This window comes from Passer domesticus, chromosome 1, assembly GCF_036417665.1.
Source record: "Passer domesticus isolate bPasDom1 chromosome 1, bPasDom1.hap1, whole genome shotgun sequence".
NCBI classification, from domain to species: Eukaryota; Metazoa; Chordata; class Aves; order Passeriformes; family Passeridae; genus Passer; species Passer domesticus.
The window spans coordinates 15381535-15441077 of record NC_087474.1 but is presented as its reverse complement, the minus strand read 5'-3'; the positions used below and the strand labels follow the sequence as shown (position 1 = coordinate 15441077).

Sequence of the window (59543 nt, the reverse complement as noted above, 5' to 3'; positions counted from 1 at the left end):
AGCTGTGGAAGCCTGCCCCAGTGAGCATACAGACAGTCATTCCTTAGGCTTCCAGGAATCTAGCCCTCATTTTGTCTTGTAAATCTTCTTGGCTTTACATCCTGAAAGTGCCATGAGAAACAGTGGTGATGACTGGATTTTTCATGTTTCCTCATCTATTTTTACTGTAATTTCTGAATTAACAGTTCTTCACCTCTCAGCTATTACTTGATACACCCCTTTGTTACAAGGGCAGATGGGCACAAAGCAATGTTACCTCTAACTTCACCTCCTATGGTGGCTGCTGTGGCTAGATGTGGCTATGGTGAAAATATGGAATCCCATTTGTGGCCAGGATGGCACTGAGCAAACTCAGCAGAATGTATCTGCTTCTTTGGAAACTGCTTAAATCCACATGTAATTTACTTGCTGATGCTGTGATATTCTTCCAAATCAAGAACCCACCCTCTAAGCAACACCACAGTTGCTGCAATATTTTTCCAAATCAAGAAAGCACCATCTAAGCAGCACCACAGTTGCTGTGCTAGCATTGATTTCAGGGAAATCTGATTGAGAAAAGAGTTTTCAAGATAGGACTTATGTGTATTTCACTTATGTGAAATATTCTTTTGCTAAAAATTCTTGTTCCAAATAATTTCAATGAATAAGGGCTCGAATTGCCTTAAATGTTATTTGGACAAAAATCTGTTTAAAGTTTGCTGCCTGAAGTTGCATTACAGCAAATATAAGCCCTTTATTAAACTGGTTAGACCTGCTGAAGCAATAAGATTTTTACTTACAGCTAATAGTGTGTATCTAAACTCCCAGGGACAGCTCCTAAGATTTAAAAGCACAAGAGATGGTCTGTGATCAACAAGAAGGCACCTTTTTGCAGCAGCACAATGGTGAATAAAATAGCCCAGGTCTTCAAACACCAGTTTTTGTTTTTCAGAAGGGAATTTCTGAGGTAATGATGAGCTCCTCATAGCTGGTGTTTAGACCAGAAATAAATCCGCAGTGATTCCAAGGGTTCTCTAGTGGGAGGAAGATACTGTAGAAGTCATATATTCTTCTCAGTTAGCAGAAAGACATTTGAAATTTGTGACATGGGGACAGAATATACAAATTTAAGTATTTTGTGGGTGTTAAAGGCAGTAGTTTCAGGGTGAGACAGTGCTGCTTGTTACAACTTGAGACATATCCCCTCAGGTACAGAGAAGGAACTAAAATATGTGGAAACACTAGAGTTATTGAGCACAATATTTAATATGGTAGAAACAGCTTTGATAATTCTTGTTGGCATTTATGAATTAGTATTATGGCTGCATTTCATAGATTATATGCTATTAATACTAGTGTGGTAAGACAGTCCATACTCGGGCTGCAAACCCAGCTCAGTTTCAAGCAAGACTCCATTTAGTCTATTTACCAAGTTGATCACTGATTGTTGAGCAGTCTTCAAATATGCTTACTCTGAAGTCTGACTTGGTTAAAAATCAACTGTGGTAAATTAAATTTTCTTCAAAGGATGTTTACATCACATCAGTGAAGAGATTGTTCAATATCTGCAGTCCTTGAATGCACACACAACAGAGTTAAAAGAAGTGAAACTTCCTGTGTTCAGCATCTTTATGCAAGCAAGAAGAAGCTGGTCTGTTTGGGAAAATATGGGGCTGAGCGGGGAGAGGTTTATGGGAAACATCCTCAAGTGGCTTATGAAAATAAAGACTGCTCTTCCTAGTAGAGGAAGCCTGGAATTATTTCTCTTTTCTCAAAATATAAAACACACCTGACTGACTGAAAGCAATAAATCAATTTCTCTCTCTGGACTTGCCAAGTTACCTGCACATAGAAATGTCAGGTTTGCTGGTGCTTTTCAGAAACATCTGGTTTTAGTGCTGCCATGGTTTAACTCCAACTGGCCACAAACTACCAGGCAGCCACTCATGGAATCCCTCCCCTTCCCTCTCCTGGTGGGATAAGGATAATAAGCAGAAAAAAGTAAAACTCGTGGGTAGAGATAAGAACAGTTTAGTGATTGAAATAAATTATTATAACAGTAATAATAAAAATAACAGATTAATAATAGTAATAGTAATAGTAATAGTAATAGTAATAGTAATAGGAAGAGAGAGAAAGGAATAAAACCCAATAAAAGCAAGACACTCTTAATACAATTCCTCACTACCCACTGAGCCATCCCAGCCCCAAGCAGCAATCAGTGGCTCCACGCCAATCCCCCCAGTTTATATATGGAGCATGATGTTCTAGGGTATGGAATTGATTATTGCAGATTAGCTCTTCTGGCCATGCCCCCTCCCAGCTTCTTGTGCACCTGCTCACTGGCAGAGCATGGAAAATTGAAAACTCTTTGATTTAGAGTAAGAACTAGAAGCAACAAAGAAACCATCAATTTGTTATCAACTTTGTTCTCATACTACATCCAAAATACAGCACTGTACTAGCTAATAAGAAGAAAATTAACCATCTCAGCTGAAACCAGAACAAGCATGCAAAAGAAGAAATGCTTGTTCTTATCTTTTAGATGTCCCAGTTGTGCTTCACAGTTTGATTACCCTGCAAGAAACCAAGGAAAACAGTATTGAATTTAAACCAGCAGAAGTGGATTCAACACTGCCTGGGATTGCTGCTTCTTCAGAGTAGGCCACAGAGGAATGCAAAAAACCCTTGATGCTGCCTTATTTTTAGGCAAGCAGTAGCACAGAAATAGGATAAATCCCCAAGAGTTTGTAGAAACATGTTCTCAGAGAGGTTAAGTGATATGTAGGACACTTGGCACACTAACACTGGATATCACAAACCTGTTTGATCTGGGATGTACAACAGACTGGCAGCCCCTCTGTGCATCATTTGCTCTTTTTCTGAATCATTTCTGAGTGCCCCAGTGCCCGTTCCACAGTACCCATTATGATCACAAGAAATCCATGGCCTGTCTGGATATTTCTGCTGCTGAGAAGTTCTGAACCTGGAACTGTCAAAGGCTCTTTCATTGCCAGGTCTGGACTACTCAGAGGACACAGGGGCAAAAATACAAACGCTGAGTAAACCTGTCATTTTTCTGAACTTAAATTCCATTACTACATTTGTCAAATAAAGAGATCAGGTGCAGAGCATCTGTCATGGTTTAATCCCAGCTGGCAACTAAGCCACACATAGCCACTCAATCTCTAAGGGATGAGGGAGTGAATTGGAAGGGCACAAGTCAGAAAACTTCATCTTTGAGATGAAGACAGTTTAACAGTTAAAGGTAAAAGCTGCATGCACAAGCAAAGCAAAATAAGTTATGAATTCACCACTTCCTACTGCAGGCAGGTGTTCAGCCATCTCCAGGAGAGCAGGGCTCTATCACATGTGTAATGATGACTTGGGAAGAAAAACACCATCACCTTTTCCTTCCTTCCTTCTTCTTCCTCCAGCTTTGCATACTGAGCATGACACCATGTGATCTGGAATATCCTATGGGCTGGTTATGGTTGGCTGTCCTGGTTGTGTCCCCTCCCAACTCCTTGTGCACCCCCAGCCTCTTTCCTGGTGGGGTGAGGAGCAGAAAAGGCCTTGACACTGTGTAAGCTCTGATCAGCCATAGCTAAAACATCCCTCACTTATCAACAGTTTCCAGCACAAATCCAAAACACAGCCCCATACCAGCTACTGTGAAGAAATTAACTCTACCCCACACAAAACATCACAAGCTCTGAGCATTAAAATTAAACTAATAAAATTGTTTTTCTGGAACAGAGAAGAAACATGAACATTTCAACTACTGCCAGTAATTCTAGCATCATCTACATTTGTGTCTTGAAAATTTTATTTCCCCTGCAACTTTTACAGTGTTCACATAACACGCAGCAAATCTGAAAGCAGTGGGAGTATCACTTCTCTTTGTCAGTGCAACGAGCTGTGAGCTGTGTTTGTATTTGGGGCATTTCTGTGAAAGGGTGGGGACAAGGAAGTGGGTTTTGCTTGCAGCAAGCTTCTCCATTCTTTTCAGTGGGGAGCTCCCATTCCCAGAGCCATTTCCCAGCGATGGTGCCTCCTGCCTGTGAGCACCTCCCAAGGCTGGCACCCCTGTGCTGTGCAGCTGGGCAGGGCCAAGTGCAGCAGGAAGCCCTCTGCCCATCGTGCCCCCTCTCCAGGGTGCAGCGCCTTGCTTCCACTGAACACAGGAGATCCCTGTACTACTGCAGTGGCTTAAAGTCTTTGCACCTCAAAATCTTCAGTTTTGGCCCCATAAGTGCCCTCAATCTCATCCTGTTTCCCAGCTTTCCTCAGATGTTCCTCCTTTCTCCCTGGGAGCTGAGCAATGGGCTGCAGGAGACAGATACCACATAAAACATGTTTAGTCATGCAAGTTCATCTCCCGCAGAGGCCAGGCCATGCTGGGTGAGCTGTCCCTGCCACATTCCCCGCTTGGCTCCCGCCATGGCCTGAAAGTTCTGCACCTCTCCCTTGCACCAGAACCGGCCTGGGAGCCTGTCAGCTGGACAGGAGGATGGTGAGATGCCAGCTCCAGGAAACTGATTCTGAAAAATTTCAGCTGCCAGCTCGGTTTCTCTTTTCCCCTTTTTTCTTTCCATAAGGCTCATTTGCTGTTTTCAATTGCCGTGTTTATTTGTTGCTGAAGCCTTGGCAGAACTTTATCTGCTGGGTCAGGTTTGTGGTAACAGTCATGACCGCAGCAGTTCAGTGAATACTGAAATGCTGGCTTGGGTTGGAAACATCAAAACCAGGGAAGCAAAAACAGTATTGAAACCTGGCAGAGGCTTACAACTATGAAACCTCTAAGGGGAAGCACTTAGTTCTGGACAGTGTGTAGGAAGCTAGGAGAGATTTATTTAAGGATTTTTATTTCTGTCCACCATATTGATCAAACTCAAAGAAAACATGCTAAGAGATAATCAAAGGGAGGATGTAGTCTCCCAAAAACTTAATTGGCAAACAAATGTTTAGCTTGATCCTTGAAATATTCCAGCAATGACAATTCCACAGCACCCTTAAGTAACCTGCTTCCGTGCTTCGTTACACTTGGTGTGAAGAAAGCCTTTCCTGATGCATTGCACTGCTTCTTGGTACTTTCCTCTTTGCTGTATTTCTGTCTGTTCTGATGGAATATTTTGGTTCTTTCTTTCTGTGGCTCTTTTGAAGGTCTGAAGATCTTTTTTTGATGTCTTAAAACTTTGAGTCAATTTGGTTTGTTTCATATTAATCACTCATGATTCATTCCAAAATATGTTTCTGTTTCCAAAAATTATTTCCCTGATGTACATTCATTATGAAACTATTTGGGTTGCATATTTTAAAAGCTGCTCGTTGATATAAATATTCTCCTATGAACTGGAAGCAGCTGTCTGTGAACCACATTGATAAAATTAATACAGTAAAAATTGTCATGTAGGAATTGACCTTGGCTGTTACACAGTCCACACATGCTTACACATTCCCCTTGTGATTTTCCTGATATTAGTTATAAATTCAGAGCTGGGTTAATATTTTGGCAAAATATTCAGGGCTTCCCAACTTGGCTAACCAATGAGCACCAAAACCAGATGTTCATCCTGACATTTCAAAGAAGTAGTAAATACATTTACTGCACAATTAGCAAAAGCAACAGAATTCAATATTTTTAACTGTAAAGCAGACAAAAAAAAAATAGGAGATGACCTGTCTTCTTTTACCCAATGACAAGGTGAATTTTTCAGAATTTCCTCATTTTCTGAAAAGCAGAGCAAAACACTCCCTTTGGAAATACATGAGAAAAAAAAAGAGAAAACCCTGGTTCTCCTCCCTGCAGGCAGGTTACAAAGCAAAACAGAAGATATGCATGGAAAACTTCTAAATATCCTACTTTCTGATAGTCATAGAAATACTTGGAATTTGCTTTGGCGAGGACAGAAGTCTAGTTTCAGATAGAAAGAGGAGTGCATCATGACGTTAGATGTCCAATTAATGGCTTTGATCTTCTGCTTTTAAGGAAAGGACCTAAATCACTGCCAAGTTAAACTGAAATATGAGGACTTTCCACATCAACTCATCACAGAATGCACATGCTGCTGTCTGCTTGAGGCTGCTGGGTCAGCACAGGGAGGAAACATCCATTTTTCCCTCATCTTTCAGGCTTTAAAATGACTCTGTGGACAACACTTTTAAACAGTTGCTACTTAAAAATTTCACCACATAAGCCTGTGGATTGAGTATTCTTCTGGCTTCTTGTTATTGTCAGTCCTAATCCTGCCATATTGTTAAGGGCTCTGCTGTTATTAAGCACTGTGCCAATACCTCTCAAAAGCTACAACTCTCAGCTTTCCAAACACAGTGGTAAATTTGTAAGTAATGTTTTCAGTCATGCCAAAATGACTTGGGCTCTAAGCCAGAAACGACTTAGAGATGTATGTTTGTACTGGCAAAAACATTTAATCCTTCATTCAGCCTCACTGAGTGTCTGCCTGTGCTTCTACATGCCAAAGGGCAAGAGACAAGGAGATATATCCTTGCAAAGCTTTCAGTTCATCCTTCTTTTAGCAAGCTGCTGAGCTGCTTTGCATACTTGGGCATAGTCAGGCAGCAAGAAGAGTGTCAGAAATGCACACACACATCCATCTCTCCCCGACAGGAACACTCAATTCGTTGTGAGATTTACTGTAAGAAGAGCAAATGTTTTGGGACAATGACTTCTGGCTTTTCCCTGCCTAGTTCCTGGTGCCCAAGTCATTTATTTGCAGAGCAGATTTCTCAAAGCTGACAGATCCTGATCGCACTAAGCTGATGAAATAAAAGCACTTTGCTGCCAACTAAGGAGATATTTCTCAGATAATGCAGTTTACTGGCAGGACAGTGTCTCTCAAGAATTGTTTCCCAAAGGCATTCCAGCTGATTTGGTGCAGGAATTTGCATGAGTTCCAGGTGGCAGCTGAGACAGGGCAAATCAGCACCATGGGAGCCACAGTGTGGGTTAATATCCCCCCAGAGCTGGTGGCCCAGGGCTGACACAGAGAGCTTCAGCTGGGTGCAGGGGGGATGCTGAGAACAACAGCCAGAGAAACAGCTCAGCTTCACTGTGTTCAAACATCTCCTCCCATTCCATCCCACAGTGCCTGAAGTCCCCCCAGTATGCTCCTACACTAGGAAAGCAAGGGTCATGGAGATTGTTAGCAAAGGTGCAAGAAGTGGGCTTCTGTCTTATTTTCCAAGAGTAATTGGATCTGTTTTTCCTCCACAGCTGCACATACTTCAGTGCAAGTTTATGCATGAACATTCACTTAGGAGTAAGAATTTCCTATCTTGACTTAATTAAAGTTACTTTAAAAAAATAAATCTCCTTAAATTAAGTCAAGAGTCTTATTTTTGTCCTCATGTAGATTTGTACCAGGGTTGCTGGAAGTGTAAATTAAACCAGATGTAGTCAGTTCAGTGCCTGTGTATGAGACAAGGAAATGCTCCTGTGAGCTGATCATCTGAGGATTTTGCAATACATTTCTCCTCAGCAGTCACAAGCAGCAAAACACTTCAAGGCCTAAGCCACAGTAGCATGGTTGAATGACAGAGTCCATAAACAGCTTGCCATGGCCTGTGATTAATAGAAATATAGAAAATGAAATAGAAATAGAATGGCTAGTTTAACTTCAGGCACAAATCCCACCACAGGACTTGACCCAAATCCACAGGAGTTTTTCCTGGAATCAAGGAGAATTCACAGTTTGGGCACCAGTCATGGCAATGCCTGGCTTCTTGCCGTTACAATTAATCAGGAAATAATTACAAAAGTAATACTTTTACTTGATTATGCTTTGTAAGCATCACTTGGTGATGTTTACAAAGTACCTGTAAAGCCACATCAAGTAGGGTATTCTGCTCTTTCTGCTACCTACTCCTTTACATAGAGAGCTGTTACTTCTCAGCCCATTGGCTGCTCATCCTTTTACATGGAAAAAAGACTTTCCAACTCTTAGTCTAAAGACAGGAAAAATTCTGGAGAGATGCAGCAACTAATATTTGTTAATCTACTAGGAGCAGTTTTTCGTTGCTGGTCTCCAAAGGAATGAGGGAGAAGGTTGAAGGGCCAACTTCTCAGGCCAGATTAAAAAATCACTGTTCTCTTCATATGCCTACATAGGCATTTACACTAGGAGATATTCCTGTGTTGGAACACCATGTGAACAGAGATGTGATTTATACCTACAAATTCTACCCTTACAGATTTCCATTAGGCATGCACACAGAAATGCAAGTCATTGGGAGGTGTAGGTGGTAGAAAAGAAGCAAGCAAATAAGTTGTTTATTCATCTCTGAGGGGGGTTATCCCTTTCAAGCCTGTGTTCTGCTAAGAGTAATTAGCAGTAATATACAATGAAGGGACAGGGAAGATAGGAAAACTTTAACTCCCAGGAAAATATACCTAACTTGTTATGCTTAATATGGAGGTTTCCTTGGCTGATATCTTCAACAGCAGAGTTATAATACTTAGAGAAAAATATATGCCATCTTTCAAGTGTTCTATGATTTAGCAAAGTCCCAGGACCTAGAAGCAGAGAACTGTCCATTCCCATTTACCTTCATATATCATTCTGACTCCTTTGCTGTTTGTTAAATTTTGAATTAAGCTCAAATGACCTGACTTGCTTGAGGCTAAAGTCACCTTGGCAGTTATATTAAGGCTCTCAAAACTAAACAAAACTGTCCATGTTCCAAAGGGAATGAACAGGAGGCTGAATTAAATAATGACTACAGACTATCTTAAAGTGATTAAACGTTAAGAAATCATCAATGGCAAATTTTCTGTGCTTTCTTTTAGCTGTTTGAAGAAAAGCTATCCTAGTCTTCTTAGAGAAGAAACTCGTTGTCTGTTGTTTGGCAGCACTCAGCAGAGAGTCCTAGTTGAACATCATGTATTTATTTTCATTTTAAAACCTGTCTTTGGGGAAGGTGGGATTAGATGGTAGTTTCTTCTCTGATTACCTTCATGTCCTTTTTCTTCTATAACCAATCTCCTTCTGGTTCTCTTCTCATAATTTCTGGCTCTCCCTTATGATTCATGCTTTCTCTCAAAGTCAAAAGGATTCTCCTTTTGCAATTTTCCTACCATTCTCCAGTTAGCTAAATTGTATAGTGACTTCTTGGGATTAAATTAATCACCAAATTTACAAGCTGGAAGGCCTAAGGTGCTTTTTCATTGTAAAATGGCAATTTTCAGGCAGCTGAAAAGGAATTCTCAGTGCCACACAAAGATCTGAAATTCTGAAAATAGGAATAGTTCTCTGCTAAGACGCCTCCATCACCCTGCCCTCCTAACTCACCTGGCAAAGGTGCCATTTGTTGCTCACTTGCACAGGTTGGTGACTGTGGCACCTCAAACATTGCCACTATCACATCTTTGAATTCTAAGTCAGGAGGCAGAGCTGAGAGGGAGATAAGTAATCAGAAGTATGCATTAACATAAAATTATTTATCCAACTAGGCTTCACTTTATTTCCTGCATTGAGATCTTAGGAGGAAGCTGTGATTCCCATTCTCCTCTGCCCACAGAGAAAGAAAACAGCAGTGCCTCTGACAAGGCAGGCAGCTCCACTGCCTGCAGGAACTGCTTCCTTGCAGGTGTTTTTCTAAATGTCTGCCAGACTACAGCACTGGAGATATCACAGGTGGGGGCCTTCCTTTTGGGCATTAGTTTATTCTAAATTACGTTCCAAAATGCACATCAAAAAAGAGCTGTGAAAGCATAAGGCTTCCCTGGATTTTCTTGCTGTGGAGGAGAATCATTCCATTTCCAGCCTCCTCACTGATGCCCTTCCTGAGCACTGTTACCTTCTTCCCCCTTTTTTCTCTTGCTGTTTTCAAGTGTCTGGTCAAATCTGCAAGGCTGTCAAATGCTTTCTGAGAGTCCATATGAGCTGCAGGAACACTTGGGAGGAGAGGGTGGAAAGGGTATGGAACAGGATGGAGCAGGATCTATTGTCTCTGTTTCTGGCACTGGAAAAGGAGTGCCAACAGGGAAGTTTCCTTAACTGGAGATTCCAGAAAGACACACACATATAGAGAGAGACTTCACATTTATTCTGGAAATGGAAGCAGTCAGAACACATGGAAAGAAAGAGCATGAGGTGGACAATGTTTTAGATCTTTGTATTTCCTTCAAGCACTTCAAATATGTTATCATTAAGGGTGCAGTAGACGTTTCCAATTCTGATACTAATTTTTGAACTTTCAAATTAATGTTTCAACATCTATATGACACAGGTTATAGTTTATTATACAACCATTAGTTGTGAATTTCAAGTAGATATTATTCACGCTTTTATCACATATACATGAAGACATATAATTTTTTGTTTTGTTTTTTTCTTAAGGGCCTGAGTTTCTTTATTTGTAAAGAATACTTGTGAATTTCAGTTTTTGGAACAGAACAATTTTCTAGTACTTACACCGAATTCTTGAAAGTCAAAACAAAGACATGAATATCAGAAAGCTAAATTCTGAGTAATGACTTTTAATATTGTTTCTGGTGATGCTGGGACTGGAAATGGGCAGGTTTCAAATCAGGTCTTTAAATCCACATCTATCCCCAAGACTCTGTGGGTGGCCCAGTATTACTGAGATTGGAAAAGACCCCTAAAATCATGAGTTCAACCATGAACCCAGCACTGCCATGCTCACACTAACAGTGTCCCCAGGTGCCACATCTCTATGCCTTTGTGCTCCTCCAGGAATAGTGATTCCATCACTTCCACGGGTAGCCTGTTCCGGCTCCCGACCACGTTTTCAGTGAAGACATTTTTCCTTATATCTAGTCTGAGCCTCCCCTGAGGTTGAGGACCATTTCCTCTCATCCAATGCTCGTTACCCGGGAGAAGAGGCCGATCCGCAGGTGCTGCACCCTCCCTCCAGGCAGCTCTGGAGAGCCATAAATCGTGTCCCGCCCGAGCCTCCTTTTCTCCAGGCTAAAGCCCCCCATCTCCATCAGCTGCTCCTCACCAGATCTGTGCTCCAAACCCTTCCCCGGACATGAAAATACCAGATTATCCCGTATATAATTATCCTGTATACAGAGCCCTCTAACAGCGAGTTTGTCCACTCAAAGAGGGAGGGCTCTTTCCAACACCCCCTGAATCCGCTCTCGCTTTCCCGGCGCAATCCGGGCGCAATCCGGGCTCATTCCCGGCGCAATCCGGGCTCATTCCCGGCTCATTCCGGGCTCATTCCCGGCGCAATCCGGGCTCATTCCCGGCTCATTCCGGGCTCATTCCCGGCTCATTCCGGGCTCATTCCCGGCGCAATCCGGGCTCATTCCCGGCGCATTCCCGGCTCATTCCCGGCGCTGCCGCAGGCAGGCGTTGCGCCGCAGTACCGGCGGCGGGCGGCAGGGGGCGCGCGCAGGCCGCGTTCCCGTGCCCGGCGTTCCCGTGCCCGGCATTCCCGTGCCCGGCATTCCCGTGCCCGGCATTCCCGTGCCCGGCATTCCCGTGCCCGGCATTCCCAGCTCCGCTCCCGGCGGAGGCGGCGGCCGGGAGGGACCGGGGGAGGTGCTCGTGTCCGGGATCAGTGTCACTGCTGGTGGGGTTGGGAGCACGTTTGGCTGCCGCCCAGGAGACCTGCCAGCTTTACGCTGGGCTCGATGGTCTTAGAGGTCTCTCCCAGGAGAAATGATTGCGCGATTCCGCAGCGCTGAAAGCTGGAGCGGCTCTTTCAAGGGCTGTATCACAGGCACCTGCGACACCGAGCGTGGGTTCGGGGGGAAACTGGGCCCTGGGGAAGCAGCCATGGCTGGTTAAAAGGTCAGCGATTTTTTGCTTGTCAAGGGTGGTATAAAACCTTGAGCAGGTCCTGCTGTGAAGCTCTTGCTTAGGAAGAGTGTAAAGTGCTTGGTTAATGTAAAACACATATTTATAGTGATTTCTTTTAAGTGCTATAATTTAATAGGTAAGAGCCTGGTTAGTGATGACATGAGGGAAGGGATGATAGCACACAAATATTAGGAAGAATACTGTAATAGCTGTGGGGGAGTTATAAGAACCCTGAGTTCCTATAGCATTAAGTTTTATTTTAGGGAAAGGGTTTGGTTTGTTGGCTTGTGGGGGTTTCTTTGTTGTTGTTTTTTCTTTTTTCTTCTCTCTCTCTTTTTTTTTTTTTTTTTTTTACAGACTATGGAATTGAAAATGGAAAATCTAAGATTAAATCTAAAGCTTCTAGCTTACAAGTGCGAGGTAAAAATGTGTCAGTCTTCAAAGTAATACTATTCCACATGGCAACCAGCAGTATTTTCCATTCCTGTTTTTCTTTTCAAATGTTTTTTTTTTCTGGTGCTGCTGAACTTCTTGCCCTCTTGAATGCTTTGCTTTCTGATACTAGAAGCACTGCAAACTCATCCTTCTTGAAAGGGGCTATTTATTCAGTAAAGCTTTTGTCAGACCACTTATGTAGCTTCAAAACCAATTCCCAGTGCTTTCCTTTCTCTCTCTCTTTGTGAGAAGCATATGGATTCTTGGACTGAATGGATATTATATCAATACTATACACTGTGCTTCCCTATCAACATCAATTGCTGCAGTTGGGTTACAGACGCTGTACAGGTGCAGGAAGGAAATGGTCTTGACAAATAAGATACATGGGATTTTTCAGGACAGTCTTTACAAAGAGCTGCCTTGTGAAATCCCCATTAGACAGCAGCACGACAAATAGGCAGGCAGGCTACATGAAATACCACGGCAGCAAATGTGAATGTCTCCCTTTTTTACTGAATTCTTGCTTGCTGCAATCATCACCATGCTTAAGTGAAGAACAGCAAAATGTATTGCATTATTGAGCACAGGAAAGCTGATGGCTCGTAGAGAAAAGCAGCTTCACTCCAAGACACAGATGGGAAGCACATACTGTCCTGAATTCATCTGCCTTTCCTTTAGGGAATGACAAGTATTCAGCATTATACCTCCCCTGGGTATCGGTGTTGAACCATGAGTGTTAGACACAGGTAACATTTCAAAGCAGTCATACCACTGGCACAGTTACAAACACACTTGATTAAACCATCCCACGCTATGAAAAGAGGTTTAGAACAATAGATTCAGGGTCAGCTTTTCTTCTTGGCATAAACCTGCTCAGAAGGCTTCAAACAGGTCAATTTATGGGCCTCTGAGAGAGCTGAAGTGGTGAAATGGACTATGTTGTTGAATGATTAATTTATTGTTAAATTGTTTTTGCTCTTCCCTCTTTGTTTGTCCTAGTACTAAGCAGTGGGGTTTGCATTATTCATACAATCTAGTGGGGAGACTTTGCAATACAGAAGTACTGACATTATTTCAACATGCAGTAATGTGTTGAGATTATTCCATGCTCTTCCCACTAGGGATGATGGCACCCAGCTCCATCAAATAAGCCATACATGGCCCATTGCTAGTAAAAATACTCTTTTTCCATTAATAGAACCTGACAGGAGGAAAAACAAAACTCAGCCCACAATCTGCTGTCTTGAGGTTGCCATTGACAAAACATTTTACTCAAATATTTTCAGGCATTTGATGAGGATCCAGTGTCGGATGGATTGAAAAAGGAAATGACAGGAAGATTGTGAAGATTTTTGGGACAGACCTGAAAAGTGAAAATGTCTTTTCCAGATCTTTCCAACATTCCTCAAACTGGCCAAAAAAGGGAAGGCATTTTGGATCTGAAGGCTTTTTTAGTAGAGAATCCAGAAAGTGCTACTGGGTAAAAAAAAAACTTACCTTTGAAAACATCTTGGCTATCAAAGGAAAGAATTAGACTGCCGCTGGACTATTAAATTATTTGAAATATGAAGGACACTATTGACAGGGGTATTGGAGATGATGGATTATACCTATTTGCTACACAGTGGCAAAATAGATGCATAGTAGTACAGTTTCTGGTGTGCCTCTTTTGTATTTCTAGTGATTTATTGGCAGAATGCCCATAAAAATAATGGAAAATCAAACAAAGCAACCAGTTAGTTAAAAAAATGATAGCATTAATACTCTTAATCTGTTCAAAAGCCATATTTTTATTTTAAATAATATTAGTCACTTTTTAAATAGGGTATTGTATGTTGTGTCTGAGGTCAGGGCAGGTACATGGTGTTTGCATAACTCACAGGGTACAAAGATCTCTCTGCTATTTCTGGATGCTCAGAGCACCACTGTGTATTTATAATGTACATTTTCTTCTTGAAATTCATGTGTATCTCTGATTATAATTCCTACAAATTACTTGAATGTCTGCACAGTTTAAAGTCATGTGTCAGAGTCAAGTCTTTTTAACAAAGTGATTTGCAGAAAATGAAAATATACTGAGCCCTTTTATCTTAAATCTTGCACTCCTAGCAGAAGAAATGGACCTGAATAGAAGAATACTAACTGTTCATATGAAAAACTGGAAGATGTAAAAGAGGAAAAAATACATGCACTGCTAAGAACTGCAATCTAAAGCTTTTTTTGGATGCTTTAATTCTGAGAACTGAGAGAATGTGTGTTCTGCTTATGAGGTATCTGATGGAGAAGCAACAGCCTGAACATATATGAAAATTTACAGGGTACATAAAACAACTTTTGAAAAGTGTCCTTTCAAAGTTTTATAATGAAGGGTACAAAATTACTTATCAAGTGCTTAATCACTATCTTCATTTCTTGGCTGCTTTCTAATATGAGTATCACCATACAGACTGTTTTAGTTGGCCTCTTCCCTTGATGGCCTAAATTATTTACGATCCATCCTTCTGAGAAAACAGGCTCCAGGAACACTCGTTACAATCTCTAGGACATGCCTGCTCTAAAGAAGGCTTTGGGTTTGTTTGGGTTTTTTTTCAGGCATTGTTTTTTTTTTTTTTGGGGGGGGGCTGTTTGTTTGTGGTATTTTTTTGTTTTGGTTTTTGCTTTTTTGATTGGTTGGTTTGGCTTTATAGTTGTTTTTCTTTTGGTTGGTTAGTTTGATTTTTGGTTGTGGTGTTTTGGTTGTTTTTTGTTTTGGTTTTTTTTTTTTTTTTTTGTGGTGGGAGGAGGAGATTTGGACAATTTTTTTGCCTTCTTATCCTTTGGATGAAACTACTGACAAAAGCCACCCATAGTTTGTGAGGTGGGTGTTGCACATTCCATTTGGACCAGTTCAAATACTAGACCCATACTAACTCTTGCTGAATACTGTTTTTCCTTTGGCACCAGGGAAGATGAGAGTAAAGAGATTGAATAAATTTATCAACTTTGGTAACAGATGGTAGGTCAGTGATAGCTGAGAAAGCATGAATTGAGTAGGATATGTATTTTTTGAGAAATAAGTGCAACATGCTTACACATATTCAGAAGCAACTCTATTGTCTTCTATGTCTCTTCAGCCATCCTTTGGTAAGTTTGTTTTACATTCCAGAGTTCAAGAGACTTGAACTCAGTCTACCAGCTTAAAGTTTAAGTAGTTCCTACTCTGTGCCTGCCTTTCCTACCTGAAAAGCCTCCTTGTTTGCTCCAGACCTCCCTGGCAATATCTGTGCAGGGGGAACCAGCAGGCAGCCTGGGCTCAGGTGGGGGGGGGGGATGCACTCCCTCCAGCTGGAGGGATTTCTGCTCTGCTCTCACTCCTGGTTTATGCTGCAGTGCCTTTGGTTTCTGTCCTCTTCTTCCTTTCCCGTTGGGCAGGAACTGTGAGGAACAGAGGGAGTAGGCAGATTTCTTTAACTGAAGCATTGTTTTGTACTGACAATAGCAGCATAATAACACCTGAGAGGAAAGGATTTTGAGTGGCAGAGTTTTATATCACATATGTGTGCACCTGCCATCCTGACCTCAAGCAGACTTCAATTCCCTAAAGACTGTGTGCTGTTGCCCTGCTCCAAATCACCTCTCTCTGCCTGCCTTGCTTTTGACAGTCTCTCACCTGCTTACAGCATGTCCTTGTAATTTGCTGTGCTCATCAGTTTGCTGGGCTTTCTGCTGTGCTCACAAGAAAACCTATTTCACTGAGTTCAGCTGGGGCTTAAGGGTAAAACACTCAAGTGAATACCCTTCCTGTGAGTAGTCCTGTGGATTTGCTGTCTTCAGCCACTATGATATGTCCTATTTATTCTTCCAGGGTGCTGTTACACTAAATCAACACAGTTACAAAGAAATGCACCAGCAACGGGCCCACAGCCATACCCTACCCAGAAAACAGCAGGGAGCAGCTGTGACCCAAGAAAAGCTGGTTATGCTAACCTGAAGCTACTGGATCATTCTTTTGTCATTCTTTAACCTGAGAAATGAACTAACTGAACAACAACTCCTTTGGGCTGAATTTTGTGGTTCTCATAATTAAGACTGTTCTTTTTAATAGGAATTTTGACTTAGGAGCCCAATCCCACATCTTTACTTTATTAGAGAGAGAGTGAAATTGAATGTTGAAATAGAAGCAGACAGGTAAGTGTAATATTGGATTTTCTCCTCTAGACTCTGCTTTCTTGGCTAATATGTTTGTATTTGGTTATTGAAATATAACATATGTGTAAACACATAGAAATAAGCCATTATTCTGTACTATTTGAGTACATACATTGTTTTGTCTTCTTTTTATCTTTTTTTAGTATTAGAGATGCTCAGAATTATACAGTCAGAAAAACTAATCTGTTTTATGTGTGTAACACAGAAGAGCCAAAGGCTATATCAGTTTTTCCATTTGCACATACAAGTGTTTGCAGAACATAGCCATAACATTTTCTTTGATTACTGTGATATATTTTGCATGCACACTGCTTGATATCAGCAGCAGAATACACTGCCTTTGTAACCAAGGGACATTACAGGAAGTCTCTATGTAGGCAGAATGGGCAGAATTAATCTGAGTTACTGAGTGACTGGAAAAATCTCTAGAGAACAAGCTTAGGCAATGGCATGGGTGATGTGCTAGACTGGGCTCTGCCAACAGAGCATACTGAATGAGCATCCCAGTTCTGTACTGAGAGGCCTTTTCTGAGGAAGCCACTCACTATACTTTAGATAAAACATAAAACTGAGACTCTCACTTCTTGCAGTCATCAGAGAGCTTAAACTACTTTTGTGGTGTCAACACTAATAGTGTGGCCAAGAGGCACACATGTCATTGCCTTCTACCCAATCAACGCCCCAGTTGTTTCAGTGGTTTGTGAGACCCTTCTCAATTTCCAACTCTCAGCTCACATTCAAAATCATTCACTGTTAGGCAGCTACTGTGCTCCTTCTTGGGGTGGGACCCTAACTCTTGGGCTACTGTACAACATGTAGTATTTCATCCTTCAGCATCCTCTGAAAGAAGGAGACATAGAAAGCCAGAAGAAGTACATGAATGTATATGTATTTAAAAGCTTGTTTCAAAATTACAGAGGTGAGCGCCTCTCATAACTGGCAGCACTTTAAATCTTGAGCAGAACTTTGCAGGAGACTCACAGTTGTGATACAAGCAAATTTTCTGAAACTCTAACAAGGGAAAGTGCCAGATTCTGCACCTGGGGTGGGGCAGCCCTGGTTTTGTGTAGAGACCGGGCAATGAGAGGCTGGAGAGCTGTGCCACAGAAGGGGACATGGGGGTCCTGGTCCATGGCAAGCAGAACCTGAGCCAGCAGTGCCCTGGCAGCCAGGAGGGCCAACCCTGTCCTGGGGACATCAGGGACAGCATGGCCAGCTGGGCAAGGGAGGGGATTGTCCTGCTCTGCTCTGCCCTGGGCAGCCTCACCTGAGTGCTGGGGGCAGCTCTGGGTGCCACAGTGTCAAAAGGACATTGAGCTGTAGAGAGTGTCCAGAGAAGGCTCCCGAGGATGGTGCAGGGCCTGGAGGGGAAGCCATGTGAGGAATGGCTGAGGTCACTTGGTCTGTTCAGCCTGGAGGAGAGACTGAGGGGAGACCTCAGTGTGGTCCTCAACATCCTCAGAAGGGGAAGCCAAGGGGCAGGCACTGATCTCTTCACTCTCACGACCAATGACAGAACACGAGGGACAGGCATGAAGCTGAGTCAGGGGAGGCTTAGGCTGGATATCTGGAAAAAAGTTTCTTCACCCAGAGCTGCTGGGCACTGTAACAGGCTCCCCAGCACCAAGCTTGACAGTTCCAGAAGCCTTTGGACAATGCTTTCAGGCACATGGTGTGATTCTTGGGGTGTCCTGCAGAGAGCCAGGAGCTGGACTTGGTGATCCTGATGGATCCCTTCCAACTCAGGATACCCTATGATTCTCTGAAGTTCTAGCTATTGGGTAACTGATATTTGGGCGAAAACTCTTTCATTCTGCAGGTAGATAGGGCTGCTATTTATTTCTCATTCTCTTTTTAGTCTCCAATCATTTTTCCTTTCCAGTTATTTATCTGTAATGGAAATAAACATGGAGTAGCTTTCTTTGCAAGAAGTAGCAACCCTTAGCAGCAATTACTTGGTTGGAAACTTAGATGGATACTTAGGAACCTTGCTTAAGTGGAATCCAGGATGGAAGACATCCAGGAAAATCTACTGGCGGCTCAGATTGTACTGAATAGTGTTAGAAGATTTAAGTCTCTCCAGAGATGCTTAAATCTCAACTAGATTCGACAACTGCAGCATCTGCTGCAGCTCTTGTTAAAATAAAATAAAGTAAAAGAATAAAATAAGATAAAAGCCAAATAAAGTTAAGATACTAATAAACCATGCTAAAATGCAGTATCAATACTCAAATGAAAGGTAAAACTAGCAGCATGCAATATAGAAAAAGAGATGTAACTGAAATCATATCAGAAATAAACTTCACTTATGTCAGTCACTAGGCGAAGATTTTCAAATAGCAGGTCCCAGTACAGGTGCATGGGGTATTGGCAACAGAACAAGAAAAGTTCAGCTGTGACTCAATTTCACTGGAAAGGAGAGAAAGTTATTGATATAATGAACACAGTGAAAACAGTTATGTTTCAAGACTGTCATTCAATTTTTTTTGTGCATCTGGAACATATTTTTCTTGGAACACAGGTAAAGATAAATCCTCATTTGAAGCCCAAAGAACTCAACAGAATTCTTTAAATTGACTTCAGTTGGTTTTTCACCACATCTGTGACTTGCACACCATGTAAGCAGAAGCCATAAATGAGAATCAGATTAATACTTTTGCCTTGCACTGTTGTGGACACCATTGCTATCACTCTGGATGGGAGAGCAGAAATATTTGTATTCAAGTATTTTGCTTTCTTACAACATTAATGAGGCATTGGTGACAATACCAACACCAGAACCTTATAAACAGCAAGAAACAAGAGGGCTCTGGAGGGATGTAATCCTACCAGAGCTAACCTATCAATTTAATTTAAACCTGGCTCATTTGCTAATCTGGAGCCAGAGTGCCCAGTGCCAGGCATTAATAAATCCTCAGTGCCCAGTCATCAGGAGGCTGCCACAGGGACTTAAAATACCAATTTCAGGAGCTCAGAGGTTTCATGGTATTTTCCGCTATAGTTTTACCTCATTCAGCAGTGCTTAAGTATCTTTTGGGCTTTCCATGAGTAGGCACTGACCCAGTATTTATCCTTTAATGAGGAACAGAAGCATTAAATGCTCTAAAGTTTTCCAATAAAGATGCGAGCCATTACTGAAATTCACTCATTTTGTCCTAATAGCATTGCATTTCCTGCCAATAACTTAAAATGTGCTGTTATTCTGCCTGAAAAGAAAAAAGGCCTTAACTCTAAAATAAGACTCTGGAAATGATATAATATAAACATGTGCTGACATTAATTACTGTAATATTTATGTATAAAACAGATGGTAGTGCTTTCAAAAACGTGTGAGCAATGATCAGAATGAATTCATTAGGCATTTATACCGCTGTCATGTACTCACATAGGTGTTGCCTTGGACCCTGCTATATGCTAAGGGGCTCTTTCTTTTTAAGTGAGCTTTTACCAAACAGATGGAAAACATTATTAACTACTGTTTTCCTTTCTTGTCAAATATGTTTTGTCTAATCATCACTATAATTACACATCCACATTCTAGTAAATCACGCTGTATAAACATTTAGAACAGAGTGGATTATTAGGGTGAAATGCAAAGTATTCCAGACATTAAAACAAAACAAACATGGACTAGGCTGTGCTGAATAATAACAATTTTTAACATCGAGGACAGACAAAACATAATTTAATAGCTTTGGCTTTTCTTTCTTCCATTTATGCCCCATTATTCTACATACAGTGCATCCTGGGTGCTTTCAAGTGCCTCCCTCCCCTTTCTTTGTGTGAATATTTAAACGAAGCGACAATTTCCTTTATACAGCAGCTTCCTTCCACATCTTGGTGTCACTGTTTTCTTCTTTCCACTTAATACGCAACCACAAAAGCACTCAGGAAGAAAGTGGATGACAATGAAATCTGAGGGCCCTTTGTTTACTGAGATAGCCATGAAATTTCCATTCTAGATGAAGCAAGTGTGTTTGATGAGGGCAACCAACTACCGCAGGACCAGAGCTGCAGTACTCAGCTTTTCCATCTGCAGTGTCAGGTTCAGAATCACAAAATATCAGCAGAACAACTGCCTTTCTGTCAGCCTTGTGACTGCACTCAAAGGCTGCCACAGCCCCTCTTTGGGCCACGGGCACAGCCAGGCAGTGGCTGGCGCGGGTGATTTTTGGCACGGTTCGCACCACGCGGCCGTGCTTGGCCCTACCTGTCCCTGTTTGGCCAAGCCGTGAGTGCAGTGGGGATGGATTTGGTGTAACATCTCTGCTGTAGCTGCCAATATTTCTGCTAGTCATCCTCTGAAGTCAGTGTAAAGAAATGAGCTTTTATGGCACTGGATCAATTGACTGTACTGACAGGGCAGGTTCTGCTCTGGTGCCCACTTCTTGCTGCTTCAAGGCTCTCTGAACTTCTAGGATTTAAAAGGTCCTGCCTGAAACCAATATATTCCTGTAATCCCAAAGGCTTGTGAATATTGCCTTACAGTGTCAGAAAATTGTGTTATTCTTCTGTAGACATCCCAAAAGGTGTTTGTTCAATTGTTACAGACAAAATTCAGATTCCATCAGAGACTGGAAGAACATTTATGGCATCTTATATTTGGTTCCCACTTGGAAAACAACAAATACCTTGGCACTGTATACATTTCCAGGACAATTTTCACATCTTTTCTAAGAGTCAGACTGCATCAATATATTCCTTGTCTAACTTATTTAAATGTTATTGCATCAACTGTTTCTTGCAAGATCAAAAATTTATTATATCTATAGGAACTATGGCCAGACACTAAAATACACAAAAGTTTCATTGAGTTTAGACCTTTTCTTCATAGTGGTACATCCAAAATAGAATTGTGCAGTGTCCTTCTATTTCTGAAAAGACACCATGGCCTGCTGTAGAACTAACAGATTACCAGTGATACTGGTTAAATGAAGTTGACTTATAGGGGAGCTGAAATAGTGAAAAAAGCCCCGCTTTGAAAGACAGGTATAAGTAGTTCCTATGAAAAGCAGATTAACTATGTTTAATGATAAAAGAAAGTCTGTCTGTACAGAATTGATTCAATAGCTTGATCCCTTGGTCTTCTCTGGATCAATAAAAAAAACTATTTAAATTATAAACATGCTGGTGTATTGCTTTTAAAAAAAACCCAACAAAACGGTGTAATTTTCCTTTTTGTATCAATGTTGCTTTTATTACTATTTAAAAATTATTAAGCAGTACAAAGCAATTTTTTTCCTGCTGCACATCAATATCTCTTTATCTACAAACATTTACACAGAATGTTCCAAGTTCATCATGCCTTAGATTTTATCAGCAACATTCTCTTGTTTGGAATTCCATCTGTTGCCTGAGAAAACCAAGAGTACAGAGCTGACTATTTCTACAAGCTGGTTACAAAGTCTGCAAGAAATTGGGAGTGTTAAGGGTTGATTAGTGTCTGCTACAATCAAAAGTTCATGCAAATTGTTGCTGCATCAAAACAGGGTGATCATAAGTAAATCTGTTATACCTTTCCACAGATGCATTATTTTGCAACTTCTTTGGGGCATACCTCAAAAACCAACCTCATCAGCTCTCCTAGGTGGGTGGCAGAGGATTTATCCAGCTTAGTTTTGCTGTGTTGAATGACCCTGCAGTCCTACTATGCCATTAGCTGGCAAGGCAGTAGGTGTTTAATGGTGCTCTTTCAAAGCACATTAAGGCCACCACAACTTTCCTGGCTCAGGAGATGCATTTCCAGCTGCTGCTGCACCCTGCCAATACTGGGCAAGGACTGCCCATGTGTTCACCCTCTGTGTCCAGCACTGCACCAAGGTATGATCACAGAATCATGCAGAATATTGAGTTGGAAGGGGCCCAGAAGGATCACCGAGGTGAGGCTGACCAGATGACAGCTCCCACTTAAGTGCTGGTGCATGGTTAGGATCAGTCTGTTTGCAGTGGCACTGGCAGGGCTGCACCAGAGCACACTCAAACCTTTCAGTAAGCTCTTAAGGACTGCCATGCCTCTTATCTCTGCCAACAGCAATGCAGGGGCCTGGCACATTGTGCCTTCTGCAAAAAGTGGATATTCAAGATGCCTTTGTGAAGAACCACCGAAGTCATGAGAGGAAAGGCTACACAAATCCATGCCACACGAGGGCTCTCTCATGCTAAGAGAAAGACAGGACAAAACCAGATCTCTGGCTGCTGTGAAGACACCTGTTTGCATTGGAACAGGCTGGAGAATTTGCAGAATTATCCTCATGCCACATTTTAAAGCTGACATCAGTGAGCTGTCAAAGCTGTCAAGGGCACTGGGACAGACTGGTAACAGCAGGAACCCATTCCTTACCAGAACATCTTTGACACAAAGTCTACAGCAGAAAGCAAAATCAGCCCTAATCCCTCAGCTGGGCACTCTGACAGGGAAGCCTCCTCTGGTAAGTACTGTTTGTGTATCACATATGGAGCACATAGTCTGTAGACCCTTCTGGAGAACACATCTAGTAGCAATTTTCCTGATATTGTGGGAAAAGGATTTCTAGGATGCTCTTAGACTTTTCTCTTAATTTGATCTGAAGAGGTAACCTGATGATATATAATGGTAAATATTATATGACTGCTGTTCCCTTTTTTTTTTTTTTTTTTTTACTGCTACCTGGATGTTGATGTTTTGAGCAGATTTGAGCCACTAAATAGCCTTTTCAATGTTGAATGTATGTAATGGAGGTATCAGTTTAAAAAGGACTGTGAAAATGCTAGCTGGCTTTTCCTTTCCACAGACTTCTCCTCATTTCTTTCTGTCAGCTGTCAGCCATAGTGAACTCTTCCCACCAAAATGTAGCTGGGGAGGTGGATCAAAGACGATGTGCAGGAAAGAGCTGTTTTGGACACTGCTTCTCAAAGAAAACTAGAGTCCTTAATCACCCAGCCATGTGTTCCTCTCTCACTTTGTCATGAATGACACAAAATCCATATATTCCTCTTTTCAGTGCACCAACTTCAATAATATTACCTTATAATGAAAATACATTAAGAGTTGTGGTAATGAGACATTTTCAGCTTGCTTGTTTAATAGTTGCACTAGTGTCCAACTCAGCAGAGAAGGACAGGGAATTGAGTGTAAAAAGCCTTATCTTCAAATAATCTTACAAATGACATCTATGGCCCAATGGGAGATACTGTGCAAGGTCTTGGGACTCATGAGGATACAAACAGCCTTGACTGAAAACATGCTCAGACAGCACCTTCCTGCATTCATGGCACTTGCTTTACAGCCTGCAGAGTGCAGGTGCTGTGATCAGCTTCTTCCCACACAAATTATGAAGTTTGGAGAACAGAGGCTCCTAGGGACAGGCCTTTGTATTTCCAGTCCTATATAAGGTCTTCTTGTCATTTTACTTTTTGAGTTTTCAGACAGATAGCAAGAAGGAAAACCTGAAGTAAAAGTACTCAGTGCACACACCTCAAATTGGCTAGTTCCTTTCTGTAGGGAGAAGAACCTGGCAAAGTTTATCTGGTAACCAGAATTATCTGAGCAATGAGGGGTCCCACCAGTGGGTGCTGCAAAGGTGAATTTGGCACCCACTTCAGCAGAGTGCCAGTGTTTCACTGCCAGGTAAGCAGCAGAGCCCTTTGCTGCCAGCTGAGGACCTCAAAAGTAGGATTACAGAAAAGGCAAGTGAACTAGAAATTATTTCCATACTATTGTCCAGTCAACGTGCAGTTTCCTAGTATTTTCATTACTATTTTCCTACTCTTCCCACTGCTGATGGACGGGTACCACTGAAAAAACAGTACAAACCCCAATCCTGTTAAGTTTGCTCTATTTGCAAAACTTTGGCAGACTGTCAAATACATTGCTAGAAACTGACAGCTCCAAGAGTACTTTCTGCATGCTAGCCAGCAAGAGATCAATAGCAATGCTAATCATCAAAGCAAACAGAGATCATAGGAGAGCAGTAAAACAAGGGAAACTGTGAGTTTCACCTGTCATTCCTGTTGATTCTGGATTGTTTCCGCTAATAATTCCATAATGCATCATGAATTTCCATAAGGCAGAGGGCCCAGCATGAGCACAAAGAACGTTTGGAATTTTTGCCCATAGGGTTGAATGCTTAATAAAGAGAAAAGATTTGATCTATGGAAATACAGGCTGAGATTGCAGCAGGGGACAATTAGCCATCTGGACTCTGGCATTACAGGTTTTTTGGTAAGCCCCAATGCAGTACAGGGAAGTGTAACCTCCATATGGGAGCAGAAAGTTCCTGTGGCTGCTCCAGCAGCCTCTTCAACTGCTCTTTAGTAACTTCTTAGCATCAGTAAATTGACTCCAAGCTTGTGCTGGTGTGAAACCAGGCACATGTCCTGGCAAATGAGTTCAGAGGTTATCTGTACTTATGCTCTGAGCATGCCACGTGTGCAGGAGTCTACCTCGATTTGCAGACAAAAGGAGATGAACTGCATTACGCAGGGTTAGACTTTCACAGCTGCATTTCAGCATTGCACCAGGGTGTCATGATGCACTGCAGAGACACTGATTTTTCCCAGATGGCAGCCAGTGGGAGAACTGGGAGAAGAGAGACTCCTTATTGCCCCTCAGCAGCCTCCTCCAGCCTCCTGTGCTCAGCATGAAGTTGAGAGCAAAAGGTGAAAGACTCTTAAGTGTTTCTCTGCTGAAAGGACACTTGTCAGGAGATGGGGTTTTTGCCAAGGCTGAGAGGAAGCAACGAGGAAAGAAGTTTCTAGACAGCAATTATAACGCAATCCCAAAGAGCAGACTTCAGACAGCTCAGTTTAGGTCATAGGAAACAATTTATGAACCTATCATGTTCTGTTTTTCACTAGGTGGAATGCTGAGTACATAGACAGTCCATGGTCAGGTTTCTTCACCCCTTGCTGTGATGGCAGGGGATGTGCCAGGCACCCGGGTTTCAGATGAGGCACGTAAAACAAAAAAAAAGGATGATTCTGTTCATACAGTGAAAGGTTCAGGAACTGGGACTAAAAGTCACACTTATAAAAGATAAGGTAGAAAAAAACTACATTGTAATGTTTTTGATAAAAGGATGTAGCACACACTTTACAGAATTAAGAGGAAAACCTCATGTATTTTCACTGAAATATCTTGTGTTGCATTTAATGTGTAAGGAAACGAAAATAACTATGGAAAAAAGGCCATTCAGCCCTTGCTTACCTACTAAGAATTTATTTACAGGCCATGTCTCAGCTCAGACATCTCATCTGTGTCACGATCAACATGCAAGTTGAACCAGCTTTGGAAGAAAAGTGCAAAGTACAAGAGCTCTAAAAAAAATAAACAAAACATAACACTACCGGAAGATGACAATGCTTATTTTACTTGTTATCTATTCCTCAATTTTTCCCTCAAGGGTTCAAAAAGTTCAAGAAATTTCTATGCTTTTAATAATTTTGTAGTCCTGCTGTAGCAGAAAATAATCTGTGATCCTTTACAGAGGCTTATTAGTTCAAACTTTCTGAATTCTGTGTGCCTCCTAATTTAAATATTCAATGTGAAATTCTTCTTCTGATATATTTTAGCAAAACAATAGTTAAGGATCTAGTTCACAGTGGTGAGAAGTATGTGTTCTTACCAAGTCATCCGATTTTATCAGTCTTAGAACAATTTGTATAAAAACTTTTCTTTCTTTCCTTAAACAATCCTGTTTTGATTTGAGTTGTATCAATCTCCACATCACCACTCAGGAAAAATTAAAAGAGACAACAAGCTTAGGGCTGTATATAACCCCTTATAAAAGTAATTTTAAAGCAAGGGAAGATTGTATCACCTGTGGATACATGATCTGCTTGTTATGAACCCCCAGGACACCGCAGTGAGCCCAGCAGAGTATGTGATGTCTGGAGAAGATGTCAACCACTATCCAAAGCTGCTAGTTCCTGTTCCACGTACACAAGGGAATAATTAGGCAATATAATTTTGATGATGTAATGTTTGCAATTTTGTATCCTGTTTCCACAGTGTTGGTGGGTGGAATTCCTAGACTGAAATTACCCTTGAAGTTAATATCTTCCATTTAAAAAGGTTGGTTTCATCAGTTGTCTGCAGAATCTATAACAGTGGTACTCGAAGCAGATGGCTATCCTTTGTTACAAGCCAGATTCTGACTTAGAGGTTCTATTTATGAATCAAAATAGGTCTTTGTGGTACCTATTTGCTTGTATAAACATTTCACAAGTTTTCACAGAAATAAAGCTAAACAAAAATTAATGAAAATTGGTAGAGATAAAAAGTCCTTTTTTTTCTGCTTCATTGGCATAACTAACATGTACAAGCTACTTTAATAGTGGATTTCTATAGAAAAGTTTTTTTCTTATAAAGTTTATCAATTTCCTGGTTTTGCATAACCTGAAATAATCTAAATTCATACTGAGTAGAGACTGCAAGAGTGACTCAAGTGTACCTAAAATTGTGGGGAGACCCCCTCACACCTTTTGGGTTCGTGCTCCTGCCCCTGCACCTGTGCCAGCTCTGCCCATGCAATGCAGTCACAGGGAAGGGAGAGCAACTTGGTGTTCTGACAGAACCCTTCCTTCTGCACAGTTTGTTTTCAGTCAGGAGTTGGAGCTTTCCCACTGCTCGTGGTCAGGAGGCAGTGGGGGCAAGTAGCTGTGAGTGGGGAAAAGGTACCCACCTTCTGCAGCCTCTGGCATGTTCCCTGGGTGCCTGTGCTGAGTTTCAGCAGCTGATAAAGTCAACTTTAGCTTTAGTCAAAACAAGATTGTAGAAGCCTGCAAACTCTTTTCATCATGTTGCAGTCCCTCAGTCAGATACGATTTTTTTTGTATTGACAAGTATATTTCTATCCTGAAAAAGTGCTGCTGAGTATTAATGGATTAGGAAGGAGGCCTTCATTTTGAGAGGTGAGAGAATAATAACATTACGTGCTTCCTAAATTAGAGATTATTATAATCTCAACTTTTGCCCTGGACCTAATCAATCTCTTTTACAAGTTAATAATTAATTTAGTTTTGGCTTTAGAGTCTATAACCCTTTAAAGCCTGTAGTTCCCTGTAATATCCAGGCAGAGCCTGCCAGCTCCTTTAATGGTATATATGAATATCTGAATGACCATGCAGCAGCCTTTTGTTTATAACTGTTGAATCAATAGGATACGTTTGCTAATAGCCACACATCTTAATTTAGCACATATTTATGAGACAATGAAACACTTCTCTAATTTTGTTTATTGAAAGAACAAATAGTGAAACCTGCATTCACCCTGATCCCTCATCCTGGTGGAAGGGCCTTTTCATGGAAGCTGTGGGGAAAAAATGAACCTTTTCTATGTTGCTAGTACAGTCTTGGGGTTACACTGGCTTGTGCAGATAATCTATTGCAGCTCCATGGAATTAGCGAGGGAATGGCTGGCAGACTGGGGCTGTCCTGCTCTCCCTAGTAACAAAAACATCTAGCAGTGTGCCCCTGCACTGTCTGCTCCCAAAGCATAGAGACCATGTACAATCTCCTTTTGCTGTTCCTTAGATGGCACAGGCAGCATAGCAGGATTGTGCCTTTAGCTTGGATTAAGGTAGAGGTAGGACCTGGCTGAATTTGACTGGAATATGATCTTAGCAGGCAATGCAACTTTAGAATAAAAGGAAGCTATGAAGCTGTGGACAGTAGTGCTTATGTCTGTAATATGGAATTGCCCTTCCCATGTCAGCCAGTCTGTGGATCTGCTCTGTCTTTTAAGGATCTAAAGGTCAAAAGGAAGTTTTCTAATATCACCTTTCTTTGTTTTTGTAGTCCTTGTAAGACACAATGCAGCACAGAGAGCTACAGTTTCACACTGCTTCTACCTCACAGTATGGTTCTATAGCAATGTCTAGCTCTTTCATGATGCTTTCCATCACTAGAAATGTTCTGTAAAGGAGCTTATTTTCTTGTACTGAATTTACAGATGGAGAAAGGAAGGTAACAATAATATAAATATATAATTTAATTTTTATAGGTCATCCAACTAACTGCCTCAAAATTGCACCCTGGTCACCAAGTCACCATGGTGTGATCTAACTACAAAACAGAGCTTTGCCTCTGTGTACTCAGAGTGGTACACCTGTTGTTTGTATGGGAAGTCGTACATCATGAAACTTCCTGTAGCCATGCCCAGGGAGACATTGTTTACCTTGAACACAAAGGACAACATAATAAGCTCTAAGCAATTTTAAGAGCTGTTAGCTTGTACATGTATATAAAAGGTACCAGTACAGAGCCTGTGCTTCTTTATTTGGTCAAAAATTAGGCCATTGCTAAGATTTCAAGGCAGGAGGAATTTCTGATCTATTCAGATGCTTCTATGTGGCTGAAAAATGTCCTCTGGTTTCCTGACTAGCCTTCTCTCTTCTGTCTATCTTCCACAAATTAATCTCCACAGCCACTCTTGTATCCTGACCTCAGGTCACAGCTCTCCACTTTTTCCAAGATCCCTTCATCAAGGTCAACTCTGTCCCTGAGAACAGCTCTACACTAACTCTTTACCATGTTCATATTTCTTTGCACAAAGATTCTGACATTTTCTGATAAATTACATCATCCTTCCTAGAAGAGTACAGGGAAATATTGGAGTATCTCAAATAGCTTAAGATGCTGACTGTTGGTTGTCATCAATAAATTAGTCTCCAGCCATTTCTGCCTACCCAAGTCCATGAATACATCCTGAATGCAGAACATTACATAAAAATGTATAGCCCTGAACATTGTCCACTCAACACAACACACCAAATCAAATGAAATTAATAAAAACTTACAGAAAATATATTCTTGCAATTGCTTGTTCAGTGAGTCTTAAAAACCTAAGCAATGTAAGGTGATGCACAAAGAAATCACAATTGAGATCAAATTAAAAAATACGGAAGAGACAAAACCAACAGAAGACTAAAAACACCCAGCAATTCTGTTCAAGAAATCACTGCAGAGTGTGAAGGAAGCAAACCTTTATGAACTAGTTCTGATTACACAGAAATTACCACGAGATTGTAATTTGCAGGATCAGCACCAAACCCTGTATAACTGGGTAGTGAATGAAAACAAGACATCTGGTACTGAACTGGTGGCAGTTCACATCTTGTCATGCTCAATGTCTGCATTCAGATATTGTGACATGTATAGATTCAAAATAACAAAAGCTCATGGTTAAATAGCTCTATAAAAAGTTACCAGGTTCCTGGAAGGCAATTTAACATCAAAGGTTGTTTGCTCCTATAGGAAGAAAAATCAAACAGTTTCTTAGTACCATCTGAGGAATTTCTCTAATAGCACAAACTACACTTTCATATAAATACACTGAAACAGAGTGTAAAGCTCAGAAATTATCTGCAAGTAAAAAAAGTCTAGATGAACTTTATGGTGCTGACATTTCAGTGAAGATGAGTTTAATTTCACTGTTCTTAACGGGAGCTGAGAAAAAACTAAAACATGAAGTGATCATAAGTGTTTATACTCAGCAATGAAGATGAAAAAGCACCTCTGAGTTATCTGCTATTAACTAATAACACTCTGGACATGAAACCTCTGGAAAAACCAACAGCCAAACAAACTCAAAAGTTCATGGAGGTACAGATCCCTGACTGCCCATGGAAATGGCAAATAATATATTTGCTGAAATGCAATAAAAATAGGTATTTGTGCATTGTCAAGTATTAGTCAAGACAATATTAGTCAATATTGTATTGACAGTATTAGTACTGTCAATACAATATTGACAGTATTAGTCAATACACAGGTATTGCATCTTGAAAAACAATTTTGCTTGAAGGTGCACAGATTACTCAAAGGCCACTGAAAACAGGAAATTATTGTTATCACGAGACTTCAGAATAGAAGTGAACATACCATGCCTCACCAACTCAAATAGCAATGGAGGTGATTTAAAACTGTATTATCTTGTCAAAACAACTGTGAATGCAAAGGATTCTCAAGATCAAAGGATCAAATATATATGAGATCTGCAAAAGTGCTTCCAAAGTTCAGTGCCCTTCTAATACCTGGGGTGGAAAGCTCAAGTGACAAATGTAAACCAAAGGCTTTAAAGTCCTTAGCAAATACTAAGTATCACTTAATAATTGAAATGTCTGTGGGAAAAACTACTTTGACACAATGGATGGCAGATGATTAAACAAATGATGGATAAACTGCTCTAGTAGTCTATCCAAAGACTCAATGACAGATCTGAAACCTGTAACTTCATTCAGGTTACTGGACGCTCCATAAACAGAGTTGAGCAGACGAAACCAGAGAATCAAGGGGAAGTATTACAGTGATGCAGGAAACCCAGTGGAAAAATAATCTTTTCAAACTCATGGGAAAAAACCCAAAATGCTATGTGTAATTATATATATTGTATAACAGAGGAGGATTAGGAGAAAGACAAGGAATAATACACTCATGCCAGGAAAATGCAGTCATCTAATTCAAACTCCTGATCCAGAAGAAAATATTTTGGTTTATTTGCAAGTGTTTTAGCTTACAGGTTGTCATGAGGAGATGACAGCAGATTATACTTAATGTTGTTATGCAGGACATGTGGCCTGATCACTATCATAAGACAGATATCACCACAAAAAACTGTTATGTTGTAGGAATAATTCCTGTCGGAATAAGTAGGGATAGTTTTCTCTTCCAGCAATTTCAAAGCCTGTGATTTTGCAGAAATGAATACAGTTGGGCCCTGTTCTAATGAAAATCTCCAGGTATTCATGCAGTAGAAATATAGGAATAACAGGAAATCAGTACCTCATCTTGATATTAAGGAGATTTACTCATTTACTGGCACCATTTCGTATCAGATGAGAAATAAGAAAAAAGATTATGAACATGAGCTGTAGATTCCCATTGCAATTTTTGTAACAGTAGAAGGGTATTATTAGCATCGCTACATTTTGACTGTGTCCACCTATGTTTTGGCTTCGGTTTCAAATGGAGATTGTGTTTTGCCTTGCTTTGTCTTCTAAACTGGTCTTCAGGGTTGATGTGTCCCGCAGATTCTGGCTTCCACCCCAAAGAGCTTTACTTCAGTGGATGCCAAAGATCCTCCTACAAATTTTACAGATAACACTGATGCCTCAGGTTTTAGTTTTTATGTTTTTCAGATTCTGTGGTACTTTAGTGTGTAGTTCTGAGCTTCATGTTAAGGGATAGTAAGCTCTCTTCACAGAGTAGGTATACAAAATAATTCCTTCTCTAGCTAGGGACCAAGGACAAATGACCCAAATCTCAGGTCCAAGAGCATAAATAGTGTGGACTGAAGAGACAAGAACAGGAAGGATGGGACTTCATAGCCTGGAGCTGTGGTTGGACAATTAACTCCAGTATGCTGGTGGATCAGAACTTATAGAGGTGAGGGACCTTGTGACCGGTCATCCATTTTGTGACCATTTTGGGATCATCTTGGGTGTAGCCCTGGCTGGGCTCTTGTACTGCCCAAAGTGTATCCATTGAAGCCTTTTAATGAACACCTACTTTACTCTTTAACTCTGTCTAGCCTCTGTTCCAGGTCAGCCTTCACAAGACATCAGTTCTGGTGACTGTGGTGGGACAGAAGGCATCTGAAAAACCCCTGGACCAGAGCCAGAGGAACATCCAGCTCCTTAGGAGAAAGGGATTATACAAATACATTATATAATCACTGTAATTTTTTATTATAGACTTGATAGCAGTAAGAACTGCCTACTGCATCTCTTCTTGAAAGGGAGGTACAACTGATTATCAGCATGTCTCAACAGAATGTTTCAAAATATTAGCATACTTTAAATGCAAGAGAAACCTGATGAAAGTGCAGAAGAGCTCCTCAAACACACTACTGCAAATCCTTCCCAAACTCTGATAGTGCAATTTTTATAAGGGAAGACCTAATGATGCACTGTGTTTGTTATCATGCTGCCATGGCCACCTAGTAAGGAACATGCCTCAACCAAAGTCAAATTACACAAAACTTGGCATAAGTCCTCTGTTGGACAAAAAACCAAGGGTCCTCTGCCAAGTGTGTTGGTGGATGAAATAAACATTGATCATGAAGGAGAAAAGAATATCACATTCTTCTGCTGAAATTCTTTCTAATGCCCATGCATTCACAGTGAAGCCCAAACTTAGAAGGTACTCTATCTGCTGGGAATATTTCCAGAGACAGCCCCACCTCTTCCAAATGGCCATTCCACTGCCTCCCTTTGCCACATTCCCCATGTGCCATAAAGGAATTCTTATGTGGCTTCTCTCTCAGGTTTGTAAGTTCCTATCTTATCAGCTGTCTTGAGTGTTAGAGCAACCTTTGAGCCACATGGTTATTATGCATATTAGTATTAAGACTTGATTGGAAACTGATTACTTAACAGGCCCACAACAACCATGTAGGATTAGAAGTGTGCAATGGATTGCCTGACCAAGGTGACTGCAGGGACAATGAAGTGAAGAGCTTCTCAGCCATGTGGAGAGGACAAGAAACTCAAATAATAATGAAAACTTCTGTTAGCTCTAAAATATAATGTCTGGACATGGTCCTAGGAATAAAGGTTTAGATTTAAAAAATATATTTCTTCCCTTGTTGGGAATGACTGGTTTAGATCACTTAAAAAATTGACATCAAAGGAACTAGAAAAAGCAGGTTTAATAAAAATTTAATGAAAACACTACTTCATGGAGTTCAGTTGCAAGGTTCAGTCTATTACTTGCTACAGAGATGGAACATACAAAGGAAAAGTAGATTATAATCAATTTAGAATGGTTTACATGGAGACCAGAGATGCAAAAGGATAAAGGAGACACTGAATCATGAGGTTCAGAGGGGACCCCTTGCTTCCTAAACTCCTGATGCAGTCTAAGTATAGCTAGGTTCAATCTTAGTCTCAGATTGGGTAAGTGGTTTATATTTAAAGGCTTTAGCAGCACTTAATCAAAGATTAATTGAATGTTTACCAAGTGACTCAGTAGGATTTACTACAGCCACAACAGTGACTTTATTACAGATCTGAGATGGCAATATTCATACTATACTTGCTATAGGATATTTAAATCAATTCACACACACATGTACCCAGGCACAAATATATATATATAAGGATATAACTGTTAAAACTTATTTTTTAAATACTCACATCAAATGCATTGTTATTTCTCAGTGGGCAAGGGTTGAGCCTTGAGGAGTGGTTGGGAGTATCAGCCCAGGACCTGTCCTTGGCTTTCAGTGGCAGTGCTCTGAGTCTTGTAAACGTGAGAGTGGTGAGCTCAGAGATGTGTCCCACTCCAAGGGAGATGCTGGCAGCAACCACTGCACTTCAGGAGAGCTCAAAGGGTGTCCCCTAGAACACTGTTTATAGGCTCCCCAAAAAAATGTGCTTTAGTTATCAGTAAATTTCCATCCTGGCCTCAATATAGGTCAATAATTACTGTAATATTCAAAAGTCCAGTCACAATGGTACCATTCCACTCAGGCTACAAATTGGGTACAAATCAGAATGACCCAAGGCTATCATGGGGTGATGGATTATGTCTTTGTCCCCACTGTGCTCAGGCAACAGGAGTACCTGGTATGATCAGTGCTGTCCCAGCCTCAGCCCTGTAAGAGTTCCTGCTGTGGTCAATGGACTCTTCTCACAACTCACAAAAGCTGAGGCCTAATGAGAATTCCTGAGATCACTGAGCAGCCCCAAGGTGGGAGAAAGGGAATGCACCACCACATCTCTAAACAGATAGTCAGCACAAGAGGAAATACAACTATTGATATTGGCCTGGATGATGGGAACAGAATCATAGAATCATAAAATGTCCTGAGTTGGAAGGGACCCACAGTTGAAATGTAACTATGAAAAAGTCTTAGAATAACACTTGTATTCAGTAGTTGTGCAGAAATAATAAATTGAGGAAAATCCTGCATCCAAAGAAACCACTAAAACTCCAATGAAGAGCACTTTAAAGGTGCTAAAGAGTAGAATGGAGGTGAAATGCAGATTATATTAAGGACACCATACTTGAAGTTCAGAGTATCTGTAAGCAACCTGTCAGTAGCAGTTTTTGAATTATTGAAAAGGCCAACATGAGTAAAGAGCAAGACAAAGGAGAGTTTTGAATCCTTCATGGCATTTCTTGTGGCTGTTTAGCCTGGAGAACAGATAGCTCACAGTGAATCTTGTCAATATGGATTGACACCTGATGGAAGGGGAGTAAAGAAGATAGAGCCACACCCCCCTCAGCAGTATCCAGTGACAAGTGGCAACGAGCACAATTAAAATGCAAGAAATTCTCTCGTTCTCTTTAAAAAATATTGTAAAAGTGCATTTGTGATGAAGAGCACTGACCTGGCTGTTACCCCCCCAGAATGAATGGGAGGGCAGGACTTCAAACAGACAAATGTAGGAGTAAAAGGATTGGAATAAATAGGCAAAGGAAGGATTTAGGAAACATTATAATGTACAGATCTATGAAAATTTAGCTCAGGGATAATTGGTAACCATTAAAACAAACAGACTGTTAGAAAATACTAAAAAACTCTCATAGAATAAACATCTTATTTTCAGCCCTAAGGGTTGTAATTTTTTTCTGTACTTTCTCTAGTTTAGTCTTCTCATCTGAAAAATGATACCTCGGGAAAGCAAATGTACAGCAAAGTGAAAAGATGATAATTAAAGTTTTAATGGCTTCCATATGAGGAACAATTAAACAGATCATGATTCTTCTGGCTAAAAAAATTAGAACTATGGGAGGATATGTGGAGATCTACAAAATCATGTGTAGTATAGACTAAGCAAATAGACAGTTCCTCACAGTTGTGCCTAATCTGAGAATGGAAATCAAATGAAGGCAATAGGCAGAAAGAATAAAACAAAAATAAAGATTTTTATGTAGTTAATTTGTGCAACTCTGTCACAGAAGGCTCTTTGTGTTCTTTTGGGTTAAAAATACCTAGATGAGAAATTACTTTCTATGAAGAGAAATACTGCTATTCCTTAGTAGAAATACAGCTATTATATATGAAGACACCATCACAATGGGCTCAAAAAGGCCTGGGTCACAAGCTTCTCCAGTCTGCAGTAACATTTTTGGCAAGTGCTATTTCATGCTTGTCCTGTCTGTATGCTGTTGCCTAAGCAAAACTACTATCACTGCTGACAGATGGACTTTGCTCTGACCTGATAAAACTGTTGCCATAGTAGGCCCTGATTTGCCCCCATATGAATTTATATTTCAGTGTGCATTTCTTTCAAAGATCATTGTAGATTTAATACAAATTGATTTTTAGCTTACTTGGCAATCCCTGCCTTGACATTATGTCTCTGTCCTTTGCCCACCAGATTCTCTGATTTACCAGAATTGCTTCACACAGTGTTGTGCAAAGAGCAGCATTCTGATGGCAGAGGTTAGTCAATCCACCCTGCCCCACTCTCACAGCTAATCCTGCAGGCGCGTGCGCTCTAATGCTGGATGAGGTATGTTATCCCTTCAGGGGATTACGGATAAGACAGGCTCACAGCAGGGAAGGGGTTATTCCTTCCCTTCCCCCTTAACACTAGCCATATCAAGTACTGAAAGCAACTGGAAAAGGAGAAATAAATTCTTTATTAAATACAAACTCATTCCATTCCATACTTCCCCCCCTTGAAATGATAATTTGAAGTATACTCTCTTTGAAAGAGTTCTTTCAGAACAGCTGCTTTCTGAGAAGGAACCTGGGTTGTTTTGTTTGTGAGAAATACAGACCTTGCTTAAGCAGGAAGGTACTGCACACAGATGCATGGCTACTTCGTCTTCTTTAGCAGGTTTAGTGTATTCATAAAATCCATCTTTAGCTGTCCTCCAACACAGGAAATACAAAGAAAATCCTAGAGTGCCTTTTGAAAAACTGAGGCACCAATGTGGAAATAGTAAGATTTGGACATGTATTAGTTGATTTTATTTCATTAAGACTGAGAGAAAACACTTCAATCAACTTGGTCTGTCAGATAATCTCTGATTTCTGGTTGAGGGGATTGATTTGTTCACAGATGACACCAAGCTGGGTGGGAGTGTTGTTGTGGTGGAGGGCAGGATGGCTCTATTGGGAGATCTGGACAGGCTGTGACATGGCCTCAAGCTGTGCCAGGGAATGTTTAGGTTGGACATAATGAGAATTTTTTTCACAGAAAGGGTTATTAAACACTGGAATGGGCTGCCCAGGGCAGTGGTGGAGTCCCTGTCCCTGAAGGTGTTTAAGGAAGACTGGATGTAGCACTCAATCACATGGTCTACTTGATGAGGTGGTGATCACTCAAAGGTTGGACTCAATGATCTCAGAGGTCTTTTCCACTGTAAGCAATCCTGTCATCTGAGTGGTAAATATATTATATATTGTGCTCCACTGGATACAACTACACTCGCTGTGAAAAAAGACAAATTGACAGCACTCACAGTTCAGTGTGTTCAGGAAGTGCACCTGAAAAGCAACTGTGGGAAAACTCTAACATCCAAACTTTGCTGCTCTTACTGTGTCCTTTGAAACCTGTTGTCTCACCCTTTTCGTTGTTGATGCAGTAGATGATAGAGTCACTTCAAATAGCAAAGCTGTTTTCTTAATTGTATAAAATGTAATCAATGTTTTGTAAGGAATCCAGCATTTCTAAAGAGTAATCTACTCTCTCGTTATTTACGATTGCAACGGTTGCTTTAGAGACATTTAAAAAATAGTATTTAGATCTTCCAGTACTAAAAGCTGTCCTTGGTATAGGGTTCATTACATAATACAGAAAGATAAATTGTTTTAAGATCACTGCTTGCATTACATGGGATAAAACAATTAGCCAATTTATCTGAACAAAATTTTATGTAAGTAGGAGGTGGCTAGCCTTTGTCATCATTTTCCAGCACAGAAGTAAGATGTGGTATCTCATAAGTTACACCTTGTATCTAGCAAAATAAAACTGCAAAGCATGCAATCAAGTTTTTCATGTTATTTCCAGCAATCACAGTATTCTATCACAAAATCAGCAATCTATTCATGATCATTATGGAAGTCTCAGTTAATGATCTTCAGAATATATGTTGGTTTCCTCTGAAAAATACTGGCATATCATTCTTATATACAACCATGGCTCTTTGAGTGGCTGAAACAATATTTTTCTTGTTGTTCTTCCCCAAATAGCCGATTTGTGTCACAGCACCAATGCTTTTTTAAACTGTGTTGATTATAAGCAGTGTTTTTTAATTGCCCAGAGCTAATGTGCTTATAGTCTTAAATCTCCCTTTGTGTTCACAGAAACCAAGCAGACACTGAGAAGATCAACAGATGGGAGTGCCCAGCTCTGGCTGCTGTTGAAAGGGGGAGAGAAAGATAATTATGTAGTTTCTTCATAAAAATAGGCTGGATTCTTTAGAAAAGGAGTGGCAAGACATAGCAGAGTCATTTACATTGCAGTGTGGTCTCAAGAGGAATCCTGCCCAGAGTTCTGGGACTGCTGCAGCACTTTCACTCCTTGCTTTTATTCATTGAATGTGAAATCATATACATGTGCTGAGTGTGTTTAAGCATGTCACACAGAGAAGGAACCTGCCTTAATATGACACATATAGTGCCAGTTTTACAAACCTTGCAAATTACTTCATGAAGCAGCAAAAAAGAATGAGCGTGTGAATGTATGTCATCTCTGCTGGGTGGGACTGGTGAGTTTAGCAATCATGCTTGTTTCATTGTGAATCATAACTCCTGACTCACTGCCACAACAACATATGGGTCAGCCTCACAATGTGGAATTGGGACAGCAGGATTAGTCTTTGCAGCAGTAGATTGCTGTCAACTTCTCTCTGAAGTACTTGAGCTTCTCAGCTTCTGCTCCACATTGTGCATGACTGGCCTGAGAAAATCTTTGAGAGTGTCAATGAATTAAAGACTTTGTCACCTCAAGAGGTGCAGGTGCCTGAGACTTGTGTGTACCTAGACAGCCTAAACAGAACCTATACGTTTCAAGGTGTGTTTTCACTTGTGATGGCATAGAGAGACAGGAGGACAGCCATGTAGTTAAGGGGATACTCTCCCATCATAAATTTCAAGCTCATGCTAAACAAAGCAGTGCTGGCAGCTTAGCTCCCTTGACCCACTGCTGTTTCTGCAGTCTTCTAATAACAAATACCATCATCCCCATATTGAAGCTGTGGAAGTAAGGCAGATGGTTGAAGTGAACTTACCAAAGGCTCCCAGGTGTCTTTCAGACACAGAATGAGACTGAGGGAGCTCTTTGTTGTTTATTCCAGGTTGTCTCTCATGGTAATGGCTGATTATTACTGACACACTCATCTCTGTTGCCAAGGTTACCCTGCAGCTGGTAGAGCAGGAACAAACTGGATGGAGATCCGTCTCACCTTTACTTGCTCTCAGTGCCTGCATAAGGGCACTGCACTGTGCAACTGCTCTACAGTCCCCTGAGGGTACATGAAATGCAATGGTCCTTTCTTTACTGATCCCAGCCCTGAGGGAGTGACAATAAATAGTTTCCCCTCTGTTTTCATGTCAAAGATATAGCCAAGTCTGTAATACAGTGGACAGGGAATTGTAATGGTGAGAGTACATGATATCATCATGATCAAGATGTCCTTCCTTTGTCACATCCCTGAAGCAATCCAAAGCTCAGGAACACTCATCACAGACATTTGCACAAGCTGAGATGGACCTGACATTTCTCTAGTCTGAGCCCTGTATCAAACGAGGAACCAGGCAGGCTTCATGCAAGACTGTAAAGTGTGAGGGGAAGTTCTGAAGTGCAAAGTTGATCTCTGTCTGTCTGTCTCTGTCTCCCCATAGCAGTGACATGCCTTGGAATAAGTTATGCTAGTTTTCCACCATCAGACTGCTTCCCTTAGTGGTGTATCTAGACTAAGGAAAGTATATATGCATAATTATTTATAAATATTATCTCCAGACAAATTGATCTGCTCTGTCCCATTTTGTCAGAGAAGCAGAGATCACTGAGAAGAAATCAAGAGGAAACAGCATAGCATTACAAAAATAAAATCTCCAGTATTCTTCTAGGAAGACTGATTATCAGGCAGGTCTAACCACAATGCTATGGCTTGACCCTGCCACATCTGAGGTCAGGATCAAATGGGACAATAAACAATAAAAAGAGAAACCCTCTCAGACTTATTCAAGGGATTGGGCTAGTTGTTAGGAGTAAACAAGGACTCCTGAAGAGTACTGAAAAGCAGACAAGGAAAAAGACAGGCACTCCTGAATTACAGCATGTTAGATGTCTGTCCCAGTTCAGAGATGGCTTCAATGAAGAAACTATACAAAAATTTGTTGAAAGATGTTCTGATCATTGTACATCTTTCAATGAATAAATAATATTCTTGTTTTGAAGGACTGAGACACCTTAATTATCCAATAGCTCGTTCCTACAACAGGCCTGGTTTTCCAGAAGTAAAACAGATATGCAGACAGCAAACAGGCTGACTGCAGCACTCAGATCCAGTCTCAAAGTGAGAGACTACATAGTTCCAACATAGAGACTACATGTAGGAGGACAACCTGGAGAAATACCCGTTCTCAGAGGACATGCCTAAGAAGGTCTAAAACATAATATCCATGAGTTACAGAATTGTTCATTTAAGTCATGCTTTTTTTTTTTTTTTTTGGTTTGTTTTTGCGTATGCTCATCATTAAAGTCAAAGATCTGAATGCCATCCTGACCAACCCTTCATTATGAGTGAGGTATAGTATTATGATCTGAATCAGGATTAATGTCCACATTGAGTAGTTTAATTCTATGGCTGCACTGGGAAAAAAATCTAATCACAGAATACAAATACTCTCTGACTTCAAGACATTCAGTAGCCTTAGTGGAATACTTTGCTCTTTGGATATGCCTTCCAAATTCAAATCCTCAGCCTGATCCATGCTAAGACCCCAGAATTCCTGTACGCTTCAACAAAAACTAGAGAGTATAGACATTCTGCTTTCTTGCATGACTCCAAAACACAATCCAGACTACGAAAACTGTCACACCTTCAACAAATTTTAGATTTTTCATTACAAACAGGCACAGTGGTGTTGTAAACACAGCCAGCTGTTTGCACATTTAATTATAGAATATGTTTCCATAGTTTAATAGGATAATTACTGTTATTGTGCTCATCCTGGGAGTTATTTTTCTGAGGTAAAAGAGTCAGGAGACTGGATCCTGAAAGTGGAAGAAGCCAGGCAACAGAGAGGTTTACAAGAGAACGGTTTCTGTGTTGACCCTGGAATCCAGGTGAAGGCAAACGCTGAGCAGAGTCAGCAGTCTGCTGGAAGAGCTGTGCCCTCTGCAGCCATCGCTCTGACAGAAACCACGCCGGCCTCACAAGTTCACCTGCCTTGTGCAAACTGCTGACATGGCCTGATCTCTTCCTTTGGAGCGACTGGTTGTGTGACTGATCGCTGTGATTGTGGAGGAGCCTGAACTTGTTTGTGTTTGATGCAGTCAGTCTCTGGCCTGCCCAGAGGCTGCTCAGCAGGGCCAAGGACTACAGCACCGGTCGAGGAATCTCAGGCTCATGCCCGACACGTATGCTGTTAATTTTAGAAGAGTTGCACTTGTTTACACATGGCCTGAGGTGGGTTTCAAGCCATAATAGCAGGTTAGCCGAATTGGTTTTAAAGAGACTATCTCATAGGAATCGGGGAAAAACCCAACCAAACAACATTCTTGGCTTTTGAGGGAGAATGTAAGACGCTGGTAGAAAAGCACTTGGTGTCCCGTACCAGCAGGGCTCCAGGGCCGGTTGGCCCCCGCCCAGCCCGTGTTTTGAGGCAGGCTGCGGAGGCGGCAGCCGGCCCTGCTCCGGCCCCGGGCACTGCCCGCCTGCCTTCGAGCGCCGCAGGCAACCACAGAGTCGGTGAGGCTGGAAAAAACCTCTGAGCTCATCGCGGCCGAACGATGATCGATCGCCACCTTGTCACCCACACCGCAGCACTAAATGCCACGGACATTAAACGCCTCCAGGGACCGGGACTCCACCACCTCCCCGGGCAGCCCATTCCAACGTCTAACAACTCGCTGTCATTTTATTTGGTCGCTTTTCTCCCCACGGCCCCGGATTCTGACACCGACAGCAGCCGCACACCCCGCCAGGCCCCCCCGCTCCCCTCAGGTCACGGCCCAGCCGCGCAGCTCCCCCCGCCGCGCCGCCCGCACATGCGCGCAGCGCCCGGCCCGCCCCGCCCGCTGTAAACAAACCGCGGGCGGCCCCGCGCAGGCGCAGCGCCGCCGCCGCAGCTGCGCACGGAGCGTCGGGCGGTCGGGGCCGGTCCGGGGGCGCCGCCGCGATGGACGAGGACGTGCTGACCACCCTGAAGATCCTCATCATCGGCGAGAGCGGCGTCGGCAAGTCCAGGTGAGGGGGCGCCCGCCAGCCTTCCACAGCCTCTCCTGGCCGGCCGGCTCCGGCCTAGGCCCCTTGTCGGACAATGCCGCCTGGGCGCGGCCTGCGCCCCGCAGGGCCGGGCCCGCGGGGGGAGCTCCCTTCCCGGGCAGCTCTCCCGCGGGGGAGAGACTCCCTCCTCCTCCTCCTTCTCTTCTTCTTCCTCCTCATCCTCCGCGCTCCCGCGGCCGCCGGCCCCGAGCTGCTGTGTGCCAGGCTCAGCTGGCAGCGGATGAAGCGGGGCGTCTGTCCGGCTGCCCGGGTCAGCTGGGCCGCCCGTGCCCGGGGCAGCGCTGCGCCCTGCGGGGATACAGCCACCCTTGTACAGCTGCACGGCGCGTTCGGGTTAGCGTCTGGGCCGTAACACATATCTGCAGAGTCACAAGTGGCCCGGCACTGGGTGTGTGAGGGGCAGCTGGGGGTTTATTTGTGTTTATTTCTTTTTTAACTTTTTTTTTTTTTTTACAGTAACAGTTTTTACTAAAGGGTGTGGGATATAAATCCAGGAGGGATTTATATGTATGTACCACACCAGTAATTTTATATTTGATATTTTAGTGGCAATAATATATGTCCTCTGCTGTGACCCCAAATTGCATACAAGTTGCTAATTAGGGGGAAAAAAAGTTAAAAGTCTGTCAGTTACTCGTTTGATTAGCTACTGAATTGATAATGAGTACAGTAGGCCTCTCATGACAGACATGACCTGAGCAAATTTCTTTGAGTTGATGTCACCTCACATATGAGTGGCCATATGGAAGAATTTTTCCTGGGGCAGGTGAAACACAGGGGTTTAACATACCTATTTATATACATGTTTGTTTACATCAGAAAGCTTGCTAGAAGAGGCATGTTGTGGAGAAAATAAAAATGCCGTGGAGTTGTTCAGCTCCAGGAACTCAATATTGAATTATTCCAAAATTTATGTCTCTTACCTATTGTGTGACTAGGAAAGGTCAGATGCTGAGCAGGTATTGGCAAGGTGGAGTAAGTGGTTGATGTCCTGAGTTCTGAACAAATGTTGTCCTAAACATGGTCCCTGTGAGTCTTTGTAGAAGATGATAGCTACATATGAAAAAAAGGTAGAAGTTGGCTGGGCTAGGCATGCAAGATTGGTAAAATGATAGTGTTATTCTAGTAGCAGTATAACGGTTCCATAATTTCTCTGTTCTGAATGAAATTAGTATTGGTTGCAACTAAAAATAGCTGCTCTTAAATAGCATCCTTATAGAACTGTCTGTGGAATCTAAAAACCTGTGTGCTGTGATTTAGCATTTAAATAAAAATTTAATTTAAATTCAATAATTTAATTATTTAAATAGTAATATTTATTATTAAAATAATAAAATATTATTATTTTAATTATTCTTTGGTAAGTAAAGCTACCATTTGCTTTTGGGGTTCTGGAGTAAGGAGAGAAAAAAACGTTAGTCTGTGATTGACTTGGAGTTCTCACTCATCCTTATTGAAATAAAGGAATTTCAGTGGGCACTGTCATTGGAGGACTGTGTTCAAATGCTAAAAAGCACCTGACTTCTAAATTCACACGCAAAAGGAGGAGAAAAGAACAGGGTGGTGGGGAAGACCAAAAAGTAAATAAGGCTTTGTTTTGTTTCTCCATCCTGGAAATTAGTGGAAGCGTGGTCATAGCAAACAGCTGCCTGCCACGTGCACTTGCCACAGCTGTATAAGACTGCTGATTTTAGGAACTGCACACTCAGAATCTTTGTCTCTCACAAAAATATTTACATTTGACACTGGTGAAATTATGGGCACTTTTTTAAGGGACTCTGCAGTGCTATGGTGTGATGTGCTGTTAAATCTTAGTTGTAACTTTTTCTGTTGGTAGCAAACACATTCATCAGGATGGGGGAAATGTTGTGTGTATGAGTTGTTAATACAAAGAAATACAAAATCATAAAACACTGGGGGGCTATTTCTGCTCTTCAGCTTCTGTGGCTTTATTTCTGATGGGTGTTGTCCTTGCTGTTCCTCTGTGTGCCCAGTTCAAGGAGTTATTTCTGGGATGAAAAGCTGACTTGGAATTTGTTTATTTGTTTCTCAAGCTTACAGAAATACTGTGTGAAGCAATATTGAAACAAAACATACTGCTTTTGTACTGAATTCTGGGAGAAGAAAAATAGAATAAGGTTGAAGTAAAATGCATTGCAAAGCAGATCACATGACTATTCAGGCAACTGATTTGACAACTTGTGTGGTACTTTGTTTTCAAAGAGATGTTCTTGGTAATACATGCAGAGATATGGACTCAGGTAGCAGAGCGTGTCTGCTCTATTCTTTCCATGTTCTTTTCTTTTTTCCATATATTCTCTCCTACCGAAAAAAAAAAAAATTAAAAAAAATCAAATGTGAGTTTATTTAGCTATGTGATCTTGCAGTTCCTTTCAGACTTGTAATTTATAGGCTTTCAGCAAGGTATGGATATGCTGCAATAATAGTATCTCTCTTTTTTTTCCCCTATATGCTGCAATAATAGTATCTCTTTTTTTTTTTTCTTTTTTCCCTATCAGCCTTTTGCTGCGGTTCACAGATGATACATTTGACCCAGAACTTGCAGCAACAATTGGTAAGTATGTGCTGATACTACCTTAGAAAAACTGATAACATTTTCAGTGTAAAATTTTGGTTTGTTCAGACTTGTTTAACATATGAATTCTGTAAGAGCTACTACTCTCCTACTGATTCATGTGTGCAGAATAGCTGTCAGGTTTGTGACTAATGCTATTGCTGTCCAGACCTTGTGTCTGTGTAATATGATACTTGGTAGCTATCTTCAGACTCTGTAGCAGGTACTGTTAACTCTTCCAACTTCAAACAATACTGAAGTGCACTGGGCTCTGTGTAGTGTCTGCTTTTCCTCTGTAGAGAGGAAATTACAATGTGGCTTTTTTTTTCCCTCTGCTTAGCAATCAGTTCCTTGGCAGCTAGACTCCTGAGAACAGTGGAAGGGAGCCAGGAATCTGGAGCTGCTGGGGAAAAAGGCAGTGACGTGTCATTGCTGTGCTGGTATTATACCTACCAGCATGGCTCAGTTGTGCTGGGGGAGAGTGACCCAGAATGCAGGATACACTAAGTGGATTGGTTCTCAAAGGGAATAAAATGGAGCTTTTAAGAGTGTGGTGCAACTGTGCCAACTGAAATTATGGAAAATAGAGATGTTTTCACACCATCATTTCAGTTGCAATTTTTTACTTTCTCTGTAGGAAGAGTTCTGTCTAAGAGCTTATATAGAATTTTTTCTTTTGAGTTCAGCTGTTGGTAAGCAAAACCAGCTCTGTCTAATTTATTAAGAATTAAATAAATTGATGTTTTTCTCATTAACATTAATAAGATTCAGGAATACTATTTCATATAAAGCACTGAGAAGCCAAAGGGAGGAACGTGGCCTATTTTTGTTCATTCCATTGCTTATAAAAAATGAAGTTGTGCAAGTAGCCCCACCTCAGTTCATGAGGGAGGATAGTGTGGAAGGCAACAGGAATGAAATAGATCAGGTTGTAAAGATGGCAATCTTGGATTCTAATCTAATAGTTCTGGCACTGTATATACTTCAGGTCCTGTTACTTTCTTGATATGCCAACCATGGGAGCCAGGCAGTTAGTGCAGAATAGCTACTTCAGCTTTCATGATGTTTTGGATACCAAAAGAGTAGCTCAGTCTCTGAGTGGGCATCTTTATTGTTTGGGGGTTTTTTGTTTGTTTTTAGTGCTGGGGTTTCTTTTTTTCCATTCTGCCGTTTGTATCTGTGTTAAAAACTGTCATCATTTGAGAAACTAAGGAAATATTTCCTGAAGGAATTCTTCTTTGGGTTTGTAAGCATGCACAACAGCATGTGTGGTAGCTAATCATGGATTGCTAAATAGCAACATTTCAAGGTTTGTTGCTGGCAGGTCCTACTCTGCTGTATTTCTGGTATGGAAAAGGAGGAAGAGTACTCAATGTAAGCATTACTTCAGATAGCAAATATACTAATCTGGAATGAATGTGATCATTTGGCAGGAAAAGTCAGTTTCTAGAGATTGAGCAAATGTGGCGTAGATCACTCTGTGAGGCGCAGCCAGCTGATGTTTGAGGTAGTGCTGTGCAGTAGAGCTGCTGTGACCCCAGCTGTGCAAGTCCTACAGCATGGTGTGAGGGGCCCCTGGGGGATAGCAGATTCATTTTGTGTCGGCTTAACTGGAAGAGGACAAAGTAGGTTCTTATTTGTTTTCTCATTTTTCTTTTTAAACTACTATCCAGTGCCATCGCCACTTTTCTGGTGAATGTATTTCTAAGAAGCAAAATGTCAGATTTAAATTCAGGGCATGATTTGTTGTTCATATAGATAAAGCAGTTGGAGTGAGTTCCTAGAGGTAACTATTCTGCTGCACGAAGACAGACCCTAGATGCCAATTTCAGGTACTAACAAGATGGTGAAATGTCAAAACATTTTGTGAGTCTTGGCTTGGAGTTCTTTTTGTGCTAATTAAACATACTATTTGTTTTGAGAGTTGGGGGACAGAAGAGGTTTTAAAGCCTCTCCTGTTGAAACTGAAGAATATTGTGCTTTTTCAAAATTAATGGACTATAAATAATGTCTTCTTTCAATGTCATCTGCATACTGACTGCTGAACTGGCTAACATGACTATATTTTTTAAAATTTGGTTTGAAAGTGAGGAGAACTTTGGTTGGTTTGGTTTTCTTTAAGATATAGCAAGAAGTGCACACAAACCCACAATACTGAGGAAAGCCTTGGCAGCAGTACAACTGATCCCCTGTGATGAGCTGTTGAGACATCTTAACCTTTATAGATTGCACAGACCTGTTGGGTGCAATTTAAAGGAAGCCTTAAATTATTGTTTCATGTGGGTTATTCTTCAGAACTTAGTAAAAATCCTGTGATTTTCTTCAAAGAATAAGCTGCTTTTGGCAAATAGTTCAGCTTTAGTAGCTTTAGTTGGATTAAACATGTTGTATTTAACCTGGCAGATTACCTGTCCTTGTATTCTCTTGAGGCTGGCTTGTTTGTTGGGCTTCATCACATGGATCTTACCAGACTACTTGTACCCAGTATTTTCTGTTGTCCTTACTGCTCATGCTTGTCTTCACTTGCTTGCTCTCTGTAGGAGAGAGTGTAGATAAGTGTTCAGTGCCACCTGTATTTTGCAAATGAAGTGATGTAGTGAGATCTGACGTTTCTTAACTTTTTACCTTTCCTTGCATTTGGAGTCCTCAAACTCCTAAGCTGTCTAGCTTGTCACTTACCTACAACACAAACACTACACTGTAGCTAATTGTGCACTTACTGTAAACACAGCGTAGCGTTGGTGGCCTGAATGTGGGAGCAGTGTCAGTGACAGAGCTGCTTCTTACAGATGTGAGGCTGTAGTGTGTTAGTGTGTAGTGCTGAGGCAGGAGGTGTAGCACACAGGAGTAGAGGCTAGCAGTGCTGGCTTGTTGCTGATGGAAAGCACTGGCAGCTTTCTGCTGTCAAGGGCAGACACATCACTCTTGCAGGGTCAGAACTGATACCTGTCACACAAACATGTCTGTTGATTTTAAGAAATATAAGTACCCTGTTTGTTCAATTCAACGAGATTTTCTTGAGCCTTAAAATTTTTTCTACTTGTCTTTCCTTATAGCAGGTATAGGCAACCAAAAACCCAAGTATTTAAAAGTTTTCTTTTTGTTTTGGCTTTTACATGTGTTAAGCTCCTTTGTTAGAATTCTATTTTACTTGTCACAATCACTTTAAAGGGTGTATTTCGGTGTGTTATTAGTTAATTTTCATAATTTTGCTTTTCAACAGTTTAATGCATGAGGTTTAGTCGCTTTTTTAGTTTCTTATTTTACTTGCATTGATCTTGCAAAATTTAAAGTGATTTTTAAACCAGCTGCAAGGCTAATATAAAGGTATATAGATCCATTTCCATTAAATGGAAATTGCTGAACTGTGCAGGCACAAGATACTGAATGTGTTTACTGAATGGGAGAAGGATACTGTGTCTTCAGAATGCATAAAATATGTTTATCTTAAGAAAGAAATTATATTTCTTGAAATAATTATTATGTATTTTGTCATGTTAAGTATCCAACAGACTTGTAATATCTGCGGTTACAAGTTTTGGTGCCAGACAAATGGAGAAAAGAATGCACTGTGAACTGTTGGACATGCTGACCTAACTGCAGATGGGGATTTTTGGAGTTCAGGGGAAGAAACATGCAATTACAGTGGAAGAAAGAGATTCTGTTAGTCTGAAAGTTACTGCTGAGTGCTGAAAAGAGGACAGAACAGAATGTTCTCTAGAATCAAATTGAGTCAAATTGCTAGCAAAGCAGTCTTCTGTGAACTAGGTAAAGTTCTGAGAACTGGCGTTTAAAATAAAGTTAATAACTGTTCTTTTCTGTTAACATAACTGTAGAATAATGTACCATTCTTGTGCATGGTATTTAGCATTGTATTACTGCTAAGCTAGGGACTAAGAGTCCTAGTACCTGAAAAAAATCTAAGTTCTGTTCAGTTACTACAAAAGTTGATGTACTTTGGGAAAATTTTGCTTGAAAGAGAGTATGGACTTCTTCCAGTGCTTGTCTGAGAAACACCTGACGCTTAAGGGAACACTTCAGTGAGCTGAAGCTGTGAAACAGTGGAATAAAAATGGTATTTACTTTTTTTGAAACAAAGCTCTTTTGAAGTTCTGTGCAACTGAAGTTTTAATCTGCTTGTAATACGCAGTTTCTTGATCATCCTATATATCCTTTGTGACTTTAAGTTGAATGTATTTTGGCAGCTGCTTGTATTTGTTTATAATCTGAATGAATTTGGGAATGTAAGTGTAGCACACTCATCCCAAGCTCTACTCATTTTGCATCAGAATACTTTAATTCTTTTTATGGTAGGGAGTTGATTGACATTGTAATTCCAAGTACAAAAAGGTTGCTGTTGCACTTGAAAGTTGTTCTTATAGAAGTATCACCTTTCCATACTGCTACTTCATTTTGGAGCTGCTGCCTGGTGAGAAGTGAAAGTCGCTCTGAAATACTTGAAGTGTATTTCTGGTAGTTACTTGCTGTTAGTAATCTAAGGTTGTATTAAAGCATAATGCATCATAATTCTGATGAACCTCTCAAACAGATGTGTGTCACTATATAATTTAAATTTTCAGTCTAATAAGCCTAGATTTGCAGCACTAGCATGCTGTTCTTCTTGACTTGAGTTTTGTGCATCTTGTCCTTGAGCAGTTGAGAGGCTCTAGTTCCTGGGGGTGGAGGATACATGAAGGGGAAGAATTGTCACACGGTGGAGTAGATGACTGACTAGTAGGACCATTATCTTGTCTGTTTGGAGAGTGTTTGTGAGTAATGAATAGAAAGTTAATCCATTTGAATTATGAACTAGAAAATTTGTCCTGGAATAGGTGCTTTAATACACGAGATACAGTATTTGCCTTACTTCCATAAGATATTTGAGTCAATGGCACAGAAGCCCCTTAAGTTTTTGCAAAAGCATGTCACCAAGAAAACCTTACATTTTGAGCAAGGTTCATAAATAGCTAATGGAACTTACTCTTCCTGCTCATGTCAAAACATGGGTTTTTTGGAGATTGATTTTATTTTTTCCATTTCTCTTTATTGTTTTTTCAAAGATAGCTGTAATATGTTTGAAGACCTAAAATATTTTTCTTCCTCTAGGTGTGGACTTCAAGGTGAAAACTATTTCAGTTGATGGAAACAAAGCTAAACTGGCAATATGGGTAAGTCTCTCCTAAGTTCTTCATGTGTTGCTTTCTTTAGGAGTAGCTAGGGGTTTTATTATGTAAAGTTTGTATAGAATCCTTTTCTGTTAGTATGAAGGTGATTTGGAGGAGTGGGAGGTTAATACTGCAGCACTCAGAAGTTGCAGTGAGCTGTGGGACAGCTGGCTGAGGGGGTAGCTCTGCTGCCTGTGAGCTTCTGCAGTACTAATTGCAGATCTGGTTGGGAAAGAAGTAGGGAAAAGAAGGAACTAAATGGTATTAAATCAGTAGAAGGGTGCACTTCTTTACTAAATTTTGCCTATAATGATGAGGTTGTGTATTAATAGGTTAAGAATTACAGTTGTGTGCTCATATGTGCTCTTTAGACCCATTTTTTGTCTAAACTTCACAGCCATCATGCAAAGACTTTTATAAGCTCAACATCAGAATTATTTGTAGCAGATGCATTTCAAAGAGAAAGGCAATGTATGTAATCATAGCTTTAGTGTGTTCAACTTCTGCCATAGTTAAAAGCAGAGCTTCCCTTACAGCAAGTGAAGAAAAAGTACTCCCAAGCTTTTAAAAAATATTCTCCATTGTGTAAACCAGCCTCCACACTTCTGTGACTTGAAGCTCATTTTTGAATAGTCAGACCCAGTTGTGTCTTCTCATACCAAGCAAGATTAAAACTTTGTTTCTTGTATAAGTGAGATATCAGACCTTTTGTTTTCTTGGGAAGTAGTAGTAGAGTATGAAATGTGTATTGCAGTGCTTCTGTCGCTTGGAGGGTGCTTCATACCTCACTAACAAACAGGACTTATGTCTTAGTTACAGTAGTAATCATCAGTGAAATAAATGGGTTTGACAAGGAAAATAAATGCAATAGTGTGACAGAAAATAAAGAATGGGTGCAGGAGGAAAACCAGACTGATAGCAAAACAAGGAATGATAAGTTAGGGGTTTTTTTTCTTTCATTTTGGTAAATAGAAATAATCATGAGGTAAACTGGAAAAAAAAATTTTGTGATGGTGCATCATGACACAAAGCCTGTTTTAGATGTGTGACGTTGACTGAGTGGCTTGTAGAATGTTGAAGTTTAGTTTGCTTATCCAGATTCTTTGTCAGGGAATCCACAGTGTTTCATGTGTCACTTCTAACCTAGGTAAATTAAGAAAGTTGTTTAAATATTCTGTGCATAAAGCCTTCAATGAGTGTGCGCTATAACTTTATCTCTGACAAGAAAACAGGTTTCTAATTTTGGTGGGTTATGGGGTTTTTTTCAGAGCTATTGACCCTTTAAATTTTGGGATGTAAACTCAACTTTGCTTAAAACCAGAGAAACCTTTGACTTATTCCTGCTTCTGCTGTGTTATAGCATGTTAGTCCATTTACCCAGATACTCAATCAAATTTAACTGGAGCAAGTGATTGAAGTGAGGGAACTGGTTTTGTTGTCATGAGCTGTGATGCTTGTTAGAAAATCTTAGTACTGCAGCTGTGCTGCTTTCTTGCTGGTTGCTGCAATACTAGCTGCAGATGAAATGGCTTTGCAGAAGTGGCCATCTTACTGTTATATAATCCAGTTACATGCTACATCTAATAGTGCAAAGGTGCTTCCTGGGACAGACTACATAAAATCTCAAAATTAATGTGTAGTAAAACAGCAGGGGATGGAATAAACTCAGCTAATCTGCTAGTGGAATATAGTTTAAATCTTACTCTGTATGTTCATTAGAAGTAGAATACCTGAAAGCTAAACTGTATTCTGCTCAAATTGTGACTAATGGAACTTTTTGAATGGTTTATTAGGATACTGCAGGTCAGGAGCGGTTCAGGACATTAACCCCCAGTTACTACAGAGGTGCACAAGGTGTTATCCTAGGTAAGTATATCTTTGCAAGCTAGTTCATATGTTCGTGGTTTTCTCATGCATTGGAGTTACACAAACTCATATAGCCTTTATATAATATGTAAGTGATATTTAAAATCTTTGTGTTGAACAACTCATATAAACACATCTTGGTGTCTCAACTTCTTTCTCATGTAGTCAATCTGACCAGCTTGAGAAGCTCTGAGTTTTGAATGAGAATAAAAGCTACTACTCTCTGAAAGGATAGCTTGGAGGTGTTGTCCTTGTGCTGTCATGAATTTGTCTTTTATTTATTGCTTTTTATTTTTGCCTGTGCTTACTAAGTGCAGAGTAAAAAAAATTCTCCTCAGTGTAGTCTCTCTGTATACAGCTTTTTCTTCTCGTAGTTTTTTTCCTAATGAAACTAATAATATAAACCATGTGGAATCCGGCTAAGGTTTTTTGTTACTTGTTTCCCAACTGATGGAATGCTACACAGAGAATCACATAGAAAAGACCAGCTGGACATGTAGAAAGCACCAATCTGTGTTTGAGAAAGCCAGGCAAAACCCATAATTTCAGCCTCACGGTCAAGTCTCATTTGTGCTTTTTTTGGTGTATGGAAGCGTGTTTGCTAGGCACTGAGCTCTGAAATTCTGCTTCTCCACTGCTGGGAGTGAGGAGCTGACTGAAGTAAGGGCAGGGATGTACATTTAATTTTCGTGAAGTTGCTTCTGACTTCAGAGAGTCTTGCTATGCTATTGTGTTTAGTTAAATTGTTTAATGGGGAATAACATCTGTCATGTGACTTCCTGGTAGGTTTCCCAAGTTGTGAGTTGTGTTATCTTCCTTGTATAGGAAGGTGTTGTCAAAACATGTTGTATCAAGTCACTTAATTGTACTGAACCTGCAACTTACTTACTGTTGAAAGCTGTAAACAAGCGCTGTTTGCCAGATAATCTCAACAGCAGAACCTTCTTTCTCTTCCCTTTATACAGTATCTCCTATTTCTTTGTTACCTGTCTTCAAAAAATAAGGCTGTTCATGCAAGCCAACTTACAGATTTGATTGAAAGGAGCTGTTTATGCCTATCTGCACATGCGATGTGAAAACAAAGGAAAAACCCACTTTCATAGCTTCAGTACTGAAGGTTGTGCTGTCCTGTTTGCATAGCTGTTGTGTAGTGATTTTAAATATCCTACATGAGGGATCAGCTAGTGTAGAATTCCTAGGAGAATGATAGTCCCTAGCCTGTAAGCTAGGGTATATCAAGGAATATTAGTCTGGGAACCGTAGGTGGCTGAAGCTTGGAGTTGTTCTGCCTCAGTGGTTTGAGTTGTTAGATGTCCTGCTTTCTTTCCAGTTGTTTGTACAAAAGGTAAATTGAAATCCTTAGAACTCCTTCAGTTTTCTGATTCAAAAAAGCCATCATTTTTGCAACTTTTGTAATGTAAGCTGTAATTCTTGGAAAAATATTGTGAAATAATATCACTAATATCTTTCAGTTTATGATGTCACAAGAAGAGATACTTTTGTCAAGCTGGATAACTGGTTAAATGAATTGGAAACTTACTGCACAAGGAATGACATAGTGCAAATGTTAGTTGGAAACAAGATTGATAAGGTAAACCAAATTCAACTGCAGTGAGTAATCTGCTGGTATATTTTGTTAATAAGGAATATTAATGCTTTGTTTTATTATAGGAAAACCGTGAAGTTGACAGAAATGAAGGCCTCAAATTTGCAAGAAAACATTCCATGTTGTTCATAGGTATGTTATAGATACTTGCAGAGATCTTGATTTTTGTTACATAAGGAAAAGTACCACTTCTGTAGGATTGAGAATCTTTATGTATACAGTCCAATTAATGATATTTCTCATCTGTGCTGGACACAAAGATAATGGAAATTCCTGTTTCTTAAAGTTCTGCCTGTCCAGATACCTGTTCTAGCTGTGGATGATTATGTAGAAATTCATAAGGATGAAGGTCAGAGTACAGGTTCTCCATAGTGTGATGAAACCTGTTTGGGGTTTTGTCTGATTTCATTCTCCAGCTGACTTGCTAAATTAATAACAGGAGCAAAATGAAAGAAGGAAAACTGGTGCTGGTGGCCAGCCTTCAGTGTAGCAAAATGGCTGGTGTCTGAGAGAAATCTGTGTTAGAACTGGGATGTAAAAACAGGTAGGTATATAATTAACTTATGAATGGTGGGTGGGATTGAAAAATGACATAATTATGACTGGAGCAAATATATTGGTCTCATCTTGCTGCAAAATGAAATGGGTCTTGTAGGCAAAGCCATGTAATGCTAAATTAAAAAATGGGTGTTGAAGTGACTCTTTATGCATATGTTTATTATGTGTTTCACCTAAGGATCAGAAGGAATTACTTCACAGGATTTTTCCAGTAGCAAAGCAGTTCATTGATATGTACTTATTCATTCTTGTACTTAGACTTAGATTCTTTGTCTCTGACTGAAGATTTACTTTTGTTTAGTGTCCTGCTCTGTTTCTTTTTAGCCACAGCGTCAGATGTGGAAATAACAGTTCAAAGTTGAGGCACAAGCTACTAAGAGCGTGGGAGATGAAAACAAAAATGAAAATTAGACTATAAGTGTACATATATGTATGTGTGTGTGTATATATGTATGCTACCTATGCTGAGTATCTGTGTGGCTGCGTAGAGGAACAGGGCAAGCCCTTGTGGGGCTTGAACAATTTCTTATGTTCACATAACATAACCTGTGGGCAGATTTCTTAGTCTTGGTCAAAGTAAGGATCCCGACTGAAATTATCTAGAATTCTGTGAACTGCAAAAGGAATGAGATGCATTATTGCTTTTATCAGATGAGTTTTATCATGGAGACTGCCCAGATCTGCAGTATGGATCCTTGATTCGTATGGTCTGATGGTACATTGTGATTAATGTACAGAACTGAAACACAGAACGGCAAACAAGTTCTTCAGACAAGAATCCAAATTTTTCTTATTGGAGTGCTTTCCACAGGAAAATAAAGCTAGGCTATAGCTGTCTCTGTATGTTCAGAAGAAATTTGACTTGAAAGCTCTTCTGTTAAAAATATTCTGAGGTGCTACATGTGTGGTGACAAATCCACATAGTTTCCAATTTTGGCACCGCTGTGTTTTTAGGAATAGGTTGTAGAAGTTTTAATTGTGTTGTAGGTTGAGACTTAACTGAAAGAGAAATATTAAACAAGTTACCACGATATACTAACGCTTGATTTTTTTGTGTCCCTTCTCCAGAGGCAAGTGCAAAAACATGTGATGGTGTGCAGTGTGCCTTTGAAGAACTTGTCGAAAAAATCATTCAGACTCCTGGACTGTGGGAAAGTGAAAGCCAAAACAGAGGTGTAAAGTTATCAAACAAGGAAGATGGATATGGAGGAGGAGGAGCATGTGGTGGATATTGTTCTATGTTATAAACTTTGGGAAGCTTATTCTTTGCATATTTAAACAGATAGTTACATCTTTCTGTACATAAAGTCATTAAATGCTATTTTTAGGGACCTTGCAGTTTGCACATATTTGTTTTGTATCATGGCAGTGAACACTTGTAGAAAAAATGTTCTGCAGCTTTCCCAGTCTGAAAATGTTATGGTAAGCATGCCCAATTTGCAATCTTCAGGTTTTTATAAGTAGCATTAATAATGTGCAAGAACAAATGCACTAAAAATTTTACAACTGTATACATTAATTGTGTAACTATTCTAAACAAATCCATCTAACAAATACTGCATTGTCTGCTCTTTGTCTTATTTTTAAATTCTGTTGAAATTATAGAACTATATAGTGTGCACAGATCTTGGAAACAGTATGAACTATAAATGTTACATTTCATCTCTTCTAGTAAATGCTTTTTTTAAGGTATTAAAAGCAGCAGGATTATACAGTTCTTAGACAAATCTGCTAAAATTTTGTCTTTCAACAGTGCAGTCTAAAACACAAATTGGCACAGGCCCTAGTTGGCATCAGCACTTTCTTGAAGAGATGCTTTGAAAGCTTCCTTTGCAAAGCTGGGAGACGCCATGTTTTCCTTTTAATCATCACTTCAGTTGATGGCTTAACTGGAGTTTTAATCCTGTGATATTTATATACTAAATTTGTGGTACTCTTGCACTCTAGGTTTTTATGATGGTCTGCTCTAGACTTGCTGCAGAAAGTCTTCATTATTGGCAAGGGCTCTGAGTGATGTCATTGTTCTTTCATTGTGAATCATTTTGCCACACTTCAGTATGGATTCCTAATTTTCTGAAATGTTTGTACTATAAGTTTATCTCAATTGTAGCTCACTGTGACTGTGAGATCTCTTATCACGTCTGCTTTGTGCAGCTACTTATTCCGAAATAAAACTTCTGTCACAGACACTAAATGGGAAGCTATAGGGCTTCTTGATCTCTGTATGAAAAAATACTATTGCAATGAGTATTCACTTGAATTTACTGTATCAAAGCCAATGGTTTGTTTCAGAAGACTTGTATAGACTTAAATAAATTTTTTTCCACAATATTCAACTTTTTTTAACCTCTTTCTATTGCAGAGTTCTATATTTTCTAGCACATGGTTTAAACAAGGTCATTTCGTACGTACAAATTATTTCTAAAAGACAAGACAAAGATGCTGTGTGGGACTTTTAAATAATCACTATAGTGCAGTCAGTAAATGAACTATTAGTTTCTTGTAAATATAGTGAATGACAGCATCTTTTATTACTGCAAGGTTTTGTCTAAATGTCAGCATACGTGATCTGTGTTTTGCACCGGGTTTGGCTGCTTCTGTTAAAATACGTTTTCTTCACATGGAAACTTTGTTTTCTGTTCTGTTTTATACTTGATAGAAAACTTACCAAATTTTGAAGGCTTAACCATGCTAGTTGTTTTTTCTAAATATTGTATCTAGTATTGTTAATGTAGTAGGATAATTTAAGAATGTAATTGTAATTAATATTAAATATGCATAAACATTATATTAAAATCTTAGATTTGCATTACTGTTGCATGCAGAGTATGTGGGCTGAGCAAATCATGTTTGTTAGCATTGAGGTCAAAGGATTTTGGCTTTTGTAGCCTCACAGTAAAGGAAAGTTATAGGTGAATTAAAACTGAGCAACTTACTTGCCAACTACTGCTGACAAAATTATCATAATGCTAGCAGATGCTTGTAATTTATTTCCATTAATTATTTGTAAATATTTATAGATATTTACATATTTTTAAATAACTTACAAATATGTAATTTGTTTTCCCCCCTAGTTTGGGTGCATCCCTATACTAAGAGGAGGCTTAACTTTTGGTTTCTCACAGAAAGTCCTTTTATCAAAGGACCTGGATTCATCTCTGATTCTGCCTTTGCCAGATCTGGCAGCTTTTGTCAGAGGGGGGGAATGGCGGGGCGTTCTGAATAGTGGGTATTGTTCTGTGAAACAATTAAGTCATTCCTTACTGCACTGCAAAATATTTCTGGGAGAGAAGTATTCTGAAACAGCATAATTAGTGAGACAGAGTAGTTAGACGGGTGGTTTTCTTTAAGTAGATGTTTTCTAATTGACTTGCAACTAGCTTTTCTGTCTTCATCTTTTAAGCATGTTTAGTTATGTCTCTGAGGAATGTTTTTCCTAGAGCATCACTTCTTTTCATCATTTCTCTGTCAAGAGGCTCTGCACTGGAAGGCTGTGTTCTTGTACTTTCAGTATTTGTTAAAGAAAATTTGGCAACAGTTACTGTGCTACATTTTTTAATTCTTTCTCTTGCCTTTTTTTTGTTATTTTTTATTTGTATTTGAGGGTGTGGAGCTGCCATCTTTCAAATAAATCTGTTCCCATGCTTCCTGAGTTTTTCTCCCTTTGTAGGTCAGGTTATCTCTCAAGAGCACACCCACTGTTGTAGGTGTACTACAAGTGTATCTGAAACTACTAGATGCTGTGCCATAAGCTCTGCTCAAAGCTGATGTGGGCCTATTTGTGGAATGGTGGGGGTATTGCATCCAGAGAAGTGTGTGCAAGAGGTCCTTCAGCCTGCCTCAGTAGGCAGCAGAGGGATAAGGGAGAGAGCTGTTTGCTCTTCTTCAGGTAATGAGAATGAGACCATGTCCATGGCAGGGAGTTTTATACACTAAAGCACTAAACCACAGTGAAGTAACTAAAATCTTCTGTGATCACGAAAGGCAGTTAAAATTAAAGTTGCTTCCAGTTCATTTACTCTAGTCAATAAAATGCTGATTAGCAGTTTAGTACTCGGGCCTGGCAGGTGTTTTTTGTAGGCTTTACGCTAGCCTGGAAGAATATGGCACAGCACTTGCATCTTCTTAAATTTACACTTGAGAATACTGCTAAGTATTATGGTTTTGTCTTGTGTTTCTTCTGTTGCTGTTTTAAAAAGGGAGGTGAAGCAGGCTTCTGATGGAGCTTTCAAGATGCTGGGATTTTTATTGCTAGTGGGGCTTTTGTCCCAACTACAGCATCACTTTTCCTGTTCTGCTCCAATAATGAGATCAACAACTGGCTCAAAGTAAGTCTTAACTAAATGAAAATGAGAGTTCAGTGTGTCCCCAGACAGTAACAGTGACTGCCTCATCAGCCATGGCAGAGCTTCAGGGCACGGTGGTGTTGCTGTTGTGTACCACAGTGATAAGTGCTCTGTCTGATTCCTTTGTAGTTCCCTTGTTTGCCAGTGACCTGATGTATGGTGAGCTACAATAACCCCTCTAATTTTGCCCTGTAGTTTGGTACAATAATTCTGTATTTTGAGGCCTAACTGATACATTTTTTTAAATACTTATAATACTTGGGCAGTCTGTGTTATGATTAATACAAGTTACTGCTCTTTAGCTGTTGGAGGATTGTTGTAAGTGGTCATGGTGCTGCACCCATCCTGTCCAAAGCCCCTGTGGTAGGTTTGTGTCTTGCTGTCCTTCTGCGTGCCTTACTGATGCCTTAGTAATGCCTTATTGATGAAAGCATCAATAAGCAATATTAGCATAAGCAGGACTTTTTAATTTTGCCAGACAAATCACTACATACATTTCAGACCTAGCTGAGCCTTGAAGGGCAAAATACAAAGTGTTTTTCCTGGCCACTGTCCAGCAGTGGCAGAAAAAAGAGAGAAGCTCTCCATTAAAACTTCCAAGTTTTTTTATTTTTTTTTTTTTTTTTTTTTTTTTTTTTTTTTTTTTTTTTTTGTTTCTACACCCTTTGTGAGTACCTGTGGCACCTTAATTAAAAATTTATGAGGTGTTATATGGGCAAAGAACTAAGAAGATGTGTTTTCAAACTAGTGCATGCATATGTTCTGTGATTGATTTAATGCAATGGAAGTTTTGTCCTTATCCTTGTGCCTGAGTAACATCTGGTCCTTTCTGTTAGAGTGAAAATGGTCACAGTGAGTAAATATTTCTTTTTCTCATGCTCCCAGTTTCTGTAACATCTGTGTGTGTTTTATGTACAATGATAGCAAAATTCCCAGTCAGTTTCTAGAATTTCTGGGCTCTAGTTCTTTATTTTAGAAGCTTAAAACAATCTCAGAAAAGTGTTAATATAGAAGTGTCAAATCATGATTGGAAGGAAACCCTCCTAGTGTTTTCTGTGTATCATCAGCTCTAGATTTACTAGCATCTGGTAATGTCTGCTTGGATCCTTTTGACAGGAGTGCTTGGTTCCCAGTTCTTAATGCTTGTCAGGCTGGACTTTCTGAGGAATGTGGCTATCCAGATGTTGTTGACAGCATGAAACTTGTTCTTTAACAGTAATGAGAAGGTCCAGATGTAGCTACTTAGGATTAGGAGTGAAGCTGTGAACTGGGGTTCAGGGAAGAGCAGTAGCAGGCCCCTAAACTGTGAAGACAGTTTTAATAATGTGTAATACATTGTGTAAACAAAACAGAAACTATTATAATGCATGGTATAGTAAGCATATTAAATATAGCTGGCACTATTAATGTCATTTAATAAAATATATAAATGTATAAACTTTTTATATCAGGGACTGTGTCATCTCTTGAAATTCAGCTTTAGATGTAATTACTTTTGTTCAGAGTAGGTATGAGATGGATGGATGGATGGATGCATGCATGCAGGCTAAGCCTGTGGGCAGGTGTCATCCAGAGTAAGGACACTTATGGAACCAAGATGGAGGGAACCTGAAGGACTGGTGTAAAGTTGT

The 59543-nt window shown here is 40.4% G+C and overlaps 1 protein-coding gene and 1 long non-coding RNA gene across 2 annotated transcripts; both read left to right on the top strand.

The window, feature by feature from the left end:
* Nucleotides 1-38383: 38383 nt before the first annotated feature.
* Nucleotides 38384-38898, top strand: LOC135292107 (uncharacterized). Its single transcript, XR_010354654.1, has 2 exons — nucleotides 38384-38543; nucleotides 38638-38898. It is a non-coding gene; the product is annotated as an uncharacterized LOC135292107 (long non-coding RNA).
* Nucleotides 38899-41601: 2703 nt separating this feature from the next.
* Nucleotides 41602-55897, top strand: RAB18 (RAB18, member RAS oncogene family). Its single transcript, XM_064406288.1, has 7 exons — nucleotides 41602-41757; nucleotides 44316-44371; nucleotides 49478-49539; nucleotides 51330-51402; nucleotides 52875-52993; nucleotides 53074-53140; nucleotides 54635-55897. The coding sequence occupies exons 1-7, from the start codon at nucleotides 41690-41692 to the stop codon at nucleotides 54811-54813; spliced, it is 624 nt and encodes a 207-aa protein (XP_064262358.1). The 5' UTR covers nucleotides 41602-41689; the 3' UTR covers nucleotides 54814-55897.
* Nucleotides 55898-59543: the final 3646 nt, after the last annotated feature.

What these genes read in the sequence shown, in the direction of transcription:
- RAB18 (XM_064406288.1), top strand. Translation starts at nt 41,690, where the DNA reads ATGGACGAGGACGTGCTGACCACCCTGAAGATCCTCATCATCGGCGAG. An exon ending in AGCGGCGTCGGCAAGTCCAG is followed by an intron (nt 41,758 to 44,315) that starts GTGAGGGGGCGC and finishes TTTCCCTATCAG; the next exon opens with CCTTTTGCTGCGGTTCACAG. An exon ending in ACATTCCATGTTGTTCATAG is followed by an intron (nt 53,141 to 54,634) that starts GTATGTTATAGA and finishes TCCCTTCTCCAG; the next exon opens with AGGCAAGTGCAAAAACATGT.